The 72,089-nt window shown below is 41.5% G+C and overlaps 3 protein-coding genes and 1 pseudogene across 18 annotated transcripts; all 4 read left to right on the plus strand.

Annotated features, from left to right (window-relative positions):
- The first annotated feature begins 8,824 nt into the window (after positions 1-8,824).
- On the plus strand, positions 8,825-13,883 carry LOC110120136 (piggyBac transposable element-derived protein 4). 11 transcript variants are annotated; one of them, XM_020867843.2, is made up of 6 exons: positions 8,839-9,164; positions 9,997-10,111; positions 10,217-10,320; positions 10,524-10,669; positions 10,753-10,924; positions 11,013-13,883. In XM_020867843.2, the coding sequence occupies exon 6, from the start codon at positions 11,029-11,031 to the stop codon at positions 12,691-12,693; it is 1,665 nt and encodes a 554-aa protein (XP_020723502.2). In that variant the 5' UTR covers positions 8,839-9,164; positions 9,997-10,111; positions 10,217-10,320; positions 10,524-10,669; positions 10,753-10,924; positions 11,013-11,028; the 3' UTR covers positions 12,694-13,883. The 11 variants fall into 11 exon arrangements, with proteins under 11 accessions (XP_048268961.1, XP_020723502.2, XP_020723503.2 ...); XM_048413004.1 differs by lacking the exon at positions 10,753-10,924 and having other exon boundaries at positions 8,825-8,915; XM_020867844.2 differs by lacking the exon at positions 10,753-10,924.
- LOC125386563 lies at positions 13,029-29,320 on the plus strand (annotated as a pseudogene).
- Positions 29,321-29,344: 24 nt separating this feature from the next.
- Positions 29,345-30,599, plus strand: LOC125386505. Of its 6 annotated transcripts, none has more exons than XM_048413105.1 (5): positions 29,345-29,586; positions 29,692-29,790; positions 29,918-30,183; positions 30,249-30,323; positions 30,391-30,599. In XM_048413105.1, the coding sequence occupies exons 1-5, from the start codon at positions 29,562-29,564 to the stop codon at positions 30,436-30,438; spliced, it is 513 nt and encodes a 170-aa protein (XP_048269062.1). In that variant the 5' UTR covers positions 29,345-29,561; the 3' UTR covers positions 30,439-30,599. The 6 variants fall into 6 exon arrangements, 4 of the variants coding, with proteins under 4 accessions (XP_048269062.1, XP_048269063.1, XP_048269064.1 ...); XR_007226720.1 differs by having other exon boundaries at positions 29,347-29,586; positions 29,918-30,179; XR_007226721.1 differs by having other exon boundaries at positions 29,348-29,586; positions 29,918-30,167.
- A 1,771-nt stretch (positions 30,600-32,370) lies between these two features.
- LOC105667038 (pre-rRNA-processing protein TSR1 homolog) lies at positions 32,371-32,981 on the plus strand. Its single transcript, XM_012320088.3, has 2 exons — positions 32,371-32,582; positions 32,665-32,981. The coding sequence occupies exons 1-2, from the start codon at positions 32,471-32,473 to the stop codon at positions 32,964-32,966; spliced, it is 414 nt and encodes a 137-aa protein (XP_012175478.2). The 5' UTR covers positions 32,371-32,470; the 3' UTR covers positions 32,967-32,981.
- The last annotated feature ends 39,108 nt before the right edge of the window (positions 32,982-72,089 follow it).

Below are 72,089 nucleotides of genomic sequence, written 5' to 3' on the forward strand. Positions count from 1 at the left end.
CGGGGATCGAACTATTCGTGGTGTCGATCATTCTAATCGTAACGGGAATTTACGACTCCCGTTGGCGCGTATTCTAACGACCGCGTCTCCCCGCGATAGCTCGAAAATACACAAGGACTCCGTAAAGTACCTGGGCATGACCCTGGACAGGAGGCTAACTTGGAAAAAACATATCTCAGAAAAAACAAAGCAATTAAAGGAAAAACTAAGAAAATTCTATTGGCTCACGGGCCAACGCTCCAAACTAAACATACAGAACAAAATAACCCTCTACAAGGCCGTAATAAAACCTGTCTGGACCTACGGAATCCAACTATGGGGAACAGCAAGTAACTCCAACATTGAAATACTCCAACGCTTCCAATCGAAAACGCTAAGATCCCTAATAAATGCACCCTGGTATGTTACAAACGAAACAATCCACCGCGACCTCAAGATACCTACAGTCAAAGATGAAATACACAAGTCCAGAAGCAGATATAACACAGGAGTCAACAACCACCACAACCCTCTAGTCACCCAACTACTGGACACGACGGACCAGATCCGCAGACTAAAAAGAAAATACCCTTTTTTTTTTATTTATTTATTAAAATTCACAATTTGTCCAATTTGGACATTTGGTGGAATTTTTTAACGGTTAAATTAGCATGTTGGTGGCTACCCCCAGCGGGGTACCATCCTCGTGTTTGTTAGGTTATGTCCTTTATAAGGTCTGCTGGGTGCTTCCTTTTTAGTCTTCTGTCCATGTTTATGGTTTTGTATGTTTCCGCAGCTAGCCGGTTTGGATGTGTTGCTATTCTTGATTTGTATTTCTCGGAGTATCTGCTAATTTCTTCCTTGATCGTTGGGATTCCCAGGTCCCTCCGTATATCTTCGTTTCTGACCTACCAAGGTCCGTTTACTATTGTTCTAAGGATTTTAGCCTGTATTACCTCTATTTTGTTTATATGGCTCATTGCTGCCGTCCTCCATAATGGTATTCCGTACGTCCAGATTGGTTTTATGATGGTTTTATATATTTTTAATTTATTTTCTATGCTTAATTTGGATTTTTGTTACCCAATGCATTTGTCTCCTTGTTTTCTGTATTTTTTCCACTATTGACTTGATATGTAGTTTCCATGTGAGTTGTGTATCTAAGTGGAGTCCTAGGTATTTGACATGCTTTGTTTGTGTTATATGCGTGCCGTTCAGTAGAATGTTTGGTGGTACCTTTTTTCGTAGCGTGAATGTAATGTGGTTGCATTTGTTGGGGTTTGCTTTTATTTGTTTTTCTTGTAGCCAATTTTCTATTTTTATGGTATGTTCTTGTAGTATTTTGACTGCCGTTTCTGGGTTAGTATGCCTGACTAGTATAGCTGTGTCGTCCGCGAATGTCAATACTGTGCTGTTGGTAGTTGTTGGTATGTTCGCCGTGTATAATGTGTATAGTATTGGGCTTAGGACGCTTCCTTGTGGTACCCCGGCCTTGATGTCTTTAACTTGAGAATGTGTGTCCTTGATATTTATTACGAAGGTTCTGCTGCTTAGGTAGGATTTTATTAATTGGTGTATTTGCTCCGGGAATTGTTTCCTAATTGTTTGTAGTAGACTTTCATGGTTAATTTTATCGAATGCTTTCTCTATGTCTATAAAGAGGGCTGTGCAGTATTCCTTGTTTTCTAGTGCTACTATTATTTCGTTTATAAACCTGTGCATTTGCTCTATCGTGGAGTGTTTGTTTCTGAAACCAAATTGGTGATCCGGTATTAGTTTTTTTGTCTCTATTATTGGTTTTATGCGGTCGTATATTATCTTTTCCAGTATTTTGGAAAATACTGGAAGCAGTGATATTGGTCTGTAAGATGCAGTTTGGTGCGGGTCTTTGCCTGGTTTATGTAACATTTTGATCTGTGTTAATTTCCATGGTTTGGGGGAAGTATTGAATTCTTAGAATTGCATTGAATATTATTGTCATTATTCTTATTGCTTTTGGCGGCTCTGTCATTAAAGCGATAAGAAAGTCAGTAGACCACCAAACGTTCGCCGCCGTGCAAGAAAATGACTCCGAGCTACACGAATTAGTCAAATCCAATACATACGCGTTACAATTGAAAAAGATACGTTTTCCCGATCACGACGTAGAGATATATTGCTCATATCTGGCGACATCGTACGCCCGTATGTACCGAGATCCTTGCGACGTAGCGTAATTCGCCCCACGAACTTTCCCATCCTGGATACGTGCTACTCAAAAACTGCTGACGACGCGTTTCATTTGGCCGTATATAAACAGAGACTGCCGAAACTGAGCACGACAGTGTATACAGTGCCAGTGTCACGTAATAAATGACGAGGTGTTATAAAAAAGCGAATGCTTTATTAATGCGACAATGTTATAATTCACTTGTAAGATACAGACTTACTGACTTACTTGACTTGTTGTAAGATACTTACAGACTTACTTGTAAGATATGACTTACTGACTAAAGGACTGGGGTTTTTATCTCTCCATTATGATTCACACATCTTATGGGTGGGAGTCCGGTTATTGTCTATTCTTATCGTCATCGCATTACTAAGTGTTATAGATATACCTGGAGTCTCCTCGGCGGATGTCTAGGTTTTGGGTGACGTTACACCAGCCATGTAAGGTCACCAGGCACATAGCTTCCCCAATCGGAGCATTCAAAGCGTCCGCTAGTAGATTTGAACACATACACGTAGACATTATCGTAATGCAGTATTCGAAAGGTTATCGATATCGTCTAACGTGTACCGACCGTTTCTCGCGTTGGCCCAGAGCCATACCCATATCCGATATGGAAGCGTCAACCGTTGCTTCAGCCCTCCTTTCAACGTGGAATGCTCGTTTTGGCGTACCAGCGAAAATAACAACTGATTAAGGACGCCAATTCGAGTCGCAATTATTTCAGGAATTATGCCGGTTGCTCGGTATGAAGCATTTACGCGCGACGGCCTATCATTCCGCATCCAAGGGGATGGTAGGGCGCCTACATCGTCAGTTGAAAGCAGCAATCAAATGCCATGCCACGTGTAACTAGGTCGAAATATTGCCGATCGTACTCTTGGGTATTCGAAGAGCCCTGAAGGAGGACCTGAATGCAACGGCTACCGAAGTGATCTACGGCGCAAGAATACGATTCCCAGGGGAGTTTTACGTATCGATGGCTCGACAAGCGACCTCCGAATACGCGAAACGGCTTAAACGGCGGATCGATGAAATGAAGTCGCAATCGACATGGTACGAAAAAAAGTGTTCATTTTCTACAAACTCGCAACGTCACATCGCCCACCACAATAGAATCATATTCAGTGCTGTGTACAAGGAAAGGAATTCTGGAAACATTAAATAAGTCGAATGCTATCTTGTATCGATTCCTTGAATTAATTGTAATGGATTAACATCTTTATCTATGGACTTTTGTAAATTTATACATTTTTCTCGGTTATTTATTGACTTTAAAAAGATGAATCTATTGATATAAATTTTTTCATTATGTTAGCGCATCATATTCTGTAAGCGTTTTTACAATTGTTGTATCTTTCCATTATCTTTCTTTTTTAACGAGGAGGGAGAAAGGCAGTTATGTAGGCAACAGCCGAAGTTCTTTTTTTTTTGCATGTGAAGAAATCCTCGTGGACTTCTCTGCTGCTAATAATTGGCAACAGCAGAGTAGTGTCGAACTCTTACCGACTAAAATTCCACGATGGCCATACTACGCGTGTGACAGGAGTGCTCTAGGGACCTCTTACGAATTATTTTTCCGTTGAACTCATCTCCCAAGTCCTCTTGTTCGAGCACGTTTTAAAAATTCCCTAAATGTTGAATACGACGCTGGGGGGGGGGGGAATTGCCCCTAGCGCCATTCCCCCTTCTAATCGCGGTCCGTTGGGTCGGCGATGAAACGGCTCTAGGCCGCCTGACCGCCACCTCCCTCCATCGCGTTATCATATAAGAGTGAAAGATTCTCTTTCTCTCACTTTCTGCCCGCTCCTTTGCGAACATAACTCGGTCGTAGAAGAGGCGGACAGCCTCGTATTTCTGCAGCCCGCTCAGCATCGCTTTTACGATTGTCGAGGGGGTCAATCTCTCGTCTATGATGTGACGCAGGGTGTAGCGGGATAGCTCCCACGCCGGACAAAATTCCAGCGTGTGCTGCGCCGTGTCCCTGCCCTCCCCGCAGCGATGACAGATGTCTGTCGTCTCCCGTCCGATTTTCATCAGGTACTCGCCGAACACGCCGTGTCCCGTGAGCACCTGGGTCATCCTGTAGGTGAGCGGGAGGCCGCGGCGACTTCTCCATATCTCCCAATTTGGAGGACTGCCTCCGCGCCTCGATGTTCTCCTCCCTCGTTGATCAGCTGGGATCGCCACTGGTCCCACGCATCCTTCTCGGCGGTTCCTAGGTCGTTTGGGGCCGCCTGTCGAGTCCTCTCTCGGGTCCCACACTCTCATATGGGTGATCTCCTCATGTGGGTGTAACGCCAACGCCCGAAGCATCCACGAAGGAGACGCGGTCAGAACGGTCGCCGTTGCGTGGGGCACCGTTCGGTATCCGCTGACGATTCTAACCAAATATTAACTATGTAGTATTTGTTCAATAATCCTTGTAACGCGGTATCCATCATGTGTTGGAAGGTGGCTGGGGCGTTTTTTAAACCGAATGGCATGCGATTATAGTGAAAGTGTCCCCGAGGTGTGCTAAAGGCTGTATATTTCTTTGAGTCGGGGTCCATAGGTATTTGATGGAATCCTGAAGATAAATCTAGAGCAGAGAAGAATTTGGCGTTGCCTAATTGTGATAAAATGTCGTCGATTGTCGGTAGTGGGTAGGCGTCTTGATCGGTAAGTTCATTTAATTTTCGAAAGTCGATAACTATACGCCATTTCTGTTTGCCTGATGCGTCTGATTTCTTGGGTACTACCCATACTGGACTGTTGTAAGGAGAATCTGATTCTTCAATGATATTTTTATCTAACATTTTTTTCATTTGTTTTTCAATTTCTGCTTTATGAGTTTCGGGAGGTCGGTACAATTTGGTATTGACGATTTTGTTTTCGCGTAGGGTGATACTGTGTTTTGTTAGGTTGGTACAAGGTAGGGTATCGGATTCTAGGTCAAATACGTCTATGTAATGTAGGAGGATCTTTTCGATAGGCATACGAAGTTTGTCTTCAATATGGTCTAGTCTAATTATTTGTTTCATTTTAGCAATTTTATCGAGATCGTGTTCATAAGAAAGATCATTAGTGATTATAGTTGGTTGCTCACCAGTATTGCAGAAACATACTCTCGTCGGAACTTTATCCAGATAAATTGTTTCGATTTTGGTTTGCCCTGGGAGAATGGTTTTCGGCGCCTGAAAAAATATTTCGTTCCCGTTTAATTGTATTGATTCGTTGTTAATTTGATATGAGTAGTTAGAGAGCATAGGTAAGCCAATTATTCCGTCTTCTATTAAAGGAAAATCGTCTGGCACAACGTGAAATGTGTTCATGATGTTAAAGAATTGAAAGTCTACTGTTTCGTCAGTTTGGTATTTGTCATTGCCCATGTAAAATGTTTTAGCTACTGTCTTTTTAGGTTTAAATGTGGCACTTGATCTTTTAACTAAATTTATTCCTGCACCGGTATCAATTAAATATCGTTTGATTTCTGTTCCTGGTCGAACTCCAATGGATAGAAGTTTCCCTGTTGTTGCGTGTACTCGTATGACGTCTCTCGAGGTTCTGGTAGTGCTGTTTCCTCTTCTCGTCCCGCATTCTTCATATTTATATTGTAGCTGCGCGGTGGCGGAAGATTTCGCTGGCTGGCCGGTTGAAAATTTCGGCAGTAATTTGCGGTATGTCCTATTTGGTTGCACTTAAAACACTTCATTTTCCCTCCTTCTTGTATTAGTTTTTCTTCTAACTGGTTAAATCTGTTTTCAGGGATACCCTTACCGTTGTTTATTTGAGTGCTTGTCGGCAGGCGATTGAGCGTAGTCATCGGACCGCTCCTAAGTGGGGGGTTGCGTTGTGACGATACATTCCCTCGGGTGAATGAGTGAGCTCTTATTTGCTGGCTGCGCTGATTTCCGCGGTTTCGCTCAATTTCTCCGATTAATAGTTCTGCTTCGAACGCGGCACCTTGTGCTTCTTGTAAGGTGCGCGGTTTCGTGCTTGATGTTCTGATTTCTATCTCGGGTTTTAAGTTTAATATGAACGTTTTAGCTGCGCGTTCGTTTTCTAAGTCTATCGCGACTGTTCGTTGAATAGGATCGCGGATTTCGTGTTGCATTGCGTATATAAGTTCATTGAGACTATGTCGGAATCTTTTGACGTATCCGTGTACTGATTCGTTAAAACTTTGACGAGTTCTTTGTAGTTTATCGCGTGCACAGTTTGAAGTTATGTTAATCGATACGAACTTCCTCAGATTTTCGAATAAGGCGCCATATGTCTCGATAACCGAATGTCTAATGCTTCTTTCGGCTTCGCCGACAATACGTTTGGTTAGAATTAATTTCAATAAAGCACGCTTTTCTTTACATTCCGATCTATCTTCGTTTACTTGCTTGATGAATCCCTCCACTTCAATGCCATCTTAACCGTCGAGGACTGGGATGAACTCGATGCTGGTTTTCGCGTCGAACATATGTCGTTCGTACGAGGCTAATTCTTCTTCTTCGTCCTTGGAGTTCGCTGGGTCGGAGGTTTCTGCAGTTTCTTCGATCCGTACGCGTTCTTCCGGAGATTTCACTATACGGGTGTCCCGGGTAGTGCTTCTGCTGGCAGAACTAGTATCGTCTGTTATAATTGAATTCAGACGTATCTACGGAGGATTGTACTCCTAACTTGAGTTCGGCCACAGTCTTCCCTATTAGTTCTATTTCTTTAATTCGTTGAGTGCTTTCATCACGGATTAGTTTATACAAATCACTTACAGCTGCCTTATGTTCTTCGTGCTGGCGCTGCATCATATCCAAAATTGCCCGTAGGTTTGTATCACCGCTAGTCGAAGCGACAGGTGTAATTTTCTTATCGTCTCTTTTGTCCATTTCAGAGTAATAGATCGTCGGAGTCTGACGTTATCGAATACAGTCGATCGATCCTTTTAGAGGAAATGGTTCTACTTACTAATAAAATCGTTTTTCGTAGTCCAGGTTGCTTGATACACCTTTGGTCGGATGTCCCGTAGGCCAAAACCGTAGTCTTGTTTTACCCAACGTTGATGTACCCTGGCAGGATCGCCAAAATGTCACGTAAAAAAAAGAAACTCTCTTGATGATACAAAAAAACTTTATTTCTCAAGAGTCCAAGACCCTTGGCTACCACTTACAATGTTCAAGTATCGGTCCTGAGAATATTTAGAGTAGAGGTATCAACTGTCCGGAGAATATTTAGAAGTGGTCGCCTAAGGTGATGTCAGGGTAAAAGAGTTTGGGGTTACACTAGCGGCGGGCCCGCATGTACCGTCTTTGAGCCCGGAGGCAACAGCCGAAGCTTTCATAGGCATTACTTCAGGGTTGACTCTTTGAATTTGTACCTTTACATATATTACATGAGTAAAAGTTCGTTCTGATTTTTAAGGAATTTGGTCGACGTGAAAGTTTGGAGTAAGGAGTTTGGTCAACATATTGAAAAGTTTTTTGCCGAAAAAACTAAAAGGTTCTGGAAGGATGGAATATTCAAGTTACGTGAAAGATTACGTTACGAGAAGTTGTGCAACAAAATGTATATCGAATCGAAATGTAAATCGGAACGAACTTTCCGGGCAAGTCAATAACATGCAAGTATGTCAATATGCCTTCTGTTATATCCTACTCATTTCGGAGTTTCTTTCCTTAATATTCCATCTACTATTTGTTCTCGTCCTCGTTGTCTTCATCCTTTTATAGAATACTTTTATATTTCGTTATTATCTATCGTTCAAGTCTGTTAACTATTTGTTATATTGTTGTATGCATATGAATTTATATGTTGTATATGTGGTGGTGAGTTATGTACTCTTTATACACTTGTTCTCTGTTCTTGTGTGATTTAAATTAATTGTTATTACTTTATCATTTTCTTGCATGCTTTACGAGTCAAATTACATGCAAAAGAATGTTGAAGAATAGGAAATGCAGATTAGTCAAGATTAGATAAAGTCAGTTAATTAATCTACACTAATATGTAAACACAAATGTACCTAAATATACATAGATATATTTATTGTAGTTGTTGTAATATATAATGTTAATAATATATGTTCTATAGAATAGAATGAGTTATAAAATAAATCAAATAAAATAAAATGTGAAAGAGTAAATATGTAGCTAGTGTAATATTCAGTACTTTTAAAGCAGGCATAAAAACCTATTAATAATTTTATTCAATATTAATGTTTATTTATTTCATTGCTACTCTTTTGCTTATGTATGAATTCTATGAACTCCGTATCAGGTGTTGCTCAGGTATATGCACCGCGTACCAAACCTAACTAGAATAATGAATAAATTTGATAGGCTTTACTAAATTCAGTTCATTTATCCTATCCTATCACGTACTGAAAGTACATAAAAAATAAATAAGATAAGTACATAGATATATAATACAACAGAATACTTGTAAGTATAATAAATCATTCATTAAACAAATATATATCATATATACATATATTATTGTACTTTATTTGTCATGCATATGTATTCATATTTATTAGTTCTCATATTATGTATGCCTTGATTATTTGTTGTTAGTATATACAACATAATTTCATTGAGATAGTTTCTTCTTCATGTTACTGACATATTTTACATAGAATGATATAATAATTTATAATTTTCTTGTGTTAAGTATTAATTGGCCACCTGGTACAGTCGTATCAAGATGGCCGCCTTCTGTCCCAAGTGTCAACAAGTGCTTCAAGTTCAATCGAAATATTGTATTATTTCACTAAAATTCCAGAGTCTTAGTATTATTAACTATTTGTTATGTCACTAAGTGGGATCGTTATGTTTGTCGTGCCGCTCAGTGTATTTTTACGGTGCATTTAGTATTGATTACGTTTGAACCTCTTACTCTACATGTGAAATATCAATGTGTTTATCAGTAATATTATTGTCCTATATAGTAAATTATTATTTTATGATTTGAGCTTATCTCATGCATAGGCATCGTGTATTATTGCTTTGTAAGTAGTGTAAAAAACGCTTTATGATAGTGCGTTCTTTGATTGATAGAGATTAAAACTCCTGTATGCGTGGATGGTTACAGTTATTTATATTACGAGTGCTTTTAATTTGCACCAATTGAATGTATATCAGTGAGTTCTAATTTCCCCCCTTGCTTATTTTCATATTTTATAGAACTCATTCACGTAAGAAGTTAGGTTGTGAATTTGTGTATGCTTCGAAATATTTTTATTCTTATATTCTTATCATCTCGATGTTATTGTTTGTAGGATTTAGAATCATAAATCATACTTCTGGTGTTCATAAAATATGAAAATCTTGATTATATTGCAAATAATCAATTAATTAACGGGTTTTTTTAATTAATATTTAGGGCGTACTATAGTGTAGTTTTTTTATTTTAATTTGTACTATTGTATTTGTATATTACATAGTGGATTCTTGTCCCTTTTGACACTATAATTTGTTAATAAATTTTATTTAATGTAATAAGTCCTGCTCTCAACTACCTTATCGACCGTACGGTATCATAGTTCGACAACCTGCTACATCTCATTCAAGCGCTGCTAGTTCTGTGTAATATAGCCGCAACTGTCAACACGTGTACTAATGTGTTCAAGTGTTAATATAATCATTTAATTATATAGTTAAAATAAAGTAAATTTTTTAACAAAGTAGTGGATTCGCCTTTTGTGCGTTTACCGTAATACATAACTACATAGTGTTGCAATGCTTAACTTAATAGCTTAATCGTTTATTCGGCACGTGGTTGACAGTTTCTTTTATGATATTTCTTTCTTCTAGCAATATAATTAGTGTATACCTGTGCAGGTTCATCATGCAGTGAGTAACTGTGGAATAACTGTGTCTCACGTTTCATCGACAGTATTGACAACAAAGGAATATTACCACGTCTTATCTCCGTTAGCAGTCTAACATCGCATCGGTGTGTTACTATTTTTTAATTTATATTAACATTAATATTAAAATTTCTTCGTTAATATACTAAAATTGTATTTATTCCATACTGGAATCATCCTGTTCTTGGAAGTTATCCAGTGTTATACATGAAATGGCGGATCATCTATCTACTACGACGAGCATCGAGGTTATATGGACTCTTAATGTTCCATGAAGTACAAAGTTCCATCGAAGGTAAAATAGTTTCTGTAGTGAGTATAGTACTATTGTTTCCACATTGTGTGCTAGTGTCTGGTAGCTATAAAATTAAGGACTTTTATTAAGGAATATTCTATACATGTTTGCTGCGTTTGCTTCTTCTTGAGAGTTCATGTTCTTTTCCTTTCTCATGTCTATTCTTCATAATCGTCTTACAGAGTTCATTAAAATGTTTTCAGAGCTCTTCACTCTCAGCGGCTATATCAATGGGATTTTTAGGAATCAGCATTTTTTCTGCATGGTTTTCAAGAGCATACTGTGCATCATTCAATTCTTCATCACAACCCTAGCATTTACTGGTCATTTCTTTATTTATCTTTTCATGGTATGTATTAAAAATACCACATTCAGGAAGTATCTAAAATGTATAATGATCAAATATACCTTCGTTTATTTTTAACCTCTTAGGTAAGAAGCGCCACTATAGTGGCCTGTTGTATTGACTCATTCACCGTTTGAACTAAATGATCTGTTTCATTTGTATTGCTTCACACTTCTTTTGCTCTCACAACGTTTTCTGGCAATGTTAACAATATACAGATGTAATATATAGTCTTTTCTTTTGATATGTCAGTGTGAGGTATCAATTATTGTTTTTTGTTAAAATAAATATACCATTATTAGGTGCTCTTTTTGACATGCCTATTCATATCCAAATAATTTTTTAGAATTTTCAACCTCAAAATGTCACTTCAAAATAGGAAACGAAGAGCAATTTGCTACAATTCAGAAACAGACTCGGAAGTCGAAAATGACTTAACCAAAAACAAACGTGATAGGAAGAATGGAAAAAAATTGAGAACACTAAGTTTGTCCGAATCAGAAGATTCCGATGTTCACGGAGAGACGACACGTGGAAAAATAATCTGGTCATATGAAAATTTGAAACCCCAAATGCATAAATTTGATTCCCACAATTCTGGCATGACAATCCAGCTTAATCGATCTGCAACTCCGATCGATTATTTCCAACTATTTTTCTCTGAAGAATTAGTGTCATTTATTGCAGAAAAAACGAATGAATACCGCAAATTCAAGATGGACAATTTTAAGCGCTCTTTTCTAAAACCTCACGAAAGAGAAACAACATTGAGTGAAATATACAATTTCTTTGTAATTCGTTTACTAATGTCGCGAGTAAAGAAATTACATTTTTCTGAATATTGGACAAAGGATAAATTTTTGCGAACCGATGTTTTTGGCAAAATTATGAATAGAGATAGATACGTTTTTCTATTACGCATTCTTTACTTCAGTAAAATTGAGTTAGTTAATTCCGATAGACTGATAAAAATTAGAGAATTTTGTAATAAGCTCCGTCGTTCTTTTCAAAATTGCTTTATTCCATTCCGCCATTTATGCGTGGATGAAAGTTTATTGCTAAAGGGACGGTTATCATTCCAGCAGTTTATCCCGTCCAAACGGAATAGGTTTGATATCAAGTCTTTTGTATTGTGCGACTGCAAAACGGGATTCGTACTAAATTTTGTTGTATATGCGGGCAGCGATTCCGAAATAACAAAAATGAACGAAAAATATCTAGGAAAATCGGCTGAGGTTGTACTCACATTATTGAATTCATATTTAGGTAAGGGGCACACATTGTTTGTTGACAACTGGTATACCAGCCCGACCTTATTCAGTTATTTACATGATAATAAAACTAACGCGTGCGGCACTGTAAAGTCGCGAAGAAGAAAAATGCCTGTAATGAAGGAAAAACTAGACAAAGGTGAAATATGCTTCCGATCATCGCCTAATATGCTCGCTCTCAAGTGGCAAGACAAACGGGAGGTATATATGTTGTCAACTTCCCACTCCGCGGATTATATAAATACTAAAAAAATAAACTATCGGACCGGAGAAATTATTCAAAAACCGTCTTGTATTGTTGATTACACTGCCAATATGGGTGTAGTCAACAATAGGGACAAAGTTATATCGAGTGTACAATCAGTCCGAAAAAGTGTCAAATGGTATAAAATATACTTTTTCCATCTGCTTGATGTGGCAATCTGGAACGCGTATTGTTTATATAAGCTTCAAGAAAAAGAAAAAGTAACAATGCGAGCGTTTCACCTTAGATTACTTAAAGAAATTTTCGAAAAATTCGGTTATACGAATAACGTTAGCTCTAACAAATCTATCGCTGATCATCCCTTCAGACTAAGTGGGAGACATTTTCCATCGTACTGTAGGTCCACAAGATCTAAAAAAGCGTTACGAAACTGTATCGTATGTTCGAAGAATGATGTAAGACGAAGATCGCGCTATGAGTGTGAAGATTGTAACGTAGGTCTATGTGTCATACCGTGCTTTAAAATATATCACACTCAATTGTATTATTAATTATTAAAGTAAATTATTAACCTCTTAGGTATGGCTGAATTTTGCACGGGGCTGTTTCTCTGTATGGCTGAGTTTGACGCGAATTATGCTTAAACGATACAGTACCGCAATGTATGACAGATAATGCTGTTCTCTACGCAAGCACATTGGAATGAAGTTTTTGATAACTAAATTATAATTTTTCTTAAAGACGTGATGCATATACTTTAACTTATAACTAATACTAGCTGTGTATTTATTGTTTATTCTTTTTATGCTATTATTTTGATCGTTAAACGTAACAAGTTTATAAACTGACAATTGACATACAGAAATAGTAGCATGACGATCAGTACATGGAGGTAAGGAGGATTAAGTGGTGAGGTGAAGAACAATTATACTTTCCTATACTTCTGAGAAATCGCTCACGAAGTTATCTCATGCTAAGCCAAAGTTTGTGTGACTCAGGGGGTCGCTAGCCGTTTGTCAATTGAGCCCTACAGAAAATCGGGATTTTTGTAAATGCTGTTGAGGTTAACACGAAAACTTCGCAAGAAAATAAACATGGATATGTTTCTAATTGCAGCAACGGATAAAAAAGACAGCTCCTCGAAAATAGCTTCGCTGGCGCGTATATCGTAAGTCGTATTGACTGTTGCAAAGCGTTAATTCGTGACCAAAATTAAATTTCACAATTTCAATTTAAAAACATTTTCTTTTTTTTTTTAATGAATTCACGACCCCCAAAGCTCAAAATTCACACATTTCTTCTTTTAGATGTTTCTATGACTATATATAGGATTATGCAAACACAATAATAAAATTGACATTAGCTGTTTTCATTATTCATTATTGTTAAAATAAGTATTAACGAATGACAATTAATTGTTATTTAAAAAATGGATACGTTTTTATTATTTTCTATTAACCCTTTGCACTCGGAGCCATTTCGCGGCTTATCTGCCAGTAACTCACCGATGTCCTTCCAGAAAAGTGTGTGAACAGGAATCGTGTCATATTCAAATAGTTTAACTTCAGAATCTAGTAATTTATTCTCATGTCTGGTTTATTAGATATTAAGAAACATATTTATAACAAAAAAATTACAATTTTGTATCTTACATTTTTTCAACGAGTAGTAAGGTATACCGATATGCATCGCAAGCTCCTTGATATACGTTGAATAAAAGTAATTTGCTTAGCGTCTACCACTTGGTATTTCTCTAAGTGAGTAGACAATGCAGTCCTGTTTTTTCCTTCAACATCAAGAATGTGAAGTTCATTGTTTAATCTGTTTTTCGATAATGATTATGAAGGCTGTATTTGTGGTCTTCGAAAGTCACGTTTGAAATGATCGATCAGGAGCTTGATAAATTTGTAATAAGTCATAGGTGGTTCATTGTTTGTTTTTTCTAATATTCGATACAATACGTATGAATTAATCACACACATCTCAAATCCTCAAAAAAATAATTTTCTCCACCATTTTAAAGATTTTCGCAAGAAACAATACAGTAAACCGGCTGCGTGGTCCGCGAACCGGACCTTTATTAGTTATCATTTCTAGGTAGTTACCAAACAAAAATATATAATCATAACGTATAAAATAATGTTTATTGCACTTATCCAGTATATACATACGTATATATGAACAATGTTTATTAAATATTATTTTGTACAGAAAAATCGATAATCTTTTTTACTTATTTGATATAATTTCGTTTACTAATGCAATATAATATCACTTTTAAAAAAATAAGATATCAATTACAGATGAATTCTCTTGCTGTTCAATGTATTTCATTGCAGTTTCAAGTGCAATCTTTCTTTCTGCATGACTCATATCTTCGTTCACAACTCAATCCTTCTTCATTCAAAGCTTTTGAATTATTTAATTCTTCATTGTTCATCAATTCTGCTTGTCTAATAGTCTCGATAATTTCATCATGTAATATTTCATTCTCTAAAATGTTATCATTTATAAGCCATTCAACGACATCGTGTACTAAATTTTTGCATCCGAGTAAATGATTGAAATCATTGAGCAATCGTTTTACTGGGTGAATTTTTGAGCATCGGGTCATAATTTCTTCCATGATTTTAAATATGTCGACGCCGCAATTTTTTCAAATACAGGTGCCAACATATGAATAACATCTTTAATATTAATTTTCTTAAGAGCATCAGTAAATTGTGTTTCTAACATCGCTAACCTGGTCATCATTTCATTTTCGATTTCAGATTGTTACATGTTGCAACTAAACCTTGAAACATCATTTTATCTCGATACCTTTTTATAAATATCATTTTATCTCGATATCTTTTTTATAAATAAGTCATCGTAATTGTAACTATCTTCAAGATAAGAAGAAGAAGTTATTAATATAAAATAGGAACCGGAGAAAGTATTACAATCATCCCCTGTCCCGGTGCTTTTATTTGCTTATAAATTATTCCGTTTCACAATTATTGCAAATATATAAATCGTGTTGTTATGAAATTGCGGTATGAAATTACCGATGGCAGCAATGGCACAAGTTAGAGTGACCAAGCTTCCCGCTCAACACATGTTAATGCCCCAACTTGCTTTGTTCCTTTCTTCGCAAACACCTTGTTTGGCTTTTCTACTAAGGTGATGCCAGTTTTATGGACATTATAAATACTTTTCGCTTCGAATTTGGAAATCATCAAGAACCTTTTTTAAATTCTCAAATGCATCAACGTTTATTTCATTGAAGCTAGTGACACGAGATAGTCTGGGCTTTGGACGTCGAATACACAACAATTGTTGAGTGTCTTCTCATATAGTTAGAGAACCAATCTTTACTGACCATTTTGCTTTTTTCTCACTGGTATAATGGCACAGCAGATTTATATTTCTGCGTAAGCTCATATGCGAATATCCTTATTTCTTTTGAACGAAGCTTGCAATATACTTCGGCAGTTCTTATTATGTATTTTACCTTCCTGCATGATGTCATCATAAGCAGTTTTATCTATTGATGTATTTTTCGTGCCTCTATCAGTTTTTCTAACTTTCGTGCGAGAAATTCTAATAAAAGATTAATTATAATTTTAATTTGTAAAGGGAAATTAAATTTATTAGATAACTTAATAAAAATACTTACTTTAGTAATGGTAAAAGATAGAAACAAATTATAATAAAAAATATTAATAAAAGTAAGTAAAATATAAAAAATTGCACGTGATCCAAATTCCTTGGTCGTTCGGCTGGTATAAACTAACGATATCGATTTCTTGTGTACCTAAAATATACATGTACACGTGCAGTTAATATATCCATATTTTAATTCAGTACATTTTAATACACGGGTGCACGTGTATTGAAATACAGGGCTACCCGGATCATAATATCTATACGTGCATCCGTGCACTGAGGTTCACTATAATTCCGCGTGTATTAACTCATGCCCCATGTTCTATGTTCATAATTAAATATCAGAATATTTAGATATGTAAATTATTCGTGAGACTTAATTTACTGTGCTGCAGGCGAAAATAAAATAAAATAAAATAAACATTATGGTTTTGGTTAATAAAATTCTATTTATTAATTTTATGTTTTGAGATAAGAAAATTAAAGTATTAACATTTAATGGAAGTAAACGGTTTCTTTTCTTTTTGTTATAATATTTTGTTACAACTTATATTTTAAATGGATTTAAATTGAAGCGTAATTGTGGCTCGATTATATATGTTTCAGTTTGAATGTAAGCATAATTGTTATGGGTGATCTGGTCATATAAAAATTCAAGAGTAGATTTTTCATGTGCTTTTGGTGTATTTACTGTATCCGAATCTTTTTTTATTTATTTATTAGAATATTTACAATCAATTCTCGTTGAGAATTTTCAGTAACTTCATTTGGCGTGATACAATGACATGGCTTATAATAGTTTTATATTGTTGGTTCTAGTAGGATCTAAGCATTTAATCTAAATGGTATTTTTTTTTCTTTCTGCGGATCCGGTCCGTCGTGTCTCGTAATTGGGTGACTAATGGGTTGTGGTGGTAGTTGACTCTTGTGTTATATCTGCTTCTGGACTTGTGTATTTCATCTTTGACTGTAGGTATCTTGAGGTCGCGGTGAATTGTTTCGTTTGTAACATACCAGGGTGCATTTATTAGGGATCTTAGCGTTTTCGATTGGAAGCGTTGGAGTATTTCAATGTCGGAATTACTTGCTGTTCCCCATAGTTGGATTCCGTAGGTCCAGACAGGTTTTATTACGGTCTTATAGAGCGTAATTTTGTTCTGCGTGCTTAGGTTGGAGCGACGGCCAATGAGCCAATAAAATTTTTTGAGTTTGTCCCTGAGTTGTTTAGATTTGTCTAGGATATGTTGTTTCCAGGTTAATCTCCTGTCCAGAGTCATGCCCAGGTATCTGACTGTGTCTTTGTTAGGAACTGTTATATCGTTAATGGAGACCTGTGGGCAGGTTTGTTTTCGCAGCGTGAAGGTTACATGTGTGGATTTTTTTTCATTAATTTTGAAGCCCCATTTATGGAACCACTTTTCCATTGAGTCGAGATCTCGCTGGAGAGTGGATGAGGCTATTATCGGGTTGACGTGGGACGCTAATAGCGCTGTGTCGTCGGCAAATGTTGCTATTGTTACCTCGTTTGATATAGGTAAGTCGGCAGTGTAGATGGAGAACAGTAGGGGTCCGAGGACACTACCTTGGGGTATGCCGGATTCTATTGGGAATGTTGCGGAAGTGGCGTCTAGGCATTTAACTATGAATTGTCTGTTGGTTAGGTAGGATTTTAAGATGGAGTAGTATGGGTGGGGTAGGATCTTTTTAAGTTTGTATAGTAGCCACCATTAGGTGGGTTCTCGATTAATGCTGAACCGACTGTTGCTATTACGGGGGAGTGGTCGGAAGAGAGTTCAGTCGAGGAGTTGATTTGGACATATCTAGGCGAGATATTTTTGGTTATGAAGAAGTCGAGTAAATCGGGGATTCTGTTAGTGTCAGTGGGCCAGTATGTGGGTTCATATGGGTGAGGTAGTTGAGATTGTTGGTGGTTATGCTTTTCAAGAGGTTTTTGCCTCTTGCTGTGACAAGTCTGCTGCCCCATTGGGTATGTTTGGCGTTATAGTCTCTTCCATCTATGAATCTATTGCCTAGGGTATCAAAGAGGCTGTCGAAGTTCTCTTTAGCAATCGAGTGTCTGGGAGGGCAGTATACTGCTAAGATGGTGATTGTACCATGGCGGTCTTCTATTGCTACGCTTGTGGCTTGAAGGTAGTCTTTCTGGGATGATGGAAGCTCGTAATGCTTAATGCTGGATTTGATGATGATTCCGGTGCCGTCGTGTGCCTTTCTACTGAGGTGTCGGGTGTGGTAGAAGTTGTAGCTGTGTATTTTGAGGTAGTTTTTGTCGGTGAAGTGGGTTTCAGATATGAGCATTACGTCGATTTGCTGTTGTTTTAAGAATAGTTCTAGTTCAAATTTGTGCTGAGCTAGACCGTTGGCGTTCCACAGAGCTATACGCATTGGTTTTATTTTGCTTCTGTGCGTATTAATTTGTCCATGAAGAGTGTAAGTAATGACAGCAAGTTGTTAATTTGCTCTGTTTGCTTCTTGATTAGCTTTTCGAGTCTGGTGAAGTTGTCTGTGTTTTGTGGGGTGGAAACACTATTTTCTGAGTGTCCACTGTGGGTTTTCGAATTGTTTATGTTTCCTTGTGCTACCTGGGCATAGGACATTGATGGTGTGGTGAATTTTTGTGATCTAGATTCTTGTTTGGTTATCTCCTTGGGTCTCAGTTTTGGGTACTTATTATTGTGTAGTGTTTTATAGGCTAAGCATCCTTTATAGTTCGCAGGATGCTTTCCTTGACAGTGGATACACTTCGCGGGGGTTTCTGGGGATTTAGTGCATTGGTCAGTGGGGTGACTACTTGCACATTTTACGCACCGGAAATTATGGTTGCAGTATTTCTGCGTGTGGCCGTACCTCTGGCACCTTTTGCATTGCACTATCTCTTTCTTTAGAGATAAAAGGCGGTTCGATCTTTACTATTGAGTTCATCAGACGATTGAGGTTATAAATTTCTTTATTATTTAGTTTTTGTTTTATATCAATAAAGAATAAGGATAGCGAGTTTTTCGTGATTATATGCCTAATGTTGCTGATGTTAATTACTTCGTGGCCGTGCTTTAACAATTCGAACTTTAGTTCGTCTAGATCGGCTGAGTGGTGGATGTTGCGTAGCACCATACGGAAAGGTCTTTCTTGCTTGAGCTGGTATGTGTGGAAGTTGGCATTCGGGGTTTTTAACAACTTCGTTAATTTTCTGTATGCGTCTGGGTTGGTCGGCAGAATTTTTTCACTGTTGTTGCTGATTTTCAATTTATATTCCTCCTTGCTGATTTCTTTTTGAATTGTCTTTGTCATTGATTGAATGTCAATGACATCGTCAATGAAGATTGGCGAGGGAGGGGTTTTTTTTGTGTATGTTGTGTATTTACCGCTGCGGTTGTGTCCATAGCGTTATCAGCCTCCAGTATCGCGAACTTGTTGTGGGTGGTCACTTGGCTGGCTGGCGGGTTGGTTTGTCTCTTGCTCACATTAGTCCTGCTAGCTTCGAGTTTGCGTTTTTTCGTATGAGGGTCGTTTGCAAAGAGGGGTGCAATGCCCCTTTGCCACGGGGGAGGAAGAGCGGCATTGTTGTAACTGGGCTCCGTAGAGTCCGTTTGGGATGATTGGGCCATCGTCGATCTAGTTAATTCAATATGAAAAAACTAGTCGAGAGGCTGTGTGAACACTTGGCTAAATTTGTTGGATTCGCTTTCGACAGATGGGCGTCACGTGTTGTTTTGTGAACTTCACAGGGCACTGGACACACGTCTGCACACTTCGGCACTCACCAGCAAACTGGGACGTTCATTATGGCCATTAGCCGCTACATTAGATTTTCCTTTGCTGCGAATTGTGTCGTGTTGATCTTGTCAAGTAGATCCCTTAAAAATCTATATAGGTCGGTTCCATATTTTCTTCGATTATTATTTTATCGGATGGTTCTCTGGCTTGGCCAGACATTAAAAAATTAATTTATTAGGAGAAAGCTTCGTTCCTTCGTGTACAGAAGTGTTGTAGGAGATCATGGCTACTAGGAGATCATGGATACATGGCTACCACCCATTCTAATTCCTTGCTTTCACTGCATATAATTTGAGGTATCCGACTAATACGTGGTGCGGTCTTTCAATCGATCCATTGCTCTGAGGGTGGTATACTGCTGTAGTGTGCTATTTTATTCGAAATCTGTTTGCTACCTTCTTCATTAACGAAGATGTAAAATTCGTTCCTTGATTTGTTAAAATCGCTCCCGGGGAGCCGAAACAACAAATAAATCGTTTTTAGAACGTATCTGCCACTTCGGCTGCAGGAATTCCATCTATAGTGACGTGGTAGGAGGTGTAGGGTGCTAAAGAAATACTCCGTGGATTAATTTTTTTTTTTTTTGCGTGGGGAGGGGAAAATGCTATTACGCATGCCCAGTGACCCGCATCACTGGGTTATGTGGGAGTCGGTCGGATGTCGTTGCCATACCCACTAAAAACCCCTCCTCCTTCTTCCTCCGCTTAGCGGGCAGACAACCCCGGTAAAACCTGTCGGCAGTCATCAGGATTGTCCTTTCGTGCCCCGTTGTATCTACTTCTTCGGGCAGTTACTGCTCATGTCGTCCTCTGAGCCAGTTCAGAATACTGGGCTGGTCTCCTTCTGCGGTTTTTCGTTGTTCCATGTTCTTGCCCTCATTGCTCCGCGTAGTTGTTGTTACGCTCGTTCTCCTCCTTGCCTCTTCCCAGGCCCTCGCTGTCACCCTCCTGTGGCACATGACGGTCTTGCAGAATTGCCTGAATTTATTCCAGCTCTCGTCCTTGGCGGTCACCGTGGCGATCAGATTGCCCACGTCTATCTTCCCTCCCAGAGCGTTCTCCAGCTCGATCCTTCTGTCCGTCCACTTCGGGCACGCGAAGAAGGCGTGCTCTGCATCGTCGTTCGGGTCTCCACAGTCGAGACAGTTGCTGTCGCTGTCCCTGCCAATCCTTTTCCTATAGACACCGAAGCTCCCATGCCCAGTTAGCAGCTGCATGGTGTGGTGATCGATGTCCGTCTTCTTTTTGGTAAATAGCAGCGCACTCGGTATTAGCTTCTTTGTGATATTTTCTTTTTTGTAGTTGTTCCACTCCTTCTGCCAGTCCTCTTGGGCCTTCTTGCGAATCGCCTTCAGTTCCTCCTTCAGCTTGGAGCCGTCATCCGTGCCAATCCTGGACCCATGGATCTTGTTCCTCTCGTAGGTATCTCCGAGCATCTTTATCTTTATGTAAATCGGGGGATTCCCGATCAACACGCAAAGTGCCGCGTGGGAGACGGTACAGTATGCCGTCGTTGTTATGCACAGGGCCGTTCGTTGTGCTCGTTTCAGCTTTTTCCTGTTCTTGTCGGTATTCGCTGCTCTAGCCCACACCGGTGCTCCGTAAGTTACGATGGACTCCCACACATTGTAGTAGAGCCTACGAGCCAAGCTGGGCGGCCCGTTGATGTTGGGTAGAATTCGCCTAAGGGCTCCTATTAACTTGTCGGCTCTGTTACACACCATCTCGATATGCGCACCGAACCTCCGTCTGGAGTCGATGACGACTCCGAGATACCTGATGCGATTGACCGTTTCGATGTCCGAGGAGCCCAACCTGAGTTTCACCACTCTCGGCACTCGCAAGCTTGTGATGAGCATGACCTCCGTCTTTTCCATCGCCAGGGTGAGCCCGACACTCGTGCACCAATCGTTGGCGATCCTTAGCATCGTGTTGACCTTGACGGAGGCATCTTCGTTCCTCCCGACGGAACATGTGATGGCCAGATCATCCGCGAAGGCGGTTGCTCTGACCATTGGCATGTTGTCGAGTCTCTCGAGCAACCGGTCGTATACCATGTTCCACAGGAATGGTCCGAGGATGGATCCCTGCGGAACTCCCGCCGCCACCTCGTGCTCCACCGTGCCGTGCTGGTTGCTCACGATGATCCTCCTTCCGGATAGGTAACTGCCGATTAGCCTTTTGACCTTCCATGGCAGCTTCCTCTTGTCAAATTCCTCGTATATGCTCTTCCAGCTGAGCGAATTGAAGGCATTGCTAATATCCAGGGTGATCATCACGCATATTACCTTCTTCTGTTTGCAGATGTTGGCAAACTTCATCACCTGCGTGATGGCATCTACCGTGCTCCTCTTCTTTCTGAAGCCATATTGCCTCCGATGGAATGGGTCCGTCCCGAAGCATCTCTCGATGATCCTCTTAAAGCATTTTTCCGAGATCTTGCTCATGGTTGGGAGTATGCTTATCGGCCGGTACGCGTTGGGGAGACTGGGATCCTTTCCCGGTTTCCTTAGCAGTATTACTCTGGCCGTCTTCCAGCAGTCTGGGATCCTGGGAACGCCCTTGTCACGAGCTCGCTCCTGCGACTCGCTACCAGCTTCGCGATCTCGCCCGGCACGCCATCGACTCCTGCAGCCTTCTTGGTGTTCATTCTTCCGGCGGCATCGACGACATCGCCTTCGCCGATGGCGACGCTGAGGCTAATATCTCCTTCTTCTTCGGTCTCTGCCTCTTCGCGGCCCTCATAATGGGGGGGTCCGTGTCCCAAGGTGAATAGCCTCTGTAGGACTGCCTTCACCATGTCGATCGGCATGTCGTTTGTTGGTCCCTTGCTTTTACATTTCTTCATGACCGTGCGATAGGGTTTGCCCCAAGGGTCGCTCTCCAGTATCTTGCAGTATTCTGCCCAAGCTGTTTTTTTGCTACAGGCGATCTCCTTTTTTAACTGCCTACGGATCTCCTTGTAGGCGTTGACGAGGGGCTCGGTGTTGCCGGCATTCTTCTTTCTTTCTCTCGTCACCTTCCTGAGCGCTTTGTGCGCCTGCGCTCTCAGTTCCGCGATCATCGGGTTCCACCAGTAGTTCGCGTACTTGCGGCTCGCCGCACCGTTCGACTTCCTTAGCATCCCTTCGCACGTACCTTCGATGCTCTTTTGCAAGGGCTCGGCCCCATCCTCTCTGATAGCCGCGTTGAGGTCCTCCTTCTTCAGTGTGTCGTCGAATCTGCTCAGGAACTCCTCCGGCGACATGTCCTTGGTCACGTACCTGTAGAACTTCGATACGGTTCGGGTCTTCCTCGTCTTAAACCTGTGGAGCACGTATAGATGGTCCGAGGCCGAGTATTTGTCCAAGACCGCGCTTCCGGCGTGTATCTCGCTGACCTTGTTGGATACGCTTATTATGTCGGGGAAGCTCGTCTTCCCGTTCATGAAGAAGGTGTACTTTTCCTTGAGCCTCAATGGAAACACCCGGTGGGCGCTTAGTGCCTCCATTAAGACTCTCCCTCTCTTGTCTGTGGTCGATCCTCCCCAACAGGTTGACTTTGCGTTGAAGTCTCCGGCCACGACGACCTTGTCGTGTCTTCTAGCAACGCTCTTCGTCATAGCAGACAGCGTGTCTATGTATTTGCAGTATGCTGGCTTATTTATGTTGGGCGAACAGTATCCGCTGAAGCAGAAGACGTCGCCAACGCGGACGCCCACTATCCCGTCGCTCTTGACCTCCGTTGTTTCATCAGGCAGCTTGCCATTGAGGAGTGTGACCCATATCGAGGCGTCTCCTTTGGTGTCATTAAACCAGTGCGGTAGCTGCCTGTTCGGCTCGGAAATTATTATTACATCCGGCCTAAGTTCGATCGCGCATTGGTGCATCATGTCCTGCGCCAGCTTGCATCTGTTGAGGTTTATCTGCAGTATCCTCATTTACTCGCTTTCAACCGCCTTCTATATTCTGGACAAGCCAGGGATCCGGTTACGTGGTCAAATTTCACTCCTTTCTCCTTGCTGCAGATGGAGCAGCAGGGTGCGTTGACGCAGGCAGCTCTCGTGTGGTCCTTGGCTCCGCACTTCCTGCAAATCTCCTTTCCAGGGCTTATCGCCGTGCACTTGTTCGCGATATGCCCAAACATGTGACATCTGAAGCACTTTACCACATTGGGTAGTGCCTTTATGGAGGCTATCGTCAAGCCGGTTCTGATCTTCCGGCTTGCCCCCTCTTTGACCAGATAGGCTTTCGGCATCGTCACTATTGCCGATTGGGTGCCCCACGGCGCCATTTTTAGGGTCTTTACTTCGACCTCAGTGGTGTCGCTTACGCCCAGTTGCACTACTATCTCCCTGGCTAGTTCTTCCTTGCCTACGAGCGGGTCTATATCCCTGATCTCTACGGAGGTCTTGTCGCGCATTGGTTGCGCTCTCACCTTGCCTCTTAGCGCCGTGTTCATATCGGCCGCGGTCTTTTTGGCGTTGCTACCTGCTTTCAGCTCGATCAGGATGTCACCTGTTCTGGTCCTCCTAATCCCACAGCTCTCTTTTAGGGTCTCCCTTGCCCCCATCAAGTCTTTGTAGACCTGTATCCACTCCTTGTCCTGCCCTACTTTGACGAGGATGGCTTCGGGTCTGTTAAGTATCCTCTTCGGTCCCTCCGGCTTCTTTGGCTTGTCCAATGCCGCTCTTCCTGCGTTCGCCTTCCTGACCACCGTCGGGGTGTCCGTTCCTTTTCCTCTCCTTCCGCGGACAGGGATCCAGTCTTCCTTTACATCGCTGTCCGTGCATTCCGTAGTCGCTTTTGCCGAGCTGTTGCCGGCACAGGATCCTGCGTAGGAGGCCTCCACGGTCGTTGGTCTCTTTCTCTTGGTGTCGCCCTTCCCCTCGACGGGCGATATCTCCTTCCTTTTTCCTTCCTTCTCCTCACTCCTCCCCGGAGGGGTGGTCATCCTGGTGGCAGCGACTGTCCTCGCGTTCCTCTTGAGCCTCATCTCGTCCAACATCGAGTGGAGCTTGATCGCTTTTTTACTGATGGCGTCCCTCCTTTTCTTGATGTCGGTATCCTTTTTGCTCATGAGGTAGAGTCTGCTACCTATGTATTGGATTTCGCGGAAGACTTCTGTGATGATTTCCGTCATCGCCTTCCATTCGCTCATCTTAATGACGATAATGTCCTCGTCGTTGCCTTCGGTCTCGGCCGTTGCTCTGTTCGCCATGGCCTTCCTCCTGAGACATTCCCTTGGTGCCGCCGCTTCGCTGCCGCTGTCCGACATTTCCGCCGGTGTGTCTAGCTCCGAGGTGCTGGCCGCTTCGTCCCTCGTTGCCCTCGGCTGGCTCCTGGCCAGTCTTCTCGTTGTCTTGCACGCGCTCCCCTCAACTGGGGACTTTCTCATATATCTGGTGATCTTGTCACCTTTGATGATTTTTTCCTTGGCGATTCGGGTCGCCTTTTCGGTGGGTGGTGTCTTATCCTTGAGTGCCTGCATTGGCATCTCGTCATCCTCGATGATTCCCGCGATGTCTTCATCAAATTCGAGGTATCTTCTAGTGCTTTTCTTGCACGTCTCTTCCTCTGTGACAACTGCGGGTGTTTCTTGGTCCCCGGTCGTGTTTACCGAACGAGGGGAGGCCCTGGGATCGACCTTCCCCTCGCCGTTCGTCCAGTCGTTGGGTGACCGTCGGGTCGAGCCTGCGACGCTACTCGAATCCCCGACGGGGCCTGGAAGCTCCGAAACCCCCTGAGCCGTAAGTTTACTTGACTTACAGTACCTGTCCATATTGTGTTTGTGTCTTAATATACATATATATATGTCGGAGATGAAAGAACACCGGAACCTTCCCTTTGGAACTTTGGGAAGACCCCTAGTATTGTAATTTAGATTTCACCATAGCCGTATTAAGAAACTGTTGTCATTCGATCCGACTGTATTTATTTGAGATTTATGATAGTGAGCTCGGGCTCGAGGCGACAATCAGTCGCCGAACGTAGCCGCGGTCAAAGGGATGAACGTTTTGTCTAACAAAGGCATGAAGTAATTCTATAGCTCTCCTTAAAAGAAATACTTGGGACGGGGCACGACGGTAAACATTTCAACGATTTCTGTCCCGTGGCTCGCCACACGCAGACTTTGTCCTTCGGGTAAGACGATTGCCAGATGCCAACGCATCTTCACAGTATATGTTTAGCTGGGCGAGGACCCGCTACGAATATTAAATTTCAATTACACAAAGTCTCTCAAATAGACAAATGGCCCGTGCCCCAACTACGGGAAGATAAGAGAAATCTATCCTTCCACGAACGACGCTTCTCGCTAGCAACTTTCCCCAAGGACAGCTAATATCTTTCTCTAACCACCAACATGGAAATTGACCAATTAACAGCAACGTCAATTTCCCTCACCCTTCGAGCGAAGACTTTTCTCCGCGAATCCGATGATCTCGTGCCCTTAGGCACACCCATCATAGTTTTCTTCGACAGCATCACCGCGACGGAGAGACACTCTCCGGTACGATCTCGACGACGATTCAAGTAACTCTCGGATACGTAGTGATTGCCCCACGCATTAACATTGAGTACAACTTAGACGCTAAAGAAGAGTAGAGTTCGTCATCCCGTTGACCGTGGATTCGTTATTGAGCCTAGGATCATTGTCATTAGCTTCTCGAGTGTCAATTTATCGCGATTACTTGTCCAATTCCAACATGGTCATGTTTGCACTAGTAAATATCTCCTCTATTGCATAGTGATCACGTCTAGTGTCAATAGGGATTCGTTTACGCCCTCAACCCTAACTCTAATCGTAACGCCAACCCGACATATATATATATATGTATGTTTGAGATGGATGTCCTTCGACGTAGCCGGTTGCCGTATAATCCCACTGTATCCTTCCGCGTGTATGCGATTCGTGTCTGTTCGACGCGGGGAGTTTTGACTGGCCCTCCACGGGGGCGCTCTCCACCACTCCTTGCTTACCCAGGTAGCCCGCACGGTGGCGCTTCGGTCGCGCGACCCAAGATGGCCCCCGCTCTGCTCCTAACCTCACTTTTCACACACAGCACTTTCAATCGTTTCTCTCGCTTTTATACCAGCGAGCTCACCTATCTCTTGTGATCCCACTCATTCCGGAGCACAAGAAACTTCACTTTCGTGCACTTTCCGCCCGAATTCTTTAATATACCCAGCTATTTCGGTTATGCCTACGGAGCGACGTGCACGTGTCCGTTCTGCTTGCCGCCATCATTTGAACTGCCGTGGATTAATTTAACAATGAGTTTATTAATTATACGAGAAACACCTGACAGTTTTGCCTGGGCCGTACTGGTATTGTTCTTCGCGTTCTCACCGTATACTCAACTTCGCTGAAGTCGGAGAGACATGTACAATCCAAACTTTGTAAGTCGCTTCCTGAGGAAGAAGTTTTCAAACTAAGAACTACCATTGATACTTTTAATGTTTTACGACATGTTGGTACTCAAAAGCAAAGAGCTGTATCATATACAGACAAAAGAGGTCATTTGCTAGGAGAAGAAGTGAAATTCAAATATAATGAAGTAGGTATTGATGTAATAATTACCTACCAATTGAAAGATTAAGTATATATCCAAATTTGATTTCAATTAGAACTCCACAGGGCTTGGAACTCTAATGATCTCTGGGTATCTCAAGAACGTACCATTATCAGTTAATGGTTTAGTTCATATACCTGAATTGGGAGATTTTCAAATCTCTCAAATTGATGTACCTGGTGATCCATATCCAGTGGAGAAAAAGTTGAAGAAAGATTGTAATGCAATGGACGATGAACCATCCACGCGGGTTCTTGCACGCGCAGATCGAGGGAAACAAGTAATTTCATGAAATAAATAAATAAACTTTGAGTCTTTAAAAGCACTAATCAATTTTCTTAATTTTTTAGGAATCTCTCGAAAGTGAAAATATACTTGACCCTATGGATGCTGAACAAACTTGGCCTACAGAAGAGGAATTAGCCGAAGCCAAAGCACAAAGGAAAAAAATTGTAAAGAGAGTTCCAAAAGGAACTTCTGAATATCAAGCAGCTTGGATTCCTGATGAGGATGGAGGTATTTGTTTTTCAGTCATAAATTAAATTTGGAGATATATATTATTCTTTGCTTGCATTTTGTAGAGGAATTGAGTGAGTGCTCGAGCGATGAATCAGAAGACGAGATGTCTGTTGATGAAGCACAATCTGAAACGGATAGTGGACCAGACGCAGAAGACGAGGAAGAATACGAGACAATTACTGTGTCCGAAGTTCCTGATGAACGATACGATGAGAATATCGATATGACAGAAGAAAAAGAAGCAATGGAAAACTTGAAGAGTATGTTTGTCGAATATACGTATATTATATTATTGAATATGTATTATTGAAATCTTTAACCACAATTTTTTAAATATAGACGCAAAATTAGACGCAAAATTTCCTGACGAAGTAGATACACCTCAAGATATGTTAGCAAAACAGAGGTTTCAGAAATATCGTGGACTTGAATCATTCAGAACAAGTCCGTGGGATCCGGAAGAAAACCTTCCTACTGATTACGCTAGAATATATAAATTTGAAAATTTTGATAGAACACGAAAACGAATATTTAAAGAATCGCGGGAAATAGAGGGTGCTATGGTATGAACATTTGATTATCTAAAAACTAATTATCTATTCATGCTAATTTATACAAATATTTTTAGCCTGGTTGGTATATCACAATTCACGTTGCAAATGTACGCGTAGATGCATTTTCTTCATTGGGAAATCATCCATTAATTGTATTTGGTTTATTACCGAACGAGCACAAAATGCCTGTCTTAAATGTGACATTAAAACATACGGGTCAAACATACAGTCCGGTGAGTCCAAACATACAGTCCAATCTAAAGCAAAATTGATATTTCAATGTGGATTTAGGAGATTCATTGCGTGCCCAATATTTATTCAACACACAAACGGAAACAAACATAAAGCATGTATTATATTCTGTGAGATTTTAATATACTCTATTTATATCTTGTTACCAAGAATAGAAATATTTTTCAGTATGAGCGGTATTTTCGTCCAGAGAACACTGTCGTAGCAAGCATGTACGCTCCAATTACTTTTCCACCATGCCCAGTATTATGTTACGTTGAAAAACTGAATAAATCATTGGTAAGGAGGCAATAATTATATGCAAGTTAAAGGTTGATTCTGTTCTTATATCATTAAAGGTTACAATATTTTTGTAGGAATTAATTGCAACCGGAAGTGTATTATCTGTGAATCCAGATAGAATAGTTGTAAAACGTGTTGTTCTTAGCGGTCATACGTACAAAGTGCATAAACGATCAGCAGTTATAAGATTTATGTTCTTTCATCGAGAAGATATAAACTGGTTTAAACCAGTTGAACTACGAACGAAATATGGTCGCAGAGGACATATAAAAGAACCATTGGGTAGATGGATCATAAATTATTTCTTAATTTAATTGATGCATTTAATTAAAAAATAACTCATTATTTTTTCCTAGGTACTCATGGTCATATGAAATGTGTATTTAATGGTCAACTGAAGTCGCAGGACACGATTTTAATGAATTTATACAAAAGAGTATTCCCAAAATGGACATATGAACCTTTGTTGTTAACAGAGTTACAACATCAAAATGAAAGCATGAACATAGAATAAAATCTGTTAATTAAAGTATTAAAATGTATATATATGTATATATAATAATAAATAAAATTTTGTCATGCATTTAAAATGCCTACCTTATACGCGTCTTGTTTTAATATTATGTAAAATGAATTCTAATTTTAATTTGAATGTATGATTTCGATATATCGCGAAATGTATCACGTGACTTATTCTCCAGCCAATTAGCTTCTTTTAAATAGTATCTTGTATACTATTTGAAAGGTAACATTGTTGTGTGTGATGTAATTAAACAATATTTGATAATAATAGCGTTAAGCAAGAATCTTTCAAAGAAAATATGGACTTGGATATTTCTTATATTGGTAATTAGCATTTCATATAAATAAGAGTGTTGACAGACAAATGTAGATGTTTAATACACAAAAATAATGAACTTTCTTCTTGAAACAACTATCTATTTAATATAGAACCTTTACTTGATGATTGGCTAGAAGAACTTCAATTAATCATTAAAGCACAAGAAAGTTTGATCAAAGCTGAAGACGAATTTTACATGCCATTTGTAGGTAATTATTGCATTTGAAACTGTATACCTTTGTTAATATTAATTTCATTTTTATTTATATCTTTGTTCCTATTTTGATAGAATATAATAACAGCAAAATTTTCATTCACATTAAATACTGCTTTCAGCTATACCAATTTCAATCATCAATGCAATATTTAAAATAACAGAATATCTCCATTTGGGGCCAGATACTAGATACATTGCTATTCACTTATATGATAAATTTATGTGTAGCTATTTTTGGGAAGTGTATAGAAATGCTGATCAAACAGAAAGTTCTTGGTCTCAAGTTTGTAAAAAAGTGACAAGTCAATCAAAATTATACCTCATGTCTTGTTTGCAATTAGCAAATAAAATGGATTCACATTTCAACAAGTTAAGAATATCGCAAGTACATATACATGATTTTATTTTGAATTTATCAATAATAGTATCTTAATGTTCTATATGCTACAGATACTTGGTATCTTACGATGTATAGACAAAAAATCTGAATACACACCCGATGTAATTTTTCTATCAGAATATAAGGTATTTAAGACTGTTGGATTCAGAATGCCATTTTACACTCCGTTAAATTGCGTAGAAATTCTTTTAGCTGCAACTGGACTCAAGGATACTCCAAATATGCAAGAACTTACTATAAATTTATTGGATCTAATTTATCTGCGGGTTTGAATTTTATTAATAGATATTTGTAAGACATTAGTGATATGTTATAAATGACATTAGCATGATTAATGAAGCAGATATATATGGTTATAGAGGAAGGAAATATATTATCATTTGCAATGTTTGTTGCACGAACACAGAGCAAAAATTCAACAAGAAAAGAGGGGTCTTATGATATTAATGTCAAATATATTATCTTTGGGAGCTTCTATTGTTCTTTGTGGGGCATTCTTTTTGTGTATAGATTGTAATTCAGTAAGAGTTATAGCTTCAAAATTATCGCAATTAATAGATATGAAGATTCATGATATTTGGGATATGGCTGATATACTTCTTATAATGGCAATTCAAGAATAATTCTTAAAAAATTTATGTAAAAGTAAACTTTTGTATATTGTACATTGCATATCACTGCATATGTAATAAAGGAATGTAATTCTTACATATACCGTTAGGTGAAATGTTTAATTAATACATTCTTATGAATAAGTACTTCTTTAGTAGTAAATAACATATACATCCAACTATATGCCCAACTAACTTAAACACTTTCAATATCTCACTCACTATTGATAATACAAAAATATATTAGAGAAAAGAAATTATCTGATTTAAAAGGGCAAATATGATAGTAATCATATTTTTTATAGGTTTCAAGATTATCGATATTTTTTTAAATGGAGCTATATCTTCTTATCATTATGGCGTTACAGCTGAAGTTAAGACCAATCGATCACCTATAGTGTTTGATAATAACTGTGAATAACGAAAAAGCTACGATAGAAAGATCAATGAGGGAAAATTTATTTCAACAAGTATTAAAAATGGTGCCAATTGTCAATAGGAGAAAAGTTTCCTCAACATTGCGTTGTATCGGCCTTTGTACAGCCATTCGATATAGCCTGCGCGTTCGTCTGATCTTAAACTTCTAGGCTTCTTTCTGTGGAGCATGATTAAAGAAATAATTTATCATGATATTAGTATAATACTATAAAGTATGAGACAATGCATTAAATAAAACTGCGTGTGGTAATATTAATCGTCACGTCATACAGGCGGCCAAGAATCATACGTTAATCGCTCACGGAAACGTATTGAAGTATATGTTCATAGTTTCGAACACTTGTGAAGTAAATTTTCCTTCATCGGCCTCCCTAAACATTTATGAATTTTTGGTATTCAAGATCATGTGAATGCATAATATTATAAGTTTTTGGATTGATCGTAACTTCAGCGCTGACACCATGATAATAAAAATATATACGACCACGAATAAATATATACTCTTTAAAACAGAGTAACTTTTTAAAAATTAGACCAACGATTTGATTTTTTTGGACAAGTTAGAAGGATCAGTTTACTAGACAATGTGTAAAAAGATATTAGGAAAATTGCAGTTGGTCGGAATCGCGAAGAAAATAGTAAGAGTTACTTTTTGCAACTCTATCTGAGCCTGTAATGAAAATTTAAAAAGTACATTTTGTAGATTTATGTTAGTTATATACATGTTGAAAATCGGTTAACATAACAAAGTTTTGAGTTAATTTACATATTTTTAATTTACTGTTTCTGAGTAACAGTATCGGTTGTATTGTCAGTTAAAGTATTAATACATAATAACACAAGAACAAAAATAGTTTCTATGAAACATTTAAAAATAATTGTTATTATATTTCTAAAATGAAGAGACTGGCGCCATCTATAGAATATGGAAGGAATTGCAACTTGGAGCATGAGAGGATGTAAAGCAACACATAGAAGCAGCTCTTATCTCCACTATCCGTCCGTGACCGTTGCTACGCACGCCTTTTCGAACATTCGGCGAAAGGACCGTTGGGATATTGATGGTTCATTAGGCATTTCGCTTCGCCGAAATATATTGTTGCCAAGTTTCGGCACATCTTTATATCCGGTTTTGAACTGAGACGGTCGAGACATACGCGTAGCAAACAGTTAGATTTATTATAAAGATATTTCGTTTACAAGAATATATAGTTTCAAATAAAATGGGAACAACAAAACAAGAAGTACATCGACCTGGTGCATTTAAGCAAGTTAATAAACCACATAAAACGGGTAGACATCGTAGTAAAGGATCAATAAGTAGCGAGGTTAAAGGTAAAATTCTTTGCAATTTATATTATTATGGCTTTTCCATATTTTGCTGCTTTCTATATTTCCTAATTTGCAACCAATATAGGAAAAGTTGGAGTAAAAGTTTTATTGAAACGTGCCACTAAAAATCTTGGGAAGCGTGCCCGAAGGCTACAATCTTCACAAATTAGAAAAAACAAGAGAGAGGAGGTGTTGCAGCAAAAAAGGAATTTTGGTGGATCCCATTCTGCACCTATTCTTCTATGTATTATTGCATTACAAAAAGATGTAGATGCTGATAATATATTATCAGTAATAACAAAAGCTGACGAGTCTGCGACTATAATTAGTAGTCCACGTGGTACAATACATTTAAGGTATAATGCTACTATGATAAATGATAAATGATAAATGATATTAATAAAAATATGAATTATTCGGCTGCATATTCCCAAACGACGCATATTTCAAAAACACTCTGTTAACAGGCTACATCCCCCCGAAACCTTTCTATACCTAGACGAAAGAAACTATCTCCAAGACCAAAATAACATCCTTATAATTTATCATATACAAAGAAAAATAGGAATGAAATCTATACAATACGAGGAAAACCTAGATGGTCGTACTGCAGACACTAGGTGGAGATACAACATAGCCCTGCCCCAAATGATACAAAAGACAAACACAGAAAGAACACAAAGAATATTGGTGGATACGGAACCCATAACAAAAACAACAAGATAAAGAGCCACAGAACGGCAACGCTCACCGAATAAAAGTATAAATATGTAAATAATGTAAATATGTAAATAAATATTATACTAATTCCACAAAACACCCCTCCCCTCCCCACCCCTCCCAGTCCATCCTCTCCCATCCCCTCCCTAATAGGCTAGCTGTCTTGTTTTTGCGTCCAGGCTTTCAGGACATAAATTAAAATATCGTACATAAGCACAGCGCAACAGCGGCTTAAATTTAAGTTACAATAATAATATATAAAAAAAAAAAAAAATGTAATAATGCATGGCTACGTCGTTCCGCACGAAAGGTGAGAGGTTTGTATTTCGATTATCGTTATTACCAAATTTATTAGGAACTGACAGAGTACAGAATGTTAGAACAGAATAGAATATTGCAGACTCGCTTGGGTGATTTCGGGAGGAGTATTTATATGCCTTTTTGTTGGAGTGGGAGGAAGACTTTGGTCATGCGGATGTATCATATTGTTGGATGTTACTATGGACTTCGGTTGTATGGATGGTATCATGTCTAGGGTGACTGGACGTTACCCTGGCGATGACTCATGATAAGGCGGTTGGGTTTACCTATCTTATCACATAGTGAGGCAAATTTATCCTGTGACACACGCTTCTGACTGGTATAGCAGTTTTGCGATTCGAACATAGCAGCCGAATTAGTAACTATTAATTTTTATTAAATACTTTTATTTTAAGAGTTAATTTTTACCCAATAAAAATTATTAAAAATTATTTGCTATTAAATATTCTTATGTTAAAAATATATTTTTAGTTAGTAAAAATTAATAGCAATTAGTAAAACCTATACATTTTTTAATAACAATTGATTGTCATTAAATATTTGTGGCGGGACTCAACAAGCCAAATGCCACCACTCGACACTAACTAGTGTCGCACGACGGCAGCGCAGTGATTAGCGCCTTAGGTTACGAACGTTCGGGACCCGGATTCGATCCCGGCGACCGGAGTCCGATTTTTCTTCCACGCATCAAAAATAGAAGAAAAATAACATTACCCCAGCAGCAACATCTACAGCCGGCAGCAACAATTAACAACGAACAACACGGTACACCTCATATTCTTATTTTAACAATAATTACGAGTTAAAACAATTAGTTTCACTTAAAATATCACGATTCTGTTTTCATAACCCTAATGTAATCACAGGATCATCTGAAAGAAGAAATATGTGTGGATTTTCTCGAAGCTTTGGGAGGTTGCGAATTCATAAGAACAAAATGTTTTTAAATTCAATTCGTGAAATTTGATTTTGAGCGCGAATCACATAATCTCAAGAACTCTTTATATGTTTTTTCATTATTCAGCCAAATGGTTGCTTATTAATATATATCATAAATCCCTCTATGCCTCTATGAAAAGTGCTAAAAGAATTTCGTCATCATCTTCTTCTTCTAATAATACCCGAAGTAAATTTTGGTGTGTTACATCCACCTCAAAAACTGATTCCGGTTTTGCTACTTACAATTTCTTCATTTGATAAAGAATAGTATACTAAAGATAGTGGGATTTCTTTCTAGCTTGAGATACTTGATGTGAGATGTCGCTAAACCTCCGATAAGCTCCCTTTTTCAACACTCGAAATTTATGATTGTCGCAAGTTATTGAAGCTGGCAAGAAAACTTTTAAAGAAAAAATACATGCCTGAGTCTCTAATTACAGCAATGGATAATAAACAACTTTCTCAAAAATAGTTGTGTTATAAATCATACCAAATGTTGCACAATGCTCCGAAAAGCGGCAATTTGTGGCCAAAATCAAATTTCACAACTTTAAATCTTAGAAATCTACAGATATTGTTATGACGATTGCTTGCGGATCTTACACCAGGCTGTGCGACTGAAGGCAATCTTTTTGGTTGGCAAGCGCTAGAGTGTTAGATTGTTTGATCGTTAGATTATAGCGAACCGCCCTAACGTGAAGAGTTCTGCTCTGAAGTAAAGACTGGTTGCGTCAAGATTGTGTAAATAGTATTTATGAGAAATTAAATATTATATACATTCTACCGTGCTCTATCATATTGTATATAGTTTATTATTTTATTCGTACATGCTTATTGTAATCGTGATTTGGTGCAATAAATGTTTATGTTCTAAAATTATGGAATCACATCTGTCCACGTTCCGCTTCTAAAACCGGCAAACAGCTCTTTTTCGCTCTGTTCAAGATACACATCTTTTTTCTCAGATGATTCTGCGATTAGATATAAGGTTGCGAAAACAAAATTATGAAATTTTTGGTGAAACTAATTGCGTTAATTACTCATTATAGAACATCAAAATATTGTAGATAGGTTGCAATTTTTTGCAACCGAATTTTATCATAAAAGCGAAATTGTTATAACTTTTTGTTAAGGGATATTCTCAAGTAAATTTGTGATAAAAATTAATTTTTTTTTGTATTTTTCTGAAGAATATAATTTCTAACGTACGTATATGTGCATATGTGCAGAACATAAAATATGTATTCTTATACTCCTAAAATTAACTAAAGTATCCCTACAAATAAAAATTTATTTGTAAAATGAGAATATTTAATAACAATTAATTGTTATTAAAAACTGATACGTTTTCATTCATTTTATTTTATTACAACTTTGATAAATTTTTATTAACTAAAAATATATTTTTAATACACGAATATGTAACAATTGTTGCGGGCGGAGCAAGAAAGGAAGGCCAGTACCGTTGCAAATTCATGTAGTATAGTCTGTTGTACAAGGCACAAAGAATACAACACGCGAATATAAACTATTGACTGTAGCACATTACAACTATATATATGTCGGGGTGATGTTAAGATTAGAGTTAGGGTTAAGGGTGTGAAACGAATCCCTATTGGTATTAGACATTATCATTATGCAATAGAGGAGATGTTTACTAGTGCGAATATGATTATGATAGAATTTGACAAGTAATCGAGATAATTAGATACTCAAGAAGCTAATGACAATGATCCTAGGCCCAATAACGAATCCGCGGTCAACGGGATGCCGAACTTTACCCTTCGTGAGTGTCTAAAATGTACTCGAGGTTAATGCACAAAGCAATTACTACGTATCCGAGAGTTACTTGAATCGTTGTTGAGATCGTACAGGAGAATGAGTCTCCATCACGATGACGCTGTTGAGGAAAACTATATGGGGTGTGTCTAAAGACACGAGATCCTCGGATTCGTCAAGGAAAGCCTTCGTTCGGAAGGTGAGGGAAATTGACGTTGCTACTAATTGGTCAATCTCCATATCGATGGTTAGAAAAAGATGCTAACCGCCCTTGAGGGGAAGTTCCTAGCGGGAAGCGTCGTTCGTGGAAGGATAGATTTCTCTTATCTTCCCGTAGTTGGGACAAAGACTATTTGTCTGTTTGAAGGACTTTATATAACTGAAACTTAAGATTTATAACGGATCCTCGGCCAGCTAAACATATACTGTGAAGATGCGTTGACATCTGGTAATCATCTTACCCGAAGGACAGAAATAGTTGAAATGATTACCGTCGTGCACCGACCCAAGTATTTCTTTTAAGGAGAGCTATAGAGTTACTTCATGCCTTTGTTAGACAAAACATTCATCCCTTGACCGCGCCTGCGTTCGGCGACTGGTTGTCGCCTCGAGCCCGAGCTCACTATCATAAATCTCAAATAAATACAGTCAGATCGAATGACAACGATTTCTTAATACGGCTATAGTGGAATCTAGATTACAGTACTAAGGGGTCTTCCCAAAGTTCCAAAGGGAAGGTTCCGGTCTTTCATCTCCGATATATAATATACTATATTCTTGGTGGCTATTCAATGCATGGCGTGAAGATAGGTTTTCGATACGCGTTATAGTTTAATAGCGCAAGGGCGCTAATTTTCTATAATCGATGCACTCGAACTTGAACTCGTGTGTTCGTCATAAAGGCGTAAGGGAATCTAACGTTTTCGCGGCAGTTAAGAGAACAGTAAAATTTCAAATTCACAAAATTACATCTCGCAATAGAGCCTACGATGCGTCTTCCTATATATTATACTCCTGATGTCGTCAACCGACGCCGTAACAGCAATATTAATTGTTATTTTTAAATAGATATACTTTTATCAGTTTTTATGAATTTTTATTAGTAACAGTAGTAGTTTTTTTTAAATTGTTTCCATGGGATTACATGGTTCCCAATTTCTATTTCTTCGTTCGACTCCGCTTCTGTATAACCCACTCTCTCTTAACTTTACAAATACGTAACCCATCCCTTATACTAACTTAAAAGTAAAATAAAATAAAATAACTTAATAATAACTTACAATATTTACAACATATTCTATGCAGAAGTTCGATATATGTACCAACGTCCTAAGCCTGTATGCGTGTACGAGTTTGTTACCACTCTTTTCGCCAGATGATCCACTTGTTTCTCAACTCTGCTTATCGTAGGTTGCACCTGCTGCTCCAGGTAGTTGAAATTCTTCACCTGTTCATTGCAATTGTTCTTCCTTTCTTACACACCATAATTTTTATTTTTTGTGTATTTAACTCCAGTCCCACTCCCTCAAATTTTCTTTTGACCATTCTCAACATTAGAGAAATCCTCCCACGCCACATTCTCTCTCAGATTCACGCCCACCTGACATGGAATTCCCTCTTCGTTCTCCGCATACTCCATTCATATACTTTTAGCAACCTCTTCCGTATCGCCTAATACGTTTTCCTCTTTATCCACATCTTCATCAACATCATCACGTTCCAATCTCCCAATTCTCCCAAACAATCCCTATTTTTTCCTACTAGGCTCGTTATGTTCCAAAAAGGCACTCTGCACTTCATTTTCCCCTCTTTCTCATATTTTCTATTCTTCCCCCATCTAGTTCACCTCCTCCTCCTTTCCCTTTCTCTGCATCTGTTGAAGTGGTCACCACTTCTACGAAAACTCTACATCTGGTCTTTCTAGTTTTCTCAAGCGCTGAAACCATCGACAGCATAAAGACAAAAGACTAGCATGAAGGCAGACCATAAACAGTAGACAGGCGACGTTGGCTTCGGGGTTTTCAGTTATAAGGTAACACTGCTAGCGTGCGGATCTGGACCAGCTCAAATTGTATTCCTACTTATTATTACACTTTTCTATTAAATTAAATATATATGTCGGAGATGAAAGAACACCGGAACCCCTGCTTGGATTCGCGGGAATACCGTAACGTTGTAACTTAGATTAAACAAATGCCGCTCCGATTATTCGAGATTTATAATCATGAGCTTGGGCTCGAGGCGACAATCAGTCGCCGAACGTAGCCGCGGTCAAAGGGATGAACGTTTTATCTAACAAAGGCACAGAGTAACTCTATACCTCTCCTTAAAAGAAATAGTCGTAGCGACACGTGGCAGTAAATACTTCAATAGATTCTATCCCGCGGCCCGCCACACGCAGATTTTGTCCTCCGGGTAAGATGATCGCCGGGTGTCGGCATGCCTTTGTAGTGTATGTTTAGCTAACGTGAGGACCCGCTATAGATCTTAAGATTTAGTCAAGCGAAGTCCTTCAAATAGACTTTGTTGCAACTACGGGAAGATAGGAGAAACCTATCTTCCACGAACGATGCCCCCCGTCAACAACCTCCCCTCAAGGGCGGCCAGCATCTCTTTCAAAACGCCGATATGGAGATCGACCAATTAGCAACAGCGCTAATTTCCCTCACCTTTGGAACGAAAGCTTTCGTTGACGAATCCGAGGATCTCATGTCCTTAGACACACCCATTATAGTTTTCCTCGACGGCATCATCGAGACGGAGATTCATTCTTTCGTACGATCTCATCGACGAGTGACAGTACCACCTTAGAACCAGTGAATACCTCACATCTAGTTAACAAAGAGTTAGACTTGAACTGTGCGAGAACATACGTTTATCATCCCGTGACCGGGGATTTGTTTCGAACCTAAGGTCATTATCACTAGTGCTATGAGTGCCTAATCTTGTTGATAAGCCTGTGCTAGTAAACTCTTTATTGTATCACGGCAATGGCTAATTGTAATGAGAATTCATCAAACATCCCTCTCCATAATCCTGACCCTAATCCGACATATATATGTCGGGTGCACGTCAGGATTGGGGGTGGGGGTGTTCGGTGAATCTTCGTTGAAATTAGCCATAGGTGCGGTGTAGCAATAGTTGAGTTTATTGACACAAATTAGGGAGATTACAGCGTCGATAGATAATCGCAAGGTTTCGATATTCGCGGCACTATGACAATGGTCTCGGCTCCGGCAACGTTTCCGCAGTCAACGGATGCTGAACTTTACCCTTCGTTAGCGTCTAAGTTACACTGTATGTTAGAGCAAGGGGCAATTATTACGTATACGAAAGACAGGTAGATTGCTGATGAGGTCGCACTAGAAAGTGACTCTCCGTCGCGGTGACGCTGTCGAAGAAAACTATGATGGGTGTGCCTAAGGGCACGAGATCATCGGATTCGCGGAGGAAAGTCTTCGTTCGAAGGGTGAGGGAAATTGACGTTGCTGTTAATTGGTCAATTTCCATGTTGGTGGTTAGAGAAAGATATTAGCTGTCCTTGGGAAATGTTGCTAGCGGGAAGCGTCGTTCGTGGAAGGATAGATTTCTCTTATCTTCCCGTAGTTGGGGCACAGGCCATTTGTCTATTTGAGAGACTTTGTGTAATTGAAATTTAATATTCGTAGCGGGTCCTCGCCCAGCTAAACATATACTGTGAAGATGCGTTGGCATCTGGCAATCATCTTACCTGAAGGACAAAGTCTGCGTGTGGCGAGCCACGGGACAGAAATCGTTGAAATGTTTCCGTCGTGCCCCGTCCCAAGTATTTCTTTTAAGGAAAGCTATAGAGTTACTTCATGCCTTTGTTAGATAAAACGTTCATCCCTCGACCGCGACTACGTTCGGCGATCGGTTGTCGCCTCGAGCCCGAGCTCACTATCATAAATTTCGAATAAGTACAGTCGGATCGAATTACAACAGTTTCTTAGTGCGGCTATGGTGAAATTTGGATTACAGCACTAAGGGGTCCTCCCACCGCTCCAAAGGGGAGGCTCCGGTGTTCTTTCATCTCCGACATATATTTTGTACCTTACACTTTATCCACGCGTTTTCTCTCTTTATACATCTAATAACCTCAACAGCATCTATTTACCTTGCGTATCCCTTTATTCCTCAACATTTTTCCATATCCTACTCTTACCCTTTTTCCCTTCATTTTGCCCATTTTCGGCCTCTTGTCGCAACCTCTCTTGCATGCTCACTTTATGTTAAATCATCATCGATCCTTTCTTTCTGTTGAATCGTGAGCAGAGTAATTTCTTTCTCGTGAATGCTTTCTGCGAATACACTTTTCATACACAGTCTTAACGATGAGTAAATAATTAATGGTTATTATGGGATACTGAATGCATTAGTAAGTTGATAACAATGTATAGTTCAGTGTATATTTGATACAAGTAAGAGTTGTCGATTTTGCAAAGATTTGAGTGTTTGTAACTAATTGAGTCGATGCTCGCTGAATGACAGTATCCCCCATGCTTTCATGCGTCATTGGTGTGCCTTCTTCTAGTATGGGTAGGACGTTACCTGAACTCCAGGTTCTAGGCCTTGGCAATTTGTATAATTACATGTGCTTCCCAATTACTCTTTGGAAATACCCAGTTTATATTATGTTTGAAGCTATTGGGTTGGTTTGCGAAACAAACTAGAATTCTAAGGAGTGTGTTGTGATAATCTATCCTCCTCCCTTCTTAAAAGATTCAGAGTTCAAAACAAACAAAACCAATCTTCTTTATGACCATGCTATAAGCTTTAACGACGAAGACCACACGTAGACCTTTTGTAAGTTCCAATCGGAATATTTTCCTACCTCTTAATTTCACTTTTCACTATTATATATTTTAGACTCTCAAGTATCACTGTCATCTGACCCTCCTCCTCCGCCCTTTTCCTTAGTGCTCTTTCTTCGCCGCCCCTATCTCCTTCAACAGCTCTTCCATTTATTATCTTGTATCGCCTTCTGTGACGAATATTCCATCAAAAGCTCTTCTTAAATGCTTCCTTTTCATCTCCTCCTTTAAACATCTTCTCATCTATCCCCTTTCTGCTTTTCAAAAATTTATCCAGGTCCCGTTCCGTTCCCGTGCTATTGGTTTTCCTCTTCCTAACGTCTCCACATTTCCTACATTATTTCCTACATTTCATTTATATCATATCTCCAAAAAAAGTTTCTATGATACACCATACCGACACTTCTAATAAGCTTCCTCTTTGTAAGATGTCGTGACTCTTCCAATTATGCCCACCTTTTCCCGCTATTGTTATTTCTCCCGTAATGTTTTCTAATCTCCACACTCCTTCCCTGGTGTACTACTTTACCATATCACTCATTTTCTTACCTACCATATCGTTCATTTTCCCAATCCTTACACCCTTTTTTCTCCCTGACATACAATCCTATATATTCTCTCTCTGTCTTTATGCCATCCAAACTGGAGGTGACAATTATTATTATTAAATAAAAATACATTTAAAAAGTAAATATATTTAATAAAATTTAATTTGGCTATCATAGTCTCATTGCGTTTGTGACTACACTGCCTCAAAACGGCGATGAATGTCGCCCATGTGAGTCGAATCAAAACCTGTCTCGGAGCAGGTCCTAGCACATTGCACAGTCAAAAAACTGACCAACGTATGTACGGGTGGCGCCACGCATGTACTGGCCAATACCCTGATCACCAGCAGGAGTCCAAGACCCACGATTCAATCTGAGAGAGCGCGACCGCGCGGCCGTTCGGCGTTGGTTCCGAGGTTTCCCCATTCCGTGGTGTGAGCGTTGAAATCTAGGACGAGCACCTACCGGAGAAGGCACTGCCTGAGGCAGTCACCGATCCCGTCCAGGAATTGCTAGAAAGCTGCCCATCCACTGTTGGGCGACACGTACACGCCCACCACCACCATTCCTGACCACTCGACCGCGACGTATCCATTGCCGCGCTCCAGCCGAACTTCGTTGGCGGACGCCCACGCCGTTGATGTCCAGGTGACAGCGACCGTTTTGTCCGTATCCGCGACCCAGTCCGGAGCATCCAGAATTCTGTATGGTTCGGCCACCACCGCTAGGGCGACCATGCTCTTCCGGATAGTTTTGAAGAACAGGTCTTGCGGCCGTTTTGACTGTCCTAGGTTGGTCTGGAGGATGCGCATTTTCTTAATCGCCTGAGGTCATTGCTTCCATGGCTTCCTCCGCGGCAGCCTCCTTGTTCGCGGGCTTAGAGCCAGGTGTTCCCTGCGGCAGTGTGCTTTCTTTTTTGCCACTTGCGGCCGCGGGTCCGTGGGGGGTTCCTCATGTTTCCTCTTTCGGGGGGTGGGGCGGCGTAGGCCTCCCCCATCCTGTGCGCCGACGGTGTTCCGAGCGTCTCACAGAGTGGGCATTTCGGGTTCGCGGCAGTGCATCCTTTGGCTCGGTATCCCGAGCCGCCACACCTGTAATAGCACTGGTACACCCTGTCGCTCGATGGTTTCGACCGTCGCTATCGACCATCCTATGGCGACTTTGCCAGCCTCCTCACTGCCAGTTTCCTCACTTCCCCGACCGGGCCTCGCATCCACACGGAACCAAGGGCGTTTCGAGCGGAGCGGACCTCTCCCAGTTGGATGTCCTCCGCCCTGCGACCTGCAATATGGCTGCATCTGCGTAGTTCTCCGGGTAGCTCGTGCAGCAGCGCTATTGTCGCACTTCCCAATATGGTTTCCTCACCGCCATAACCTCACAGTGATTTTATTCCACTTGTCACGTCTTTTCTAGACCGGAATCTGTTAGTCCTTATACCCACTTTTTCTCACAGGCACTAGCATTTCACTTGAATTAACTTCCTTGTCCGAATTCTCCAGTTTTCCTGGAGATTTCGACCCCAGTGCACAGAGCGACATGAAAGCGTCCTGTTCGCACGTCGTCATCACTTCCATCCGTTACCGATCACTATGGCGCATGCAACCTGAAAAATGATAATACATGCACAATCTCATTATTCGCATTCTTACAAACATCAGTAACCTTTTTTATATTGACTTCGAAACAGAAGGAGACGTTTGAAATCGAGGAGTTTATCTTCTTTTATATACTGTGCCGGCACTCGACAGTAAACTTTCCAACGGTTTCTATCCCGTGGCTCGCTACACAAAGACCCTATTCCTTAGGACAAGATAATTGCCAGATCCCGATACATCCCGCAGGGAGGGCTCGCTTATGTGAGCCTATGGGGGCTGGCAAACCCACGTTCCCGCAGCCAGGGGGACCGTCGGGACAAGCGTCCCTCTTACGTGAGTCCCTATGTACTCCGCAGGAAAGGTCGCCGGGAGTGTAAGGCGTTTAATTACGGTTACATTCTATCTACGTGGCCTTGGGTAGTAGCGCACCCACGATCCTGATGCCAAGGATGGGACCGTCGGGATAAGTTCCCGAGTACAAAAGTACCTTGAGGCCCCCGCTTACGTGAGCCCCATCTGGAACTGCCGAGCTCGGTTAGCTGGTCGCCGGCCGACAGTGACGTGGCCGTACATCTATACGATAGTCCCACCAACGACTAAGGTTGGTACCACGGGCGGTCGAGCTACAGTCCCGAGGGAGTAGCGACCCCTCTGCTCGGCCAATTAATGGGTATGGACTCGTGGTGGCAGTGGTTGATGGCCAAGATGCTGGCAAGAGGGCCGATTTAAGGTGATGGCACCTGCTCCGGAACCGTCCTGGTGAGATGAGGAGGGCTTAGAATGTGCCCCGTTCGACCTGAGACGAGCGACAGCCCCTGCAGGCTTAGCTAATCCAGGGAGCAAGGTACTAGATGGTTGGGTGTAACCTCAACCCCTATGGTCCTAGGGGGCCCGGGTACTGTGTGGAATTATATCCGAGGTAAGCACCCGTTACCAAAAGACAATACTAGATGCCGATACATTCGTACCGAATATTTTCAGCTAGACTAAGGACCCGCTACAAATCTTAGGATTTATTTTAGCTAAAGTCCTCCAAAGAGACAAATAGTCTTTGTTTTATCAATCTCTCTAAGTCTACTACCTACTACAGGAACACGTGAGAAATCTGCTTTCTCTCACGTACGAAGCTTCCCGCTAGCAACTTCCTCTCAAGGGCAGTCAGCATTCTTTTCCAACGACCAACACAAAATTAGCCAATAAACAGTGACGTACATTTCCTTCACTTTTCGAACCAAAGCTTTGCTCAACGAATCCGATGATCTCGCATTCTTAGACACACCCCATCACAGTTTTCCTTCGCGGCATCATGGTGACGAAAAGTCAGTCTGTTACATAGAGTAGACGCACAACGGTCGTTACAATCGCACGGTCCGAGTCAATCAACAATCCAAGCCTTCGGAATCTCGCGGCGTTCATCGCTGAACTCACGCCGTATCAAAACTCATTGACCAGTAGCCGATCTTTTAACCGCGAATCGCGCACCGTTAATAGTAACCGCGAGTTCTGCGCATCAGTATACACCCAGAATATATTGTGAAATAAATATTTATTGTTGAATATATCTGAGTATTCTTTCCGCCCCTATCACGACCTACCACCCCAATACATTCACCGATTTCTTCGAAATGACTTGACCAAATGGAATGATTCTTTTTGTGTCATATAGGGCATGTTCTCCTGTTCATCCAGTTACGAAATTGTTTGTATTGCGTAAAATATTTCGTCGAGTGAGAAGCAATCACGTGTGACAAATCATTCGAGAAGAAAACTTATGACATTACAAAATTCGTCGCATTGAAGCACTCCAATCAAATAATTATAACACTTGACAATGTCTTTGCCGCTAGGTGCTAAATAAGTTGCAATGCGGTATACACGTTTTGGAGCATATACTAATTACAGATGAAAGCAGTGTCTCAAGTTATAGCGCTCTCAATGGACAAAATACCAGGATTTGGGCTTATAGAAATTCATATTCAATAATTAGAAGATGTTCGCTCATGTTCCACCTCACAATAGCCGATTGGTTCACCAGTTTCTGAACGGAAAGTTTAGATTAACGTGGATACGGGATATACCTGTTTTTCATATGCTATCTCCTTTCTCATGAGATTTGATGCCGGTAGATTTTTTCTTTGACAGAAGAATCTGTCTATAGTTGAAGTGAACATCCACGAAACTATACAAAATCAGTATGTAATCTTGGGAAGAAACTTGGCGGGAATGTAGAAATGCGGGTTCGGAGCTGCTTCAATAAACAGGGAGAGAAAAGAAAGAAAGAAGAATGAAAGAAAAGAAGACACGGAATACATAATGATGGATCTGCAACATTTACAATAATAGATATAGTACAGCAATAAATACTATTTCCCCCGCATCTGACTATAGAATGTGAACACATTGTGAGTAAAGACAGTTTGAGTATTATTAAAACTTCAACATTTTTTCAGGATAAGGCCTCATTAGCGACTCATAGTTCCTGTGAGAATTTTGTTCCTCGTGATGAATAGAATACTGTGCAACAAAAAAATTAGATCTTGAAGTTTATGCTCAAGGTCAATTTTGCAAATTTTCTTTTTACAAATCTCCATCGTTCCAGAGATGTAAAATCACGCTGGATTTACGTTTCACGGTGGATTTACATTTACTTTTTACATTCCCTGACGTGATTTCGCTAATTTATTAACTACTTTTGTATTATATTCGATTATTAATTTTATTGTCGGGAATACTCTTAGTGATGCACAATCCTCAAACTCTCTGGTTAGAACAATTCTTCTTCGTTCACATAATATTTTTATTTGAGAACGTGTTATTTCGCTAAACGGTAAATTATTTAATAGGTCGATAAATTGTACACTATTCATCTGCCTTAAATTAATTGTGATATCATCATTAGTGATCTCCGTTATTAACCCTTTGAGTGCTGAATACTCGCGGCCTATGCCGTCCGTACGGACGGCGCGCGTCTAGCGCTGACGATCGCTGTGGACGGAATACTTTTTCGTTAGACTGAACTCTGTTGATTGACTATTCAAAGTGCAAATCGTAATAAGTTATAGTAATTCTTTTGCACGAGATTAAATGATTCAAGAGCGTTATTTTTTAGTTACTTTTAATTATTTATTATAAACATTTAAATTTACAGTTAACTAGAATTTGGGTAATAAACTAGAAACTAAATTTAGTAAATATAACACAAGTTAATAATTTAGTTGTGTGTGAAAAATTCAGTGCTTGAGGAAACTAAAAAAATCAGATGTAGAGTTTTCTTACAAGTGGTGACCACTTCAACAATAACGAGCCACTATTAGCATTTGTTTGCCGTAAGAAATGCATTTATATTTCTTTCACACAAACGTAATAGTATTACTTCTGTGTAGGTGTTCGGAAAAATTGAAAAACCCATACATGCGTCCTTAGTCCACGCCGGGCACTTACAGAAAACGCATATATATGTCCTTAGTCCACACTGATAGCTTTCGCCAGACACCTATATGCGCCCACAGCACTCAAAGGGTTAATGGTGATGAGTGGTTCGTAGAATGAAAATTGATACGATAAATTAATTTCCGCAGCACATTTCCATGGTTCTACAAAACATCAATGTCTTTTTATTGGGGGTAACTACCATTATGTCACCAAATTTTTTCATTGATCCTCAATTCACGCAGTCTTAAATGAATTATTTGCAATTTCTCGTATGCTACAATTGATAACTCATTAATAAGCAACCATCTTATGTGACGAAACTTTCCTCTGCCCTATTCAAACATTGTTCTGTCATTGACTAGTACGCCATAACAGCGTTTGTCTCTAATCGTAAAAGGTGGCACGGTAAAGTGTCAGGAATATTTGACAGGCGGTAATGATCGTTTTCATATAAATCTACTTAATCATTACATTTTTAGCGGCATAAGTCATGCCTGGATCTCTTGAATATTCATTATTAATACTTCCTTCGTGTACTGTATTCAAGGTAGTAGCCTCGGCGAGTGCTATTTGAATGATTTGCTCAGTATGATATTTGCGGGCAGGAGGATGGCGGTGCGTTTATGAGATTTGTATAATCATTATTTACATGTGCTATTATTTATTAATTATTTATGGAATCAAATTATTAGTAGAAACATTATTGTAGCATCGTCAAAAGATTGCCTAAAAAATATTGGGTGAACTGTAAACAATGTTGCGTGAAAGTCTAAGTGTCGACCGGCCGAAAGGGTTGGGAAACGTCAATGGGCCAAGCAGCCCATCAATGTCTCCTCGGTCCTTCCGTCGAATAGTTACGTGGAAGAAGGCGTATGTGACCATAATCGCGGATAGTTACAGAACACGTACGTGGTGCGGGTATGGGAAGGCGACAATGGGATGCTTAAGGGAGAAAGACGAATTAATAGGCAATCGTTAACTGAGAGTTGAGTTTTGAAGAGCCGTTAATTGAGAGTTGTGTTGTGAGGAGTTAGTTACAACTCGAGAGTAGGGTTGAGATAGGAGTACGAGGCGGGTATAGGTTTTCGTGGAGTAGGATCACGCCGTAGGGAACCCAAATAAATCTGATATTCTCTTATAGTCGGATTGCTGTCGATCGGTGCTTTCGGGCACTTGTCGTTGCGTCAATCCGGTGCGGACAATTTCGGAGAAGTTGCATTCTGGGGGCAAATGGGTTGGCCTTCTTGGGTGGGGGCGAACTTCTCCGGGATGGGATACAGCAAAAAGATGGTAGACAACAGCAACGACAGCGGGGACATCGGGAGAAGGAGGGAAACAGCAGCAAGGACAACTACAACTATTTCGGGCAGGACATTTGCCGAGGCGTTGGATGACCGTTCAAAAGAAGAAGGGGAAGGCATAAAAGAAGGTAACCCAGAGTGAAAGAGGGAGGGGACTGGGTGTGGCCAGGTAAAATGTGTTCAAGCGTGCCAAGTCAGGCCTCCCCCATCCCCCGCGGTGCGCCGCGGTATCGCTCACGGTCCTGGACGGTTCGGGAGTAACGTACACGGTGGCGTTGTTGATGGTTCGGAGGGAGATTAATCTCTTCGAGTTCGATATCGCCGAAGTTCGACTTAGGAGGGCGGTTACGGGTGCTCTAATACTGAAGATCGCCGGTCGGGAGAAAATTCGAGAGAAGTTGTCGCACCGGTGAGATAATCGTCGGGGTGTTTCGAAATGCCCTGCGCGGTTTCGGTTCGGCGTGACTTTGCTGTCCGCTAACGACGGCGAGGAAGATCAACGCTGCAGAAGGAGGGGATAAGATAAGTGTGGAATGGACGGCGGTGAGGATTGACCTTCTACCGGTTTGTGGGAGGGACTGTCTGGCGCGGATGCCTCGGCATCCGAATGTACGGATTCGGGGTTGCCCGCGTGGCATAGGATGGGGTCGTCGGCATGCTAGCTGTCGGACCAGAAGAGGACAAGGAGACAGGAGGAGAAAGCCAGCGGCGACAGAGGAGGAGGAAAGACATCCCCGCAGACTGGTACAGGAAGGAATATGGCAGAAGATAGAGTTAGCCGGGCCGACCGTGAGGGACAAGGCTTGGAGGAGGCCATGGAAACAGAACCTTCGACAAAGTGAGTAAACTTCTACAAGCTAACCTCAAACGCTCGCGCCGGCCACAGGACTTAATGTTTCAGAGCCTAGCTATGCCACACCGAGTACCCGATGTATCTCAAAGCGCTGGGAACTACAACTCAATTGCTATTTTTTGGACCTGGATTGGGGGAAGGGGGAGCCTCACCGGCTCGATGATAGAATGGGGATTGGGCTTTGTATCGGTATATTGGGTGGCCTTGGGGACTTCAAAGTTTATGCTGCGGGGTGGGGTTCCCAATATGACAGGGCGAGTGGTGTTAGAGTGGACCTCCGACTTATAAATCAGGGGTCGTCCAGCACGCACCTAGTGTGGTGCCCACTTGAGCGATGCATCACAGCCATGGGTCGTGTTTCGGGATGGGAGGTGTCCCAAGAGGAGACATTCTCGTACCACCTTTATACCCTGATGGACATGGCCATAAGTGACCCGTCCTCTTCACGGTGGCCTAGGCACTCGCCTGGGGGCGGGATGGATGAAATCGGACTTTATGGCGGCTGCTATAGCTGTCGCCTCGGGCAAAGGACCTCCCGCGGATGAAGGAGTAACGGCGGAGGCTATCTGCCTGAGGCGCCACATGCACTCCGCGTGTACTCATGTATGCCGCGGGCCGGAGCTCCGCGCCGGGCCGGTGGGGAGCACTGGTGGTCAGAGGAGATTGCACGTCTTCGGGAAGCGTGTATCTGTTAGCAATGTCGGTACACTCAAGCTTACCGCAGTTGGGGGGGAGAGGCCTAGTGAAGGGTGGCTTTTGCGGTATCACTGGATATCGTCAAAGCCTCCAACAGCTTGCTCAGCGGGAAGAAAGAGGGCTCTGGAATTCCATAGGGTGCCTCCCTATCTGGGAAGCGTAGTTCGGGCATATGTCGGGGCCGGAATGACATCTGTACTGGCCAGGGCGGAAAGATGATTTGGAGGGTCGTGGTCCGTGGGGTCCCGCAGGGGTCAGTCCTAGAACTATTCCTCTGCAATCTCGCGTACGATGCAGTTCTTCAGACAACAACACCTCCGGATGTGGCACATGATGTGTTACGCAGATGACACGTTGGTACTGGCCTGGGGCTCAACGCAGGGACGTACCATCGGTCTGGCGGAGACAGCGGCGACCTAAATGGTTGCCTACATTGAAGAATTGCGATTGGAGATGTCCCTCGAGATGACCGAAGCCCTGTGGTTTTACAGAAGGCCAAATCATGGGATGCCTCTAGCGGGGTACCAGTTAAAACTGGGGGAGTGGAGGTCGAGGTGACAACTCAGATGAAATATCTGGGTCTCATCCTCGACAACCACTGGGACTTCGATGCCTACTTGAAGCTCCTGGTACCGTCGGTCGAGGACATGGTGAACGCCCTAGGTCGTTTGCTGCCGCGGATTATTGTGTCGGGTGACGGGGGCGCTGGCTTACGCCGAGGTGGTGCGGTCCAAGATCCTTTACGGGGCTGCGATTTGGACGACATACATGATGGCCATCCGTCGCAGACTTCTGCTAGTCAGGAGGCTGCATAGCACGGTGGACATCAAGATGGTGAGGGGATTTCGCACTATGGCGGCTTTGGCAGCGGCGGTGCTCGCGGGGTTTCTCTCATTCGAGCTGCAAATCCTGAAGTGTCGTAAGATATACCTCCGCATCTGAGGTTTGTTGGATGGGATTGATTTTGCGGGTGCAAACGTTAGAGTCCAGGCGCGCCAGAACCTGTTAGAGAGATGGCGGGCTAACCTTGATAAGAGAGCGTGCACGCTCTGGCATAAGGTCATTGATTCCGTCCTGCCAAACTGGAATGTTTTCTATTTTCTAGTATTTCTGAATAAATAATCCGATATTATCTACTTGAAAATACCATAAGGATTTTAATGGGTGGATTTTAATGAGTAGATAAGTATAGTGTTTAATCTACGAATTTTCTTATGGAACATCACGCCAAATGGTTTACGTCTTCGAATGCTATAATCTTCTTCCCCACAAGTTGTATGAGGTAATCTCCATATATCGTTCGATTTGAGGATTCCTGCATGCTCCGGTGCTCATGTTGACCTATTTTCATTCGTGTACCGTGGTTTTCTCGCTCACAGGGATATTTCGGCCAGTTCTTAATTGCCAATAACTAAAAAACAAAACCAGAAACGCATTTTTTACACTAGATATTCATTTTACTTTGGTTTAAGAATCACTCCTAAAATTTTGTTACGACTGTAGCCGAACACCTTGTATATTGTAGATCCTACGTATTCTACGTCACAATATACAGAAAGCAAACTTGAGTTAATAATTTTTGTATAAATAATTATTTATCCCTAACAAAAATGAATATGTAATTATCATGGTTGAAAGAAGTGCGAGAAATTTTGTTGCAATATAAATCTATTTTCATTTATTTTGTAAAAAAATAATTGATCGACTTAATTTCGTACCGCAATGGTTTAATACCGTTTTTAACAACTCCTTCGCTTGCAAAATAGCATTAGCACACCTTGCAATATTCTCTATTAGAATTTGACAATAGTTCAAAGATAGTTGTTACTATTGTTTCTGAGTTTTACTTCGCAATTTTGTAATTAATGGTGGCGGCCTGTTCGTCCTTCTTAATAATGTCCAAAGATTTTCTATGGTGTTAATGTTTGGGTATTGAGAGCGCCAAATTAGAACCGAAATATTTGTGTTTTGGTTCTCAATAGTGTTGAACTATTATATTTTCTACAGCGAATATATTTTCGACAGCATCTGAGAAAAGATTTTTGCAAAATATCTTCGTGTGTATATTAATTCGTATTACCACTAATCTCTTTAGCAGTATGGCGGCACTCGAGTGTCACGTAAAAATAAAGAGAAATTTTATTAGGAAGGAGAACACTTTATTCTTATTTCGTTTATACAAGTATAAGACACTTCTGAGCTCTAGGCGTGACCGTTCGAGACTGAGGCTCTTACAATATTTTTTACTTTCGGTGACATCTGTTTCTTCTTTTGTTTTTCATCCTTCATCATCCCCACCACCCTGCAGGCGCACGCGACCGCTGCCACGCTTCCAGAACATTCGGTGGAAGGACCGTTAGGACACAGATGAACCCTCAGGCACTCCGGCAATATACATTGTCGCCAAGGTCGCCATGTGTAATGTTCAAGTATCGGCTGTCTGGAGAATGTTTAGAAGTGGTCGCCTAAGGTGACATCAGGGCAAAAGAGTTTGGGGTTACAGTGTCCTGGTCTCTGACGTGATTTACGTTACACGAGCACGGAACTTTTCAACGGCTTCGCGACACAAAGCGCTATACCTTCAAAGCGTAAGGCCGACGTGCCTAATGAAACATCGATATTCCTACGATTCTTTCGCCGAATATTCGGAAGAATGCATACGCGGCAACCGCCGCGGTATATCTAATAAACGTGTGTGTAGTAGGGATATCGAAGGGCAACTAAGGAAAGAATCCGTTTGGTTTCGAACAGAAGAGTCATTCTGCCCTGAGCCGCGAAGTGCGAAAGGTTCAGCATCATAGCGAAGCAAACACGAGCCGAGATACGCGATTGTAAACTCTTGATGATTAATCATAAGTGTGGATCGTATAAATTGTTGACTGGTGATTATTAATAGTAATAAACTTTTTGTTGAACATCTGAGTATTTCATTCGCACCTATTACGACATACCACCTCAGCAGTTATCTACGTTCGATGTGTACACATGTCAATCCGGAACTTTATTTCGGCGCAATCAATGTGTATACCCGTCGTGTGAAATAATAAAATACCATTTACTATAAAAACATACAATTTTCGTAAAAAGTAATACGAATGACATTTAGTGGTATGTTTCCTTTACACTAGTGATTTATCCAGTAAAACTGTTATGTATTTTATAAAAAAGGGTTTGATTATTTGATTATTCCTTCTGGTGCGTATACCGGATACTTGCCGAATTGTTTTGTGTCTTATACTACTTTATATAACTTTATACCAGCTACAGCATCAAAAGCAAAGCCACTTCGATGATGTGCCGCCTGCTCCGAAAATGGAATCCGTAAGTTGTCATGTTACTGGTGCTCCACTTGAGAAATACTACTTTGTGTGGTACCTTTCTCTGAAAAATACCACACTAAAATCAACTGAAATTTTAATAACAATACCTTCTTCAACAAAGGATTGCTAATTTTTGATCGAATAAAAATGTACTCCTTCCTCGTTTTGGTTTATCTTTTTCCATAAAGTTATAATAGGAACATTTATCCTACTTTCGGCGTGTATACTCGTCATTAGACTGTTTACCTTTTTTTTTTTTTTTTTGTACGTGGAGAAATCCTCATGGACACTCCGCTGGTGCTAATAATCGGTAACAGCAGAGTAATGTCAGACTCTTACTGACTAAAACTCCACGATGACCATAGTACGTGTATAACAGGAGTGCTCCAGGAACCCCTTATGAATTGTCTTCAGTTGCACCCACTTCCCGCGTCCTCTTGTTCGAGCCAGACCTCATGATTCTGTTGAATTTGGCGTTAGGAGGGAGGGGGAGCATTGCCCCTAGCGCTATCCCCGCTTTTAGTTGCGGTCCGTCGGGACGGCGATGGAGCGGCTCTAGGCCGCCTGACCGCCATCCCCCTCCATCACGTTATCCTACAAGGGTGTGAGTCCTCCTCCTTTTCTCCCTTTCTGCTCGTTCCTTTGCGAGCATAACTCGTTCGCAGAAGAGGCAAATAGCTTCGTATTCCTGTGACCCGCTCAGCATCGCTTCTGTAATCGTCGAGGGGGCTAATTCTTCACGTATGACGTGACGCAGGGTGTAGCGGGACAGCTCCCACGCCGGACAAAACTCCAGCGTGTGCTGCGCCGTGCCCCTGCCCTCCCGCAGTAGTGACAGATGTCCGTCGTCTCCCGTCCGATTTTCCTTAGGTACTCGCCGAACGCGCCGTGTCCCGTGAACACCCGGGTCATCATGTAGGTGGGCGGGCGGCCGCGGCGGCTTCTCCATGTTTCCCAATTTGGGAGAACCACCTTCGCGCCTCGATGTTCGCCTCCGTCGTTGATCAGCTGGGATCACCACTGATCCCACGCGTCCTCTTCGGCGGTTCCTAGGTCGTTTGGAACCGCCTGCTCGGTCGAGTCCTCTCCCGGGTCCCATACTCTCATTTGATTGTATTTTCTTTTGAGCGCCAGCCCCCGAAGCTCCCACGAGGGAACGCGGCTAAAACGGTTGCCGATGTGTGGGATACCGTTCGGTATCCTCTGATGATTCTGATGGCGGTTACCCCGTGTAACCTCCTGAGGAGCAGGATGCTGCGACGACTTACTATCAGATCGTCCGCCCATCCCGGGGCCCCGTATATCACTCGGGACCGAACGACGCTCTCGTATAGTCGGCGCACCGCGACTGCCACTCCGCCAATGTTCGGCAGCAGGCTGCACAAGGCATTGGCAGCCGCCAACTCCACTAGTCGACTCGATTAGTTTGACTAGTTCGGACCAGGCACGGTTCTTCGCGATCTTGATCTCTTTTTATAACGAGCGCCGTAGCACACGATACGCTCGGTAGCGCAGGGAGACCTCTTCCTCGTCGCGTCGTCGCAGGTACCGTCTTCGGGCCCGGACGCGTCTCGCTCTCAATTCCGCGATGTCGGGATTCCACTAGTGGACTGCTCTGCTTCGCACCATGCCCGGCGTGGCTCGCGGCATGGATGCGTCGCAAATTGCAGTCATGACTCGGCGAAGGTTCTCGGCCTCCTCTTTCAGGCCCGTTTCGGTCGTCGTCGTCGAGGCCTCCCAGCTCCAAGTCGTCACTATAGCGGTCGCCCGGAGTAGATCTCCGTTCCCCTTTTTTACCTTTCATCTTGGTGATGGGCGTGAGCGTCCTCTTCTCGGCAGGCCGTGACCATCGCCCGCAGTCACCGTTCCAGGTCCAAGTGTGTCTTCCACTTCCATGAACATATAGAGATGGTCCGAGAATGTCTCGACTCCCTCGGCCACTCTCCAGCCTGAAATCCGCCTGAATGCATCGGAGGAGGCCCATGTAATGTCAACGACGGAGCTCCCTCTCCACGCCACGCAGTTGCTGGCCGAGCTCCTGTTCAGCAGTCCAAGTCCTGCGGCCCAGTCTAACAGCGCGCGGCCGCGCGCGTTGATCCTGGGGTTTCCCCATTCCGTGGAGTGTGCGTTCGTCCCTGTCCCGGGAGTCAGCTTCGCCGCTTGTTTCTTCGCTGGCTCCTTTTTCTTCTTATTTCTTCTTTCGACGGTCTGCTATTCCATGGCAGCCGCTTGTCCTCCCTTGGTCGCTGGAGTGTTTGGAACTCCAAGCTCCACCCCGCTCGTGGTCTCTTCGGGGACGATCTCCTTTTCTCCTCTTCTTTCTATGTTTTGGAGGCGTTTTTCCATCTGCCGGAACAGCGAATGTCCTAGCTCCTCCATCTTGCGTTCCATCGCGTCGAGACGCGCAGTTTCGCTGCTCTTCTCTGCAGTGGAACGCGGGGCCAGTTCTTTTCGGAGCGCCTCGTTCTCCGCCGCTAATGCCGCTATGCGTCCTTCCATTTTCAGGAAGGCGCCAGCGGCGCGGTTCATTCTTCTCACCATCTCTGTTGCGCCAGCAGCAATGGACCTCGCCGCTTCTTTCTGCATTCTCCCTTGGTCACCTCAGAAGCTCGACGGATCAGTTCCGCTCCTATGTCGGGCGTAGTAGATATTCTCATCACTTCCTTCAAGGCCGTGGGGAGCTCGGGAGATCCGCCGGCCTTCCTTTTCTTCGCGCGGGGCGCTTCGACGGCAGGGGTCTCCTCTTCTTTCGTCGTTTCTTCCGTCCGCAGATTCCCCGCGTTCGGTGTGGAGCAGAAGGGCCCCTCCTGAAGAGGAGCTGCCTTCCTCATACTTCTGGTGCTGACGTGTGTCGGCTCAGCTGCCAACTCTGCTTCACCCCTCCTCTCATTGTCTCATCCACTTCTTTATCTTCCCTGGCGGTTGCGTCCTTTTTCCTCATTGGGCGCACAAAATGGCCACTTACCCGGGACCTGTCACTGCCACTGGTCATTGCCACTTTTAAATGGCCCGCGCGACGCGCTTTCGGCGCGCGTGCCAATACGGCTTCGTCCGTGTAGTTCTCCGGGTAGCTCGTGCAGCGGCTCTGTTGTCACGCGTGCCAATATGGCTTCCTCACCGTTATAACCTAACACTCGGTTTATTTTCGTCTGTAACATTTTTCTAGACCGGATTCCGATGGTTCCTGCATTCACTTTTTTTCGCAGGCACTAGCCTTTTACTCTGGTTAACTTCCTTGTTCGAATTCTCCAGTTTTTTCGCTTCCAGATTCTCACTCTTACATTGTTACAATACAATAGAAAGAAGAGTGATAGCGGCAGCACATTCATATATTTATAGCAAGGGTCATTACCAAAAAATTAACTTTGATGTGTAGCTCTAGCTGGAGGCTACAAGATACAGCAATAGAAATCTACTTATAGCTCTTTTGTTTCTAGACTTTGTAACACAAAACAAAATTTATATTCAAGGGAACAATAATATGAACCTGTCCTTATTTTGAATTTTTTTCACTAAAATCTATTCTCTTCGTAACAGCAGCCTTCAGGTCACGGACATACAAAAGAAAAGGTGTAGAGTTTTTCTTGAAGTAATTACTTCAACAAAAAACAATCGGGGAGATATGGATAGGATCAGCGAATGAATAAATGCCGTTTTATATTAACACTAAACTTGCCGACACTTCATACATACTGTAGCGGCACGTGAGTCAACGGACATTTTGAATCAGGTTGTGGTTTTGCCTCGGTTTGTCAAACCGTTAAATTATATGTTATGTAGAAACAAATAAACTCCGGACAAAAACAATGTCACCGCTACGCGCAACCGTCGAACAACGGCGAATTCAAATGTTCCGGTTCTCCCCCAACTAATATAAATACACGGACGCGATCGCATTGCGACATTGCCGGTTATAAGTGATCAAGACGATTAGTTGCGAATTATTGACAAGTATCTCAAGGACTTTGCACAAAACGTATTATTTATTACTTTTAAATATACGCGACGATCGGTTGCAAGTAATCTGCTTCGTCATTATCTAATACTCCAAACCAACCTATCCTCCACATTGGTGACCCCGACGTGATCGACAGCGAAACAGAGGTGTGTGACCGTGATAGCACTACCGAGCCTTCCATGATCGCGAATCTAAGTTTGTGGCAAGCTGGACCTTTCGCTACGACGAACACGGAGCGGCCCTTCCTTCTGTAAAACCTCGACACCTCACCTCCAATCGACGCGCAAAAAGCAGGTGACTGGGCACGAGACGACTACTGCGAAGGACAAAGGCCTACAACCGCACGCACCGTACCGACAGGATCCACCGCCACATCGAAGACATCTACACGGGCTCTTGACAACAATCGGCTGACGCTTTACCACACTCTAAAGTTATAAGGTAATCTCTGGTAAGGGGGGATTATAGTGGCACTTGACAACAAATACCGCTACACGACACTAACTAAGTAACGGACACGGTAGCGAAGTGTTTAGCGCTCTAGGTTTCGAACGTTCGAGACCCGGGTTCGATTTCCGGCGCCCGTGATCCTATTTTTCTTCCACGCATCAAAATAGAAGAATAATTAGCAGTACCCCAGCAGCGACATCTACAGCCGGCAACTACTACTATCACCAATTACATAACGCACACACCTCTACAATACCTATTCCTACCGTGTGCGGACAAAATGACCGGCGATTAAAGAAGTAAGTAATAGTTTTCATGATTTGACTTAGATAATGGTTAATTTATAACTAAATGTATATAAAATAATGAAATTTCATAAAATTTTGTCCAAATTTACTTTTGTTTAATTTCAATTATAGACTTAAATAGAATTACACTTTTATTTATATAGAGATATATCTTATTTAACTTCGTTGCATTTTTTACAAATTATCTTATTATCAAATGTACATTTGCCGCATAAATATTTCCCACATTTTAAACAAATTTTCGTAATTGTGTAACCTTTACAATTTTTTACTTGACGAGTTTTTTGTAGTAGTGAATCTGAAGTTGTTAATACTTTTATTGCATGGTCTTTTCCCTCGATTTTTTATACAAAAGTAATGTATGTACATACATGATGTATGTAATTTAAAGTTTATAGCAATTTTGTGAATTCTCTATAAATTGGCCCCATACTGTAGATACCATTGCAAATTTATTAGTTCGTAAACCAATGTCGGCTTCCTTTGCTCTTCTTATCAAATTGTATAAACCTGATAATTTCAGCAAAGTCATTCCTGCTCACTGTTTCTGAAAAATATGCAGTTAACCAAATTTTATTCCACAAATATGTGACTTCTAAATTCTTTGCCTGATATACACCGTGGGCATATAGCAAAGCAATAAATGCATCTAGTTTTATCGTATCTAGCTTCCACCTAGTTCTTAATACCACCTAGTTCTAAATGCTTCTTCTTCCGTACATTTTATTATGTTACGTCGCCTAAAACATCTGCATTCCAGCCCTCGCGACCGGACAGCCAGCGGCCTGCGTAACGTCACTCCGACCCTCAATAAACCTAAGGACCCAATATAGTCTTTCACTGTCACTGTATTGTATCCACAGGCGTCTTCAGTCAATCCCTTTGTCCTGAAGAATTTCTTAAGCCTAAAAATATTTTCGAAGCACATCTGGTTTTTAGAGAGGTCCTTGGGTTTATTAGCCGCGCTTAAAAAATACGGAGAAAGCGAACACGCACCCATCAGGAAAAATCGAATAGCTAGCTAATAAAACAATCAGGTTTTTACCATAAACACGGTCACCTATCAACCACGATGGTAGGAGGCCTCCTACCCATCCCTTCAAGCATCAGCGTAGGGCATAACCAATCGACATTGCGGATCATTACCCTCACTTTACTTAACGAAAAGTGTGAACAACGAATCCGCGTTCGTCATGCAAAAGGGCACACCCACACCGAACTTTCTTCCGTCTGAACGCAAGAGCGGCCAATTAGTCAAAATTCTAACGCCTAACGTCTAACTCTGAACAGAACGGCAACGGAGCGTAATTCAAGTCGGTCTGCGACATTGCCAAACATTCGCTTATTCTATTAAGTATCATACCGTGCTACGTCCACTAAGAGACTAAATTCAATTGTAAGAGCCTTGCTCTATATTGTACACATCTATATTATTTGCGTGCGATAAAGTTGTTAATTGTTTATATCTATTCAATCGTGTAGACTAACTGTTAGAAAAATATATTTTTATAACTCTGTGACTCCCAGTGTTATACCGCAACAACTACCCCGATTATCCTAACCGAAATACGGGGTGTAAATTCGACCAATCGCGGGGAGACGCAATCGCGAGGAAACACGTCAACGGGAATCGTAAATTCCCGTTACGATTATAATAATCGACGCCGCGAGTAGATCGCCGCGAGTAGTGTCATGATGGGGATTCATGGTGGGGATTCATGGTGGGGAAGTGACGCGTGCGAGGCGGTGCACGTCAGCGGCTGTCCTAGTTCGAACTACGGGAAAATAGGAGAAATATATTTTTCTCACGAACGATGCTTTCCGCGAACAACTTTCTCTTAAGGGCGGCTAGCATCCTTCTCTAACCACCAACATGGAAATTGCGCGAAACACCGCGACGGAGAGACACTCACTCGCGTACGATCGCATCAACGAGTTAAGTAATGTCTCTACGATCCATGAACATTTCACGCTTTAACATTTAGCCCAACTTAAACTTTGATGAAAATAATACATTCGCCATCCCGTTGACCGCGGATTCGTTATCGAACATAAGGCCATTGTCATTAGTGCCACGAATGCCTAATCGCTGCAGTTAATTACTAAATCTGTTATATCCACACTTGTGTTAATAAACTCTTCATTGTACCACAACAATGGCTAATTCCAGTGGAGATTCATTAACCGCCCATAACACCGATTCTACCGTTAACACAACATATATATGTCGGGTATGCGTTAAGATTAGAGTTAGGGTTGAGGACGTGAAACGAATCCCTATTGGCATTAGATATGATCATTATGCAATAGAGAAGATATTTACTAGTGCCAATATGACTATGATAGAATTTGACAAGTAATCGCGATAATTAGATACTCGAGAAGCTAAAGACAATGATCCTAGGCTCAATAACGAATCCGCGGTCAACGGGATGACGAACTCAACTCTTCTGTAGCGTCTAAGTTGTACTCAATCTTAATGCAAGGAACAATCACTACGTATAAGGATGACAATTCAATCGTTGATGAGATCGTACAAGAGAGTGCCTCTCCGTCACGGTGACGCTGTCGAAAAAAACAATGATGGGTGTGCCTAAGGGCACGAGATCATCGGATTTGCAGAGAAAAGTCTTCGTTCGAAGGGTGAGGGAAATTGACGTTACTGTTAATTGGTCAATTTCCATGTTGATGGTTAGAGAAGGACGTTAGCTGTCCTTAGGAAAAAGCTGCCAGTGGGAAGCGTTCGTGGAAGGATAGATTTCTCTTATCTTCCCATAGTTGGGGCACAGGCTATTTGTCTATTTGAAAGACATTGTATAATTGAAACTTAATATTCGTAGCGGCTCCTCGCCCAGCTAAACATATACTGTGAAGATGCGTTGGCATCTGGCAATTATCTTACCCGAAGGACAATATATTTTTATACATGTAGTATCGTGGACAAGAGGCCTAAGATATCGGCCGAATCGTAAACAATGTCGCGAGAGCCGCGGCATTGTCGGGTACATCAATGTGTCGTCGGTTCTTTTTAAGTGGAAAGTTTCGTGGAAAGGGCCTGCGTGACCCTGGCCACGGGCGTTTCGGGACACGTGTCTCGAACGGCGGAAAAAGACAAAGAGACGTTAAAGTCAGTATTAGTTGAGAAGCCGGAGAGGACGGATGCAAAAGGTGTGCAGAATGTGAATTGAGAAGCGAGAGCCAGCGAGTGTAGAAGCCGAAGTGTGTGAATCGGGAAGTCGAAAGCCGCGTCTGAAAATAAGACGTACGACAGCATTGTAATTATTTCGTTGCTTCGAATATTGTTAATTAAAACAAAACATCATTACTTGTCCTTTCCTCTAAGACCCATTAAGTTACTACATACATATACATTATTTTTCCTTTATTTTCATTTTGTCAGGAATCGAAAGAAAGTTTCTGTCCAAAAATGTACGTTTCGCTACGTACGCGCATCGTGCGCCATGACGTCTCTCGATGGTACACATTAAGAGAGTCACAGTAACTCCCGCCGTTTAACAGCGCTGTGGCTTTTTTTTCAATTTCTTCGCGTTGACATTCATAGCACTGGGCAGAAATTACATTGCCTCGACACCCTCGCGATGCTGTGTTTTAATTCGACTGTCGGATTCCTCTAGTCCGTCCCACTTCTCGGCTGAGCCTTGAATGCTGGTCAAGGACAACGATTTTTTTCAAATTTCCCCAGCAATTTCGGCCATTAGGTTGCGCTGTATTACGTCGAACTATAACTATTTGTGGAAAAGTATTTATAACCTGTAGCTTTATTTAAGTAAAGAATTCGATAAATGCTTTCGCCTCCTCGGGTTGGTGTGAATATTTCAATGTCCTTATGGTCCAAACCATTGGTTTCTGACTCACATTTACGCGTTGCTCGCTCGGTGCGCTCGAGAAACTATCGCCCAACCTAAAACCAATAACTCTTGCGTTCGGTCCTCGGAAAGGAGGCGGTTTTCATAAAATTTTCGAACGCCCGGGAACGGTTGTGAGGTTAGACTAGATCTTTACGAGCGAGCGGAGCGAGCGAGTACCGATTACAATCTCCATGCTGTACATACGATTGATGTTCCCTAACAAATACTTTCTTTATTTTCAATTTCCACCTTATACATATACTTTATATTTCCTTACATGTATTCTCTGTATTTTCAACTTCCATGCTGTACATATACATTATTTTTCCTTTATTTTCATTTTGTTAGGAATCGAAAGAAAGTTTCTGCCCAAAAATGTACGTTTCGCTACGTACGCGCATCGTGCGCCATGACGTCTCTCGATGGTACACATTAAGAGAGTCACAGTTACTCCCGCCGTTTACCAGAGCTGTGGCTTTTTTTTCAATTTCTTCGCGTTGACATTCATATCACTGGGTAGAAATTACATTGCCTCGACACCCTCGCGATGCTGTGTTCTAATTCGACTGTCGGATTCCTCTAGTCCGTCCCACTTCTCGGCTGAGCCTTGAATGCTGGCCAAGGACAACGATTTTTTTCAAATTTTCCCAGCGATTTCGGCCATTAGGTTGCGCTGTATTAAGTCGAACTATAACTATTTGTGTAAAAGTATTTATAACCTGTAGCTTTATTTAAGTAACGAATTCGATAAATGCTTTCGCCTCCTCGGGTTGGTGTGAATATTTCAATGTCCTTATGGTCCAAACCATTGGCTTCTGACTCACGTTTACGCGTTGCACGCTCGCTGCGCACGAGAAACTATCGCCCAACCTAAAACCAATACCTCTTGCGTTCGGTCTTCGGTAAGGAGGCGGTTTTCATAAAATTTTCGAACGCCCGGGATCGGTTGTGAGGTTAGACTGGATCTTTACGAACGAGCGAGTACCGATTACAATCTCCATGCTGTACATACGATTGATGTTACCTAACATATAGTTACTTTATTTTCAATTTCCACCTTATACATATACTTTATATTTCCTTACATATATTCTCTGTATTTTCTACTTCCATGCTGTACATATACATTATTTTTCCTTTATTTTCATTTTGTCAGGAATCGAAAGAAAGTTTCTGTCCAAAAATGTACGTTTCGCTACGTACGCGCATCGTGCGCCATAACGTCTCTCGATGGTACACATTAAGATAGTCACAGTTACTCCCGCCATTTACCAGCGCTGTGGCTTTTTTTCAATTGCTTCTCGTTGACATTCATAGCACTGCGCAGAAATTACATTGCCTCGACACCCTCGCGATGCTGTGTTTTAATTCGACAGTCGGATTCCTCTAGTCCGTCCCACTTCTCGGCTGAGCCTTGAATGCTGGCCAAGGACAACGATTTTTTTCAAATTTTTCCAGCGATTTCGGCCATTAGGTTGCGCTGTATTACGTCGAACTATAACTATTTGTGTAAAAGTATTTATAACCTGTAGCTTTATTTAAGTAAAGAATTCGATAAATGCTTTCGCCTCCTCAGATTGGTGTGAATATTTCAATGTCCTTATGGTCCAAACCATTGGTTTCTGACTCACGTTTACGCGTTGCTCGCTCGCTGCGCTCGAGAAACTATCGCCCAACCTAAAACCAATACCTCTTGCGTTCGGTCTTCGGTAAGGAGGCGGTTTTCATAAAATTTTCGAACGCCCGGTATCGGTTGTGAGGTAAGACTGGATCTTTACGAGCGAGCGGAGCGAGCGAGAACCGATTACAATCTCCATGCTGTACATACGATTGATGTTTCCCAAACATATAGTTTCTTTATTTTCAATTTCCACCTTATACATATACTTTATATTTCCTTACATATATTCTCTGTATTTTCTACTTCCATGCTGTACATATACATTATTTTTCCTTTATTTTCATTTTGTCAGGAATCGAAAGAAAGTTTCTGTCCAAAAATGTACGTTTCGCTACGTACGCGCATCGTGCGCCATAACGTCTCTCGATGGTACACATTAAGATAGTCACAGTTACTCCCGCCATTTACCAGCGCTGTGGCTTTTTTTCAATTTCTTCTCGTTGACATTCATAGCACTGCGCAGAAATTACATTGCCTCGACACCCTCGCGATGCTGTGTTTTAATTCGACAGTCGGATTCCTCTAGTCCGTCCCACTTCTCGGCTGAGCCTTGAATGCTGGCCAAGGACAACGATTTTTTTCAAATTTTCCCAGCGATTTGGGCCATTAGGTTGCGCTGTATTACGTCGAACTATAACTATCTGTGGAAAAGTATTTATAACCTGTAGCTTTATTTATGTAATTTTTTCCATAAATGCTTTCGCCTCCTCGGGTTGGTGTGAATATTTCAATATCCTTATGGTCCAAACCATTGGTTTCTGACTCACATTTACGCGTTGCTCGCTCGCTGCGCTCGAGAAACTATCGCCCAACCTAAAACCAATAACTCTTGCGTTCGGTCCTCGGAAAGGAGGCGGTTTTCATAAAATTTTCGAACGCCCAGGAACGGTTGTGAGGTTAGACTAGATCTTTACGAGCGAGCGGAGCGAGCGAGTACCGATTACAATCTCCATGCTGTACATACGATTGATGTTTCCTAACAAATACTTTCTTCATTTTCAATTTCCACCTTATACATATACTTTATATTTCCTTACATGTATTCTCTGTATTTTCAACTTCCATGCTGTACATATACATTATTTTTCCTTTATTTTCATTTTGTTAGGAATCGAAAGAAAGTTTCTGCCCAAAAATGTACGTTTCGCTACGTACGCGCATCGTGCGCCATGACGTCTCTCGATGGTACACATTAAGATAGTCACAGTTACTCCCGCCATTTACTAGCGCTGTGGCTTTTTTTCAATTTCTTCTCGTTGACATTCATAGCACTGGGCAGAAATTACATTGCCTCGACACCCTCGCGATGCTGTGTTTTAATTCGACAGTCGGATTCCTCTAGTCCGTCCCACTTCTCGGCTGAGCCTTGAATGCTGGCCGAGGACAACGATTTTTTTCAAATTTTCCCAGCGATTTGGGCCATTAGGTTGCGCTGTATTACGTCGAACTATAACTATCTGTGGAAAAGTATTTATAACCTGTAGCTTTATTTAAGTAAAGAATTCCATAAATGCTTTCGCCTCCTCGGGTTGGTGTGAATATTTCAATGTCCTTATGGTCCAAACCATTGGTTTCTGACTCACGTTTACGCTCGCTGCGCTAGAGAAACTATCGCCCAACCTAAAACCAATACCTCTTGCGTTCGGTCTTCGGTAAGGAGGCGGTTTTCATAAAATTTTCGAACGCCCGGTATCGGTTGTGAGGTTAGACTGGATCTTTACGAGCGAGCGGAGCGAGCGAGAACCGATTACAATCTCCATGCTGTACATACGATTGATGTTTCCCAACATATACTTTCTTTATTTTCAATTACCACCTTATACATATACTTTATATTTCCTTACATATATTCTCTGTATTTTCAACTTCCATGCTGTACATATACATTATTTTTCCTTTATTTTCATTTTGTCAGGAATCGAAAGAATGTTTCTGTCCAAAAATGTACGTTTCGCTACGTACGCGCATCGTGCGCCATGACGTCTCTCGATGGTACACATTAAGAGAGTCACAGTTACTCCCGCCGTTTACCAGAGCTGTGGCTTTTTTTTCAATTTCTTCGCGTTGACATTCATAGCACTGGGTAGAAATTACATTGCCTCGACACCCTCGCGATGCTGTGTTTCAATTCGACTGTCGGATTCCTCTGGTCCGTCCCACTTCTCGGCTGAGCCTTGAATGCTGGCCGAGGACAACGATTTTTTTCAAATTTTCCCAGCGATTTCGGCCATTAGGTTGCGCTGTATTACGTCGAACTATAACTATTTGTGCAAAAGTATTTATAACCTGTAGCTTCATTTAATTAAAGAATTCGATAAATGCTTTCGCCTCCTCGGATTGGTGTGTATATTTCAATGTCCTTATGGTCCAAACCATTGGTTTCTGTCTCACGTTTACGCGTTCTCGCTCGCTGCGCTCGCTGCGCTCGCTGCGCTCGAGAAACTATCGCCCAACCTAAAACCAATACCTCTTGCGTTCGGTCTTCGGTAAGGAGGCGGTTATCATAAAATTTTCGAACGCCCGGGATCGGTTGTGAGGTTAGACTGGATCTTTCCGAGCGAGCGAGTACCGATTACAATCTCCATGCTGTACATACGATTGATGTTACCTAACATATACTTCCTTTATTTTCAATTTCCACCTTATACATATACTTTATATTTCCTTGTTATTTTATATAGGTTGGGGTTGATAATCAAGCTGATCCACTCGGATTGGTTATCACACCTTTTATTTTCTCTCTTGTACAAAACACCAAATCACACAGCAAACGTCTAGTTTCTCCCAAAGCGTCTTAGCAATTAACACGTGGTCGACTCCTAAGACAAAAGAGCGTCGCGAGGAGTCGTACCAACATAACCCTAGTAACCTTTTAGCAACTAGTGGTCATACCAACGGAGCATCTCTCAACATTCCTTACATATATTCTCTGTATTTTCAACTTCCATGCTGTACATATACATTATTTTTCCTTTATTTTCATTTTGTCAGGAATCGAAAGAAAGTTTCTGTCCAAAAATGTACGTTTTGCTACGTACGCGCATCGTGCGCCATGACGTCTCTCGATGGTACACATAAGAGAGTCACAGTTACTCTCGCCGTTTACCAGCGCTGTGGCTTTTTTTTCAATTTCTTCTCGTTGACATTCATAGCACTGGGCAGAAATTACATTGCCTCGACACCCTCGCGATGCTGTGTTTTAATTCGACTGTCGAATTCCTCTAGTCCGTCCCACTTCTCGGCTGAGCCTTGAATGCTGGCCAAGGACAACGATTTTTTTCAAATTTCCCCAGCAATTTCGGCCATTAGGTTGCGCTGTATTACGTCGAACTATAACTATCTGTGTAAAAGTATTTATAACCTGTAGCTTTTTTTAAGTAAAGAATTCGATAAATGCTTTCGCCTCCTCAGATTGGTGTGAATACTTCAATGTCCTTATGGTCCAAACCATTGGTTTCTGACTCACGTTTACGCGTTGCTCGCTCGCTGCGCTCGAGAAACTATCGCCCAACATAAAACCAATACCTCTTGCGTTCGGTCCTCGGAAAGGAGGCGGTTTTCATAAAATTTTCGAACGCCCGGGAACGGTTGTGAGGTTAGACTAGATCTTTACGAGCGAGCGGAGCGAGCGAGTACCGATTACAATCTCCATGCTGTACATACGATTGATGTTTCCTAACAAATACTTTCTTTATTTTCAATTTCCACCTTATACATATACTTTATATTTCCTTACATGTATTCTCTGTATTTTCAACTTCCATGCTGTACATATACATTATTTTTCCTTTATTTTCATTTTGTTAGGAATCGAAAGAAAGTTTCTGCCCAAAAATGTACGTTTCGCTACGTACGCGCATCGTGCGCCATGACGTCTCTCGATGGTACACATTAAGATAGTCACAGTTACTCCCGCCATTTACTAGCGCTGTGGCTTTTTTTCAATTTCTTCTCGTTGACATTCATAGCACTGGGCAGAAATTACATTGCCTCGACACCCTCGCGATGCTGTGTTTTAATTCGACTGTCGAATTCCTCTAGTCCGTCCCACTTCTCGGCTGAGCCTTGAATGCTGGCCAAGGACAACGATTTTTTTCAAATTTCCCCAGCAATTTCGGCCATTAGGTTGCGCTGTATTACGTCGAACTATAACTATCTGTGTAAAAGTATTTATAACCTGTAGCTTTTTTTAAGTAAAGAATTCGATAAATGCTTTCGCCTCCTCAGATTGGTGTGAATACTTCAATGTCCTTATGGTCCAAACCATTGGTTTCTGACTCACGTTTACGCGTTGCTCGCTCGCTGCGCTCGAGAAACTATCGCCCAACATAAAACCAATACCTCTTGCGTTCGGTCTTCGGTAAGGAGGCGGTTTTCATAAAATTTTCGAACGCCCGGGATCGGTTGTGAGGTTAGACTGGATCTTTACGAGCGAGCGAGTACCGATTACAATCTCCATGCTGTACATACGATTGATGTTACCTAACATATAGTTTCTTTATTTTCAATTTCCACCTTATACATATACTTTATATTTCCTTACATATATTCTCTGTATTTTCTACTTCCATGCTGTACATATACATTATTTTTCCTTTATTTTCATTTTGTCAGGAATCGAAAGAAAGTTTCTGTCCAAAAATGTACGTTTCGCTACGTACGCGCATCGTGCGCCATAACGTCTCTCGATGGTACACATTAAGATAGTCACAGTTACTCCCGCCATTTACCAGCGCTGTGGCTTTTTTTCAATTTCTTCGCGTTGACATTCATAGCACTGGGTAGAAATTACATTGCCTCGACACCCTCGCGATGCTGTGTTTTAATTCGACTGTCGAATTCCTCTAGTCCGTCCCACTTCTCGGCTGAGCCTTGAATGCTGGCCAAGGAAAACGATTTTTTTCAAATTTCCCCAGCAATTTCGGCCATTAGGTTGCGCTGTATTACGTCGAACTATAACTATCTGTGTAAAAGTATTTATAACCTGTAGCTTTTTTTAAGTAAAGAATTCGATAAATGCTTTCGCCTCCTCAGATTGGTGTGAATATTTCAATGTCCTTATGGTCCAAACCATTGGTTTCTGACTCACGTTTACGCGTTGCTCGCTCGCTGCGCTCGAGAAACTATCGCCCAACCTAAAACCAATACCTCTTGCGTTCGGTCTTCGGTAAGGAGACGGTTTTCATAAAATTTTCGAACGCCCGGGATCGGTTGTGAGGTTAGACTGGATCTTTACGAGCGAGCGAGTACCGATTACAATCTCCATGCTGTACATACGATTGATGTTACCTAACATATACTTTCTTTATTTTCAATTTCCACCTTATACATATACTTTATATTTCCTTGTTATTTTATATAGGTTGGGGTTGATAATCAAGTTGATCCACTCGGATTGGTTATCACACCTTTTATTTTCTCTCTTGTACAAAACACCAAATCACACAGCAAACGTCTAGTCTCTCCCAAAGCGTCTTAGCAATTAACACGTGGTCGACTCCTAAGACAAAAGAGCGTCGCGAGGAGTCGTACCAACATAACCCTAGTAACCTTTTAGCAACTAGTGGTCATACCAACGGAGCATCTCTCAACATTCCTTACATATATTCTCTGTATTTTCAACTTCCATGCTGTACATATACATTATTTTTCCTTTATTTTCATTTTGTCAGGAATCGAAAGAAAGTTTCTGTCCAAAAATGTACGTTTTGCTACGTACGCGCATCGTGCGCCATGACGTCTCTCGATGGTACACATAAGAGAGTCACAGTTACTCTCGCCGTTTACCAGCGCTGTGGCTTTTTTTTCAATTTCTTAGCGTTGACATTCATAGCACTGGGCAGAAATTACATTGCCTCGACACCCTCGCGATGCTGTATTTTAATTCGACAGTCGGATTCCTCTAGTCCGTCCCACTTCTCGGCTGAGCCTTGAATGCTGGCCGAGGACAACGATTTTATTCAAATTTCCCCAGCAATTTCGGCCATTAGGTTGCGCTGTATTACGTCGAACTATAACTATTTGTGGAAAAGTATTTATAACCTGTAGCTTTATTTAAGTAAAGAATTCGATAAATGCTTCCGCCTCCTCGGGTTGGTGCGAATATTTCAATGTCCTTATGGTCCAAACCATTGGTTTCTGACTCACATTTACGCGTTGCTCGCTCGGTGCGCTCGAGAAACTATCGCCCAACCTAAAACCAATAACTCTTGCGTTCGGTCCTCGGAAAGGAGGCGGTTTTCATAAAATTTTCGAACGCCCGGGAACGGTTGTGAGGTTAGACTAGATCTTTACGAGCGAGCGGAGCGAGCGAGTACCGATTACAATCTCCATGCTGTACATACGATTGATGTTTCCTAACAAATACTTTCTTTATTTTCAATTTCCACCTTATACATATACTTTATATTTCCTTACATGTATTCTCTGTATTTTCAACTTCCATGCTGTACATATACATTATTTTTCCTTTATTTTCATTTTGTTAGGAATCGAAAGAAAGTTTCTGCCCAAAAATGTACGTTTCGCTACGTACGCGCATCGTGCGCCATGACGTCTCTCGATGGTACACATTAAGATAGTCACAGTTACTCCCGCCATTTACTAGCGCTGTGGCTTTTTTTCAATTTCTTCTCGTTGACATTCATAGCACTGGGCAGAAATTACATTGCCTCGACACCCTCGCGATGCTGTGTTTTAATTCGACAGTCGGATTCCTCTAGTCCGTCCCACTTCTCGGCTGAGCCTTGAATGCTGGCCGAGGACAACGATTTTTTTCAAATTTTCCCAGCGATTTGGGCCATTAGGTTGCGCTGTATTACGTCGAACTATAACTATCTGTGGAAAAGTATTTATAACCTGTAGCTTTATTTAAGTAATTTTTTCCATAAATGCTTTCGCCTCCTCGGGTTGGTGTGAATATTTCAATGTCCTTATGATCCAAACCATTGGTTTCTGACTCACATTTACGCGTTGCTCGCTCGCTGCGCTCGAGAAACTATCGCCCAACCTGAAACCAATAACTCTTGCGTTCGGTCCTCGGAAAGGAGGCGGTTTTCATAAAATTTTCGAACGCCCAGGAACGGTTGTGAGGTTAGACTAGATCTTTACGAGCGAGCGGAGCGAGCGAGTACCGATTACAATCTCCATGCTGTACATACGATTGATGTTTCCTAACAAATACTTTCTTCATTTCCAATTTCCACCTTATACATATACTTTATATTTCCTTACATGTATTCTCTGTATTTTCAACTTCCATGCTGTACATATACATTATTTTTCCTTTATTTTCATTTTGTTAGGAATCGAAAGAAAGTTTCTGCCCAAAAATGTACGTTTCGCTACGTACGCGCATCGTGCGCCATGACGTCTCTCGATGGTACACATTAAGATAGTCACAGTTACTCCCGCCATTTATTAGCGCTGTGGCTTTTTTTCAATTTCTTCTCGTTGACATTCATAGCACTGGGCAGAAATTACATTGCCTCGACACCCTCGCGATGCTGTGTTTTAATTCGACAGTCGGATTCCTCTAGTCCGTCCCACTTCTCGGCTGAGCCTTGAATGCTGGCCGAGGACGACGATTTTTTTCAAATTTTCCCAGCGATTTGGGCCATTAGGTTGCGCTGTATTACGTCGAACTATAACTATCTGTGGAAAAGTATTTATAACCTGTAGCTTTATTTAAGTAAAGAATTCCATAAATGCTTTCGCCTCCTCGGGTTGGTGTGAATATTTCAATGTCCTTATGGTCCAAACCATTGGTTTCTGACTCACGTTTACGCGTTGCTCGCTCGCTGCGCTCGAGAAACTATCGCCCAACCTAAAACCAATACCTCTTGCGTTCGGTCTTCGGTAAGGAGGCGGTTTTCATAAAATTTTCGAACGCCCGGGATCGGTTGTGAGGTTAGACCGGATCTTTACGAGCGAGCGAGTACCGATTACAATCTCCATGCTGTACATACGATTGATGTTACCTAACATATAGTTTCTTTATTTTCAATTTCCACCTTATACATATACTTTATATTTCCTTACATATATTCTCTGTATTTTCTACTTCCATGCTGTACATATACATTATTTTTCCTTTATTTTCATTTTGTCAGGAATCGAAAGAAAGTTTCTGTCCAAAAATGTACGTTTCGCTACGTACGCGCATCGTGCGCCATAACGTCTCTCGATGGTACACATTAAGATAGTCACAGTTACTCCCGCCATTTACCAGCGCTGTGGCTTTTTTTCAATTTCTTCGCGTTGACATTCATAGCACTGGGTAGAAATTACATTGCCTCGACACCCTCGCGATGCTGTGTTTTAATTCGACTGTCGAATTCCTCTAGTCCGTCCCACTTCTCGGCTGAGCCTTGAATGCTGGCCAAGGAAAACGATTTTTTTCAAATTTCCCCAGCAATTTCGGCCATTAGGTTGCGCTGTATTACGTCGAACTATAACTATCTGTGTAAAAGTATTTATAACCTGTAGCTTTTTTTAAGTAAAGAATTCGATAAATGCTTTCGCCTCCTCAGATTGGTGTGAATATTTCAATGTCCTTATGGTCCAAACCATTGGTTTCTGACTCACGTTTACGCGTTGCTCGCTCGCTGCGCTCGAGAAACTATCGCCCAACCTAAAACCAATACCTCTTGCGTTCGGTCTTCGGTAAGGAGACGGTTTTCATAAAATTTTCGAACGCCCGGGATCGGTTGTGAGGTTAGACTGGATCTTTACGAGCGAGCGAGTACCGATTACAATCTCCATGCTGTACATACGATTGATGTTACCTAACATATACTTTCTTTATTTTCAATTTCCACCTTATACATATACTTTATATTTCCTTGTTATTTTATATAGGTTGGGGTTGATAATCAAGTTGATCCACTCGGATTGGTTATCACACCTT

Source organism: Bombus terrestris, chromosome 16 (genome assembly GCF_910591885.1).
Source record: "Bombus terrestris chromosome 16, iyBomTerr1.2, whole genome shotgun sequence".
Classification (NCBI taxonomy): Eukaryota; Metazoa; Arthropoda; class Insecta; order Hymenoptera; family Apidae; genus Bombus; species Bombus terrestris.

Excerpts from the sequence above, each read along its gene's own strand:
- LOC110120136 (XM_048413004.1), top strand. The coding sequence starts at position 11,029 with ATGTCACTTCAAAATAGGAAACGAAGAGCAATTTGCTACAATTCAGAA.
- LOC125386505 (XM_048413104.1), top strand. The coding sequence starts at position 29,562 with ATGGACTTGGATATTTCTTATATTG. Across the intron at positions 29,587-29,691 it reads CTTGGATATTTCTTATATTG|AACCTTTACTTGATGATTGG; the intron begins GTAATTAGCATT and ends TATTTAATATAG. Across the intron at positions 30,184-30,248 it reads ACAAGTTAAGAATATCGCAA|ATACTTGGTATCTTACGATG; the intron begins GTACATATACAT and ends TATATGCTACAG.
- LOC105667038 (XM_012320088.3), top strand. The coding sequence starts at position 32,471 with ATGGGAACAACAAAACAAGAAGTACATCGACCTGGTGCATTTAAGCAA. Across the intron at positions 32,583-32,664 it reads AATAAGTAGCGAGGTTAAAG|GAAAAGTTGGAGTAAAAGTT; the intron begins GTAAAATTCTTT and ends CAACCAATATAG.